Source organism: Opisthocomus hoazin, chromosome 21 (assembly GCF_030867145.1).
Source record: "Opisthocomus hoazin isolate bOpiHoa1 chromosome 21, bOpiHoa1.hap1, whole genome shotgun sequence".
Lineage (NCBI taxonomy): Eukaryota > Metazoa > Chordata > Aves > Opisthocomiformes > Opisthocomidae > Opisthocomus > Opisthocomus hoazin.
Window position 1 is genome coordinate 14,251,096 of NC_134434.1, and position 68,495 is coordinate 14,319,590.

The window sequence follows — 68,495 nt, forward strand, 5'->3', positions numbered from 1 at the left end:
TTGCAAGACAAGCAAGCAGGCCCACTCTCTGTGCCTCTGTGCGAGCAGTGCCGTGGGCAGATGAGGCTGAGCAACAGCTTTCCAGGCTAGCCCCTTCTGCCTGCCAGCTCTCTGCAGACGTTCGCATTTTCGGAGCAGGGCTGTCGGAGGCTCCCGGCACCGACCCCCATAAGGTATGTTTGAAGTTTGAGGTGGCAAGACAAGCAAGCAGCCCCAGTCTCTGTGCCTCTGTGCGAGCAGTGCCCTGGGCAGATGAGGCTGAGCAAAAGCTTTCCAGGCTAGCCCCTTCTGCCTGCCACCTATCTGCAGAAGTTCGCATTTTCGGAGCAGGGCGGCCGGAGGCTCCCGGCACGGACACCATAAGTTATGTTTGAAGTTTGAGGTGGCAAGACAAGCAAGCAGTTCCTGTCTCTGTGCCTCTGTGCGAGCAGTGCCGTGGGAAGATGAGGCTGAGCAACAGCTTTCCAGGCTAGCCCCTTCTGCCTGCCAGCTATCTGCAGACGTTCGCATTTTCGGAGCAGGGCTGCCGCAGGCTCCCGGCACGGACCCCATAAGTTACTTTTGAAGTTTGAGGTTGCAAGACAAGCAAGCAGGCCCACTCTCTGTGCCTCTGTGCGAGCAGTGCCATGGGCAGATGAGGCTGAGCAACAGCTTTCCAGGCTAGCCCCTTCTGCCTGCCAGCTATCTGCAGACGTTCGCATTTTCGGAGCAGTGCGGCCGGAGGCTCCCGGCACGGACACCATAAGCTACGTTTGAAGTTTGAGGTGGCAAGACAAGCAAGCAGCTCCAGTCTCTGTGCCTCTGTGTGAGCAGTGCCGTGGGCAGATGAGGCTGAGCAACAGCTTTCCAGGCTAGCCCCTTCTGCCTGCCAGGTATTTGCAGACGTTCGCATTTTTAGAGAAGGGCTGCCGCGGGATCCCGGCACAGACCCCATAAGATACATTTGAAGTTTGAGGTGGCAAGACAAGCAAGCAGCCCCAGTCTCTGTGCCTCTGTGCGAGCAGTGCCCTGGGCAGATGAGGCTGAGCAACAGCTTTCCAGTCTAGCCCCTTCTGCCTGCCAGCTATCTGCAGACGTTCGCATTTTCGGATCAGGGCTGCCGCAGGCTCCCGGCACGGACCCCATAAGCTACGTTTGAAGTTTGAGGTGGCAAGAAAAGCAAGCAGCCCCAGTCTATGTGCGTCTGTGCCAACATTGCCGTGGGCAGATGATGCTGAGCAACAGCTTTCCAGGCTAGCCCTTTCTGCCTGCCAGCTATCTGCAGACGTTCGCATTTTCGGAGCAGGGCTGTCGGAGGCTCCCGGCAACGACCCCCATAAGCTATATTTGAAGTTTGAGGTGGCAAGACAAGCAAGCAGGCCCAGTCTCTGTGCCTCTGTGCGAGCAGTGCCGTGGGCAGATGAGGCTGAGCAACAGCTTTCCAGGCTAGCCCCTTCTGCCTGCCAGCTATCTGCAGACGTTCGCATTTTCGGAGCAGGGCTGCCGGAGGCTCCCGGCACGGACCCCCATAAGTTACTTTTGAAGTTTGAGGTGGCAAGACAAGCAAGCAGCCCCAGTCTCTGTGCCTCTGTGCGAGCAGTGCTGTGGGCAGATGAGGCTGAGAAACAGCTTTCCAGGCTAGCCTCTTCTGCCTGCCAGCTATCTGCAGACATTCGCATTTTCGGAGCAGGGCTGTCGGAGGCTCAAGGCACAGACCCCCATAAGCTACGTTTGAAGTTTGCGGTGGCAAGACAAGCAAGCAGCCCCAGTCTCTGTGCCTCTGTGCGAGCAGTGCCGTGGGCAGATGAGGCTGAGCAACAGCTTTCCAGGCTAGCCCCTTCTGCCTGCCAGCTCTCTGCAGACGTTCGCATTTTCGGAGCAGGGCTGCCGCAGGCTCCCGGCACGGACCCCATAAGTTAGGTTTCAAGTTTGAGGTTGCAAGACAAGCAAGCAGGCCCACTCTCTGTGCCTCTGTGCGAACAGTGCCATGGGCAGATGAGGCTGAGCAACAGCTTTCCAGGCTAGCCCCTTCTGCCTGCCAGCTATCTGCAGACGTTCGCATTTTCGGAGCAGGGCTGTCGGAGGCTCCCGGCACCGACCCCGATAAGTTATGTTTGAAGTTTGAGGTGGCAAGACAAGCAAGCAGCCCCAGTCTCTGTGCCTCTGTGCGAGCAGTGCCATGGGCAGATGAGGCTGAGCAACAGGTTTCCAGGCTAGTCCCTTTTGCCTGCCAGGTATTTGCAGACGTTCGCATTTTTAGAGAAGGGCTGCCGCGGGATCCCGGCACAGACCCCATAAGATACATTTGAAGTTTGAGGTGGCAAGACAAGCAAGCAGCCCCAGTCTCTGTGCCTCTGTGCGAGCAGTGCCGTGGGCAGATGAGGCTGAGCAACAGCTTTCCAGGCTAGCCCCTTCTGCCTGCCAGCTATCTGCAGACGTTCGCATTTTCGGAGCAGGGCGGCCAGAGGCTCAAGGCACGGACCCCCATAAGCTATGTTTGAAGTCTGAGGTGGCAAGACAAGCAAGCAGCCCCAGTCTCTGTGCCTCTGTGCGAGCAGTGCCGTGGGCAGATGAGGCTGAGCAACAGCTATACAGGCTAGCCCCTTCTGCCTGCCAGCTATCTGCAGACGTTCGCATTTTCGGAGCAGGGCTGCCGGCGGCTCCCGGCACGGACCCCATAAGCTACGTTTGAAGTTTGAGGTGGCAAGACAAGGAAGCAGCCCCAGTCTCTGTGCCTCTGTGCGAGCAGTGCCGTGGGCAGATGATGCTGAGCAACAGCTTTCCAGGCTAGCCCCTTGTGGCTTCCAGCTATCTGCAGACGTTCGCATTTTCGGAGCAGGGCTGCCGGAGGCTCAGGGCACGGACCCCCATAAGTTACTTTTGAAGTTTGAGGTGGCAAGACAAGCAAGCAGCCCCAGTCTCTGTGCCTCTGTGCGAGCAGTGCCATGGGCAGATGAGGCTGAGCAACAGCTTTCCTGGCTAGCCTCTTCTGGCTGCCATCTATCTGCAGACGTTCGCATTTTTGGAGCAGGGTTGCCGCAGGCTTCTGGCACGGACCCCATAAGCTACGTTTGAAGTTTGAGGTGGCAAGACAAGCAAGCAGCCCCAGTCTCTGTGCGTCTGTGCGAGCAGTGCCGTGGGCAGATGAGGCTGAGCAACAGCTTTACAGGCTAGCCCCTTCTGGCTGCCAGCTATCTGCAGACGTTCGCATTTTCGGAGCAGGGCTGCCGGAGGCTCCCGGCACAGACCCCCATAAGCTACTTTTGAAGTTTGAGGTGGCAAGACAAGCAAGCAGCCCCAGTCTCTGTGCCTCTGTGCGAGCAGTGCCGTGGGCAGATGAGGCTGAGCAACAGCTTTCCAGGCTAGCCCCTTCTGCCTGCCAGCTATCTGCAGACGTTCGCATTTTCGGAGCAGGGCTGCCGCAGGCTCCCGGCACGGACCCCATAAGTTACGTTTGAAGTTTGAGGTTGCAAGACAAGCAAGCAGGCCCACTCTCTGTGCCTCTGTGCGAGCAGTGCCGTGGGCAGATGAGGCTGAGCAACAGCTTTCCAGGCTAGCCCCTTCTGCCTGCCAGCTATCTGCAGACGTTCGCATTTTCGGAGCAGGGCTGTCGCAGGCTCCCGGCACCGACCCGCATAAGATATGTTTGAAGTTTGAGGTGGCAAGACAAGCAAGCAGGCCCAGTCTCTGTGCCTCTGTGCGAGCAGTGCCCTGGGCAGATGAGGCTGAGCAAAAGCTTTCCAGGCTAGCCCCTTCTGCCTGCCAGCTATCTGCAGACGTTCGCATTTTCGGAGCAGGGCGGCCGGAGGCTCCCGGCAAGGACACCATAAGCTATGTTTGAAGTTTGAGGTGGCAAGACAAGCAAGCAGCCCCAGTCTCTGTGCCTCTGTGCGAGCAGTGCCGTGGGCAGATGAGGCTGAGCAACAGCTTTCCAGGCTAGCCCCTTCTGGCTGCCAGCTATCTGCAGACGTTCGCATTTTCGGAGCAGGGCGGCCGGAGGCTCCCGGCACAGACCCCCATAAGCTACTTTTGAAGTTTGCGGTGGCAAGACAAGCAAGCAGCCCCACTCTCTGTGCCTCTGTGCGAGCAGTGCCGTGGGCAGATGAGGCTGAGCAACAGCTTTCCAGGCTAGCCCCTTCTGCCTGCCAGCTATCTGCAGACGTTCGCATTTTCGGAGCAGGGATGTCGCAGGCTCCCGGCACGGACCCCATAAGATACGTTTGAAGTTTGAGGTTGCAAGACAAGCAAGCAGGCCCACTCTCTGTGCCTCTGTGCGAGCAGTGCCGTGGGCAGATGAGGCTGAGCAACAGCTTTCCAGGCTAGCCCCTTCTGCCTGCCAGCTCTCTGCAGACGTTCGCATTTTCGGAGCAGGGCTGTCGGAGGCTCCCGGCACCGACCCCCATAAGCTATGTTTGAAGTTTGAGGTGGCAAGACAAGCAAGCAGGCCCAGTCTCTGTGCCTCTGTGCGAGCAGTGCCCTGGGCAGATGAGGCTGAGCAAAAGCTTTCCAGGCTAGCCCCTTCTGCCTGCCAGCTATCTGCAGAAGTTCGCATTTTCGGAGCAGGGCGGCCGGAGGCTCCCGGCACGGACACCATAAGCTATGTTTGAAGTTTGAGGTGGCAAGACAAGCAAGCAGCTCCAGTCTCTGTGCCTCTGTGCGAGCAGTGCCGTGGGAAGATGAGGCTGAGCAACAGCTTTCCAGGCTAGCCCCTTCTGCCTGCCAGCTATCTGCAGACGTTCGCATTTTCGGAGCAGGGCTGCCGCAGGCTCCCGGCACGGACCCCATAAGTTACGTTTGAAGTTTGAGGTTGCAAGACAAGCAAGCAGGCCCACTCTCTGTGCCTCTGTGCGAGCAGTGCCGTGGGCAGATGAGGCTGAGCAACAGATTTCCAGGCTAGCCCCTTCTGCCTGCCAGCTCTCTGCAGACGTTCGCATTTTCGGAGCAGGGCGGCCGGAGGCTCCCGGCACGGACACCATAAGCTACGTTTGAAGTTTGAGGTGGCAAGACAAGCAAGCAGCTCCAGTCTCTGTGCCTCTGTGTGAGCAGTGCCGTGGGCAGATGAGGCTGAGCAACAGCTTTCCAGGCTAGCCCCTTCTGCCTGCCAGGTATTTGCAGACGTTCGCATTTTTAGAGAAGGGCTGCCGCGGGATCCCGGCACAGACCCCATAAGATACATTTGAAGTTTGAGGTGGCAAGACAAGCAAGCAGCCCCAGTCTCTGTGCCTCTGTGCGAGCAGTGCCCTGGGCAGATGAGGCTGAGCAACAGCTTTCCAGTCTAGCCCCTTCTGCCTGCCAGCTATCTGCAGACGTTCGCATTTTCGGATCAGGGCTGCCGCAGGCTCCCGGCACGGACCCCATAAGCTACGTTTGAAGTTTGAGGTGGCAAGAAAAGCAAGCAGCCCCAGTCTCTGTGCGTCTGTGCGAACATTGCCGTGGGCAGATGATGCTGAGCAACAGCTTTCCAGGCTAGCCCCTTCTGCCTGCCAGCTATCTGCAGACTTTCGCATTTTCGGAGCAGGGCTGTCGGAGGCTCCCGGCAACGACCCCCATAAGCTATATTTGAAGTTTGAGGTGGCAAGACAAGCAAGCAGCCCCAGTCTCTGTGCCTCTGTGCGAGCAGCGCCGTGGGCAGATGAGGCTGAGCAACAGCTTTCCAGGCTAGCCCCTTCTGCCTGCCAGCTATCTGCAGACGTTCGCATTTTCGGAGCAGGGCTGCCGGAGGCTCCCGGCACGGACCCCCATAAGTTACTTTTGAAGTTTGAGGTGGCAAGACAAGCAAGCAGCCCCAGTCTCTGTGCCTCTGTGCGAGCAGTGCTGTGGGCAGATGAGGCTGAGCAACAGCTTTCCAGGCTAGCCTCTTCTGCCTGCCAGCTATCTGCAGACATTCGCATTTTCGGAGCAGGGCTGCCGGAGGCTCAAGGCACAGACCCCCATAAGCTACGTTTGAAGTTTGCGGTGGCAAGACAAGCAAGCAGCCCCAGTCTCTGTGCCTCTGTGCGAGCAGTGCCGTGGGCAGATGAGGCTGAGCAACAGCTTTCCAGGCTAGCCCCTTCTGCCTGCCAGCTCTCTGCAGACGTTCGCATTTTCGGAGCAGGGCTGCCGCAGGCTCCCGGCACGGACCCCATAAGTTAGGTTTCAAGTTTGAGGTTGCAAGACAAGCAAGCAGGCCCACTCTCTGTGCCTCTGTGCGAACAGTGCCCTGGGCAGATGAGGCTGAGCAACAGCTTTCCAGGCTAGCCCCTTCTGCCTGCCAGCTATCTGCAGACGTTCGCATTTTCGGAGCAGGGCTGCGGCAGGCTCCCGGCACCGACCCCGATAAGTTATGTTTGAAGTTTGAGGTGGCAAGACAAGCAAGCAGCCCCAGTCTCTGTGCCTCTGTGCGAACAGTGCCATGGGCAGATGAGGCTGAGCAACAGGTTTCCAGGCTAGTCCCTTCTGCCTGCCAGGTATTTGCAGACGTTCGCATTTTTAGAGAAGGGCTGCCGCGGGATCCCGGCACAGACCCCATAAGCTATGTTTGAAGTCTGAGGTGGCAAGACAAGCAAGCAGCCCCAGTCTCTGTGCCTCTGTGCGAGCAGTGCCGTGGGCAGATGAGGCTGAGCAACAGCTTTCCAGGCTAGCCCCTTCTGCCTGCCAGCTATCTGCAGACGTTCGCATTTTCGGAGCAGGGCTGCCGGCGGCTCCCGGCACGGACCCCATAAGCTACGTTTGAAGTTTGAGGTGGCAATACAAGGAAGCAGCCCCAGTCTCTGTGCCTCTGTGAGAGCAGTGCCGTGGGCAGATGATGCTGAGCAACAGCTTTCCAGGCTAGCCCCTTGTGGCTTCCAGCTATCTGCAGACGTTCGCATTTTCGGAGTAGGGCTGCCGGAGGCTCCCGGCACGGACCCCCATAAGTTACTTTTGAAGTTTGAGGTGGCAAGACAAGCAAGCAGCCCCAGTCTCTGTGCCTCTGTGCGAGCAGTGCCATGGGCAGATGAGGCTGAGCAACAGCTTTCCTGGCTAGCCTCTTCTGCCTGCCAGCTATCTGCAGACGTTCGCATTTTTGGAGCAGGGTTGCCGCAGGCTTCCGGCACGGACCCCATAAGCTACGTTTGAAGTTTGAGGTGGCAAGACAAGCAAGCAGCCCCAGTCTCTGTGCCTCTGTGCGAGCAGTGCCGTGGGCAGATGAGGCTGAGCAACAGCTTTCCAGGCTAGCCCCTTCTGCCTGCCAGCTATCTGCAGACGTTCGCATTTTCGGAGCAGGGCTGCCGGAGGCTCCCGGCACAGACCCCCATAAGATACTTTTGAAGTTTGCGGTGGCAAGACAAGCAAGCAGCCCCACTCTCTGTGCCTCTGTGCGAGCAGTGCCGTTGACAGATGAGGCTGAGCAACAGCTTTCCAGGCTAGCCCCTTCTGCCTGCCAGCTATCTGCAGACGTTCGCATTTTCGGAGCAGGGCTGCCGCAGGCTCCCGGCACGGACCCCATAAGTTACGTTTGAAGTTTGAGGTTGCAAGACAAGCAAGCAGGCACACTCTCTGTGCCTCTGTGCGAGCAGTGCCGTGGGCAGATGAGGCTGAGCAACAGCTTTCCAGGCTAGCCCCTTCTGCCTGCCAGCTATCTGCAGACGTTCGCATTTTCGGAGCAGGGCTGTCGGAGGCTCCCGGCACCGACCCCCATAAGTTATGTTTGAAGTTTGAGGTGGCAAGACAAGCAAGCAGCCCCAGTCTCTGTGCCTCTGTGCGAGCAGTGCCCTGGGCAGATGAGGCTGAGCAAAAGCTATCCAGGCTAGCCCCTTCTGCCTGCCAGCTATCTGCAGACGTTCGCATTTTCGGATCAGGGCTGCCGCAGGCTCCCGGCACGGACCTTATAAGCTACGTTTGAAGTTTGAGGTGGCAAGACAAGCAAGCAGCCCCAGTCTCTGTGCCTCTGTGCGAGCAGTGCCATGGGCAGATGAAGCTGATCAACACCTATCCAGGCTAGCCCCTTCTGCCTGCCAGCTATCTGCAGACGTTCGCATTTTCGGAGCAGGGCTGCCGGAGGCTCCCGGCACGGACCCCATAAGCTACGTTTGAAGTTTGAGGTGGCAAGAAAAGCAAGCAGCCCCAGTCTCTGTGCCTCTGTGCGAGCAGTGCCGTGGGCAGATGAGGCTGAGCAACAGCTTTCCAGGCTAGCCTCTTCTGGCTGCCAGCTATCTGCAGACGATCGCATTTTTGGAGCAGGATTGCCGCAGGCTTCCGGCACGGACCCCATAAGCTATGTTTGAAGTTTGAGGTGGCAAGACAAGCAAGCAGCCCCAGTCTCTGTGCCTCTGTGCGAGCAGTGCCGTGGGCAGATGAGGCTGAGCAACAGCTTTCCAGGCTAGCCTCTTCTGGCTGCCAGCTATCTGCAGACGATCGCATTTTTGGAGCAGGATTGCCGCAGGCTTCCGGCACGGACCCCATAAGCTATGTTTGAAGTTTGAGGTGGCAAGACAAGCAAGCAGCCCCAGTCTCTGTGCCTCTGTGCGAGCAGTGCCGTGGGCAGATGAGGCTGAGCAACAGCTTTCCAGGCTAGCCCCTTCTGCCTGCCAGCTATCTGCAGACGTTCGCATTTTCGGAGTAGGGCTGCCGCAGGCTCCCGGCACGGACCCCATAAGTTACGTTTGAAGTTTGAGTTTGCAAGACAAGCAAGCAGCCCCACTCTCTGTGCCTCTGTGCGAACAGTGCCATGGGCAGATGAGGCTGAGCAACAGCTTTCCAGGCTAGCCCCTTCTGCCTGCCAGCTATCTGCAGACGTTCACATTTTCGGAGCAGGGCTGTCGGAGACTCCCGGCACCGATCCCGATAAGCTATGTTTGAAGTTTGAGGTGGCAAGACAAGCAAGTAGGCCCAGTCTCTGTGCCTCTGTGTGAGCAGTGCCGTGGGCAGATGAGGCTGAGCAACAGCTTTCCAGGCTAGTCCCTTCTGCCTGCCAGGTATTTGCAGACGTTCGCATTTTTAGAGAAGGGCTGCCGCGGGATCCCGGCACAGACCCCATAAGATACATTTGAAGTTTGAGGTGGCAAGACAAGCAAGCAGCCCCAGTCTCTGTGCCTCTGTGCGAGCAGTGGCCTGGGCAGATGAGGCTGAGCAACAGCTTTCCAGGCTAGCCTCTTCTGCCTGCTAGCTATCTGCAGACGTTCGCATTTTCGGAGCATTGCGGCTGGAGGCTCCCGGCACAGACCCCATAATATACGTTTGAAGTTTGAGGTGGCAAGACATGCAAGCAGCCCCAGTCTCTGTGCCTCTGTGCGAACAGTGCCGTGGGCAGATGATGCTGAGCAACAGCTTTCCAGGCTAGCCCCTTCTGCCTGCCAGCTATCTGCAGACGTTCGCATTTTCGGAGCAGGGCGGCCGGAGGCTCAAGGCACGGACCCCCATAAGCTATGTTTGAAGTCTGAGGTGGCAAGACAAGCAAGCAGCCCCAGTCTCTGTGCCTCTGTGCGAGCAGTGCCCTGGGCAGATGAGGCTGAGCAACAGCTATCCAGGCTAGCCCCTTCTGCCTGCCAGCTATCTGCAGACGTTCGCATTTTCGGAGCAGGGCTGCCGGCGGCTCCCGGCACGGACCCCATAAGCTACGTTTGAAGTTTGAGGTGGCAAGACAAGCAAGCAGCCCCAGTCTCTGTGCCTCTGTGCGAGCAGTGCCGTGGGCAGATGATGCTGAGCAACAGCTTTCCAGGCTAGCCCCTTGTGGCTTCCAGCTATCTGCAGACGTTCGCATTTTTGGAGCAGGTCTGCCGGAGGCTCAGGGCACGGACCCCCATAAGCTACGTTTGAAGTTTGAGGTGGCAAGACAAGCAAGCAGCCCCAGTCTCTGTGCCTCTGTGCGAGCAGTGCCGTGGGCAGATGAGGCTGAGCAACAGCTTTCCAGGCTAGCCCCTTCTGCCTGCCAGGTATTTGCAGACGTTCGCATTTTTAGAGAAGGGCTGCCGCGGTATCCCGGCACAGACCCCATAAGATACATTTGAAGTTTGAGGTGGCAAGACAAGCAAGCAGCCCCAGTCTCTGTGCCTCTGTGCGAGCAGTGCCCTGGGCAGATGAGGCTGAGCAACAGCTATCCAGGCTAGCCCCTTCTGCCTGCCAGGTATTTGCAGACGTTCGCATTTTTAGAGAAGGGCTGCCGCGGTATCGCGGCACAGACCCCATAAGATACATTTGAAGTTTGAGGTGGCAAGACAAGCAAGCAGCCCCAGTCTCTGTGCCTCTGTGCGAGCAGTGCCCTGGGCAGATGAGGCTGAGCAACAGCTTTCCAGTCTAGCCCCTTCTGCCTGCCAGCTATCTGCAGACGTTCGCATTTTCGGAGCCGGGCTGCCGCAGGCTTCCGGCACGGACCTTATAAGCTACGTTTGAAGTTTGAGGTGGCGAGAAAAGCAAGCAGCCCCAGTCTCTGTGCGTCTGTGCGAGCAGTGCCGTGGGCAGATGAGGCTGAGCAACAGCTTTCCAGGCTAGCCCCTTCTGCCTGCCAGCTATCTGCAGACGTTCGCATTTTCGGAGCAGGGCTGTCGGAGGCTCCCGGCAACGACCCCCATAAGCTATATTTGAAGTTTGAGGTGGCAAGACAAGCAAGCAGGCCCAGTCTCTGTGACTCTGTGCGAGCAGTGCCCTGGGCAGATGAGGCTGAGCAACAGCTTTCCAGGCTATCCCCTTCTGCCTGCCAAGTATTTGCAGACGTTCGAATTTTTAGAGAAGGGCTGCCGCGGGATCCCAGCACCGACCCCCATAAGCTATGTTTGAAGTTTGAGGTGGCAAGACAAGCATCAGGCCCAGTCTCTGTGCCTCTGTGCGAGCAGTGCCCTGGGCAGATGAGGCTGAGCAACAGCTTTCCAGGCTAGCCCCTTCTGCCTGCCAGCTATCTGCAGACGTTCGCATTTTCGGAGCAGGGCGGCCGGAGGCTCCCGGCACGGATCCCATAAGCTATGTTTGAAGTTTGAGGTGGCAAGACAAGCAAGCAGCTCCAGTCTCTGTGCCTCTGTGCGAACAGTGCCGTAGGAAGATGAGGCTGAGCAACAGCTTTCCAGGCTAGCCCCTTCTGCCTGCAAACTATCTGCAGACGTTCGCATTTTCGGAGCAGGGCGGCCGGAGGCTCAAGGCACGGACCCCCATAAGCTATGTTTGACGTCTGAGGTGGCAAGACAAGCAAGCAGCCCCAGTCTCTGTGCCTCTGTGCGAGCAGTGCTGTGGGCAGATGAGGCTGAGCAACAGCTATCCAGGCTAGCCCCTTCTGCCTGCCAGCTATCTGCAGACGTTCGCATTTTTGGAGCAGGGTTGCCGCAGGCTTCCGGCACGGACCCCATAAGCTACGTTTGAAGTTTGAGGTGGCAAGACAAGCAAGCAGCTCCAGTCTTTGTGCCTCTGTGCGAGCAGTGCCGTGGGCAGATGAGGCTGAGCAACAGCTTTCCAGGCTAGTCCCTTCTGCCTGCCAAGTATTTGCAGACGTTCGCATTTTTAGAGAAGGGCTGCCGCAGGATCCCGGCACAGACCCCATAAGATACATTTGAAGTTTGAGGTGGCAAGACAAGCAAGCAGCCCCAGTCTCTGTGCCTCTGTGCGAGCAGTGCCCTGGGCAGATGAGGCTGAGCAACAGCTTTCCAGTCTAGCCCCTTCTGCCTGCCAGCTATCTGTAGACGTTCGCATTTTCGGAGCAGGGCTGCCGCAGGCTCCCGGCACGGACCTTATAAGCTACGTTTGAAGTTTGAGATGGCAAGAAAAGCAAGCAGCCCCAGTCTCTGTGCGTCTGTGCGAGCAGTGCCGTGGGCAGATGAGGCTGAGCAACAGCTTTCCAGGCTAGCCCCTTCTGCCTGCCAGCTATCTGCAGACGTTCGCATTTTCGGAGCAGGGCTGTCGGAGGCTCCCGGCAACGACCCCCATAAGCTATATTTGAAGTTTGAGGTGGCAAGACAAGCAAGCAGGCCCAGTCTCTGTGACTCTGTGCGAGCAGTGCCCTGGGCAGATGAGGCTGAGCAACAGCTTTCCAGGCTAGCCCCTTCTGCCTGCCAAGTATTTGCAGACGTTCGAATTTTTAGAGAAGGGCTGCCGCGGGATTCCGGCACCGACCCCCATAAGCTATGTTTGAAGTTTGAGGTGGCAAGACAAGCATCAGGCCCAGTCTCTGTGCCTCTGTGCGAGCAGTGCCCTGGGCAGATGAGGCTGAGCAACAGCTTTCCAGGCTAGCCCCTTCTGCCTGCTAGCTATCTGCAGACGTTCGCATTTTCGGAGCAGGGCGGCCGGAGGCTCCCGGCACGGACCCCATAAGCTATGTTTGAAGTTTGAGGTGGCAAGACAAGCAAGCATCTCCAGTCTCTGTGCCTCTGTGCGAACAGTGCCGTAGGAAGATGAGGCTGAGCAACAGGTTTCCAGGCTAGCCACTTCTGCCTGCCAACTATCTGCAGACGTTCGCATTTTCGGAGCAGGGCGGCCGGAGGCTCAAGGCACGGACCCCCATAAGCTATGTTTGACGTCTGAGGTGGCAAGACAAGCAAGCAGCCCCAGTCTCTGTGCCTCTGTGCGAGCAGTGCCCTGGGCAGATGAGGCTGAGCAACAGCTATCCAGGCTAGCCCCTTCTGCCTGCCAGCTATCTGCAGACGTTCGCATTTTCGGAGCAGGGCTGCCGGCGGCTCCCGGCACGGACCCCATAAGCTACGTTTGAAGTTTGAGGTGGCAAGACAAGCAAGCAGCCCCAGTCTCTGTGCCTCTGTGCGAGCAGTGCCGTGGGCAGATGATGCTGAGCAACAGCTTTCCAGGCTAGCCCCTTCTGCCTGCCAGCTATCTGCAGACGTTCGCATTTTCGGAGCAGGGCTGTCGGAGGCTCCCGGCACCGACCCCGATAAGCTATGTTTGAAGTTTGAGGTGGCAAGACAAGCAAGCAGCCCCAGTCTCTGTGCGTCTGTGCGAGCAGTGTCCTGGGCAGATGAGGCTGAGCAACAGCTTTCCAGGCTAGTCCCTTCTGCCTGCCAGGTATTTGCAGACGTTCGCATTTTTAGAGAAGGGCTGCCGCGGGATCCCGGCACAGACCCCATAAGATACATTTGAAGTTTGAGGTGGCAAGACAAGCAAGCAGCCCCAGTCTCTGTGACTCTGTGCGAGCAGTGCCGTGGGAAGATGAGGCTGAGCAACAGCTTTCCAGACTAGCCCCTTCTGCCTGCTAGCTATCTGCAGACGTTCGCATTTTCGGAGCAGGGTTTCCGCAAGTTCCCTTCGTGGACCCCATAAGCTACGTTTGAAGTTTGAGGTGGCAAGACAAGCAAGCAGCCCCAGTCTCTGTGCCTCTGTGCGAACAGTGCCGTAGGAAGATGAGGCTGAGCAACAGCTTTCCAGGCTAGCCCCTTCTGCCTGCCAACTATCTGCAGACGTTCGCATTTTCGGAGCAGGGCGGCCGGAGGCTCAAGGCACGGACCCCCATAAGCTATGTTTGAAGTCTGAGGTGGCAAGACAAGCAAGCAGCCCCAGTCTCTGTGCCTCTGTGCGAGCAGTGCCCTGGGCAGATGAGGCTGAGCAACAGCTATCCAGGCTAGCCTCTTCTGCCTGCCAGCTATCTGCAGACGTTCGCATTTTCGGAGTAGGGCTGCCGGCGGCTCCCGGCACGGACCCCATAAGCTACGTTTGAAGTTTGAGGTGGCAAGACAAGCAAGCAGCCCCAGTCTCTGTGCCTCTGTGCGAGCAGTGCCATGGGCAGATGATGCTGAGCAACAGCTTTCCAGGCTAGCCCCTTCTGGCTGCCAGCTATCTGCAGACGTTCGCATTTTCGGAGCAGGGCTGCCGGAGGCTCACGGCACGGACCCCCATAAGTTACTTTTGAAGTTTGAGGTGGCAAGACAAGCAAGCAGCCCCAGTCTCTGTGCCTCTGTGCGAGCAGTGCCCTGGGCAGATAAGGCTGAGCAACAGCTTTCCAGGCTAGCCTCTTCTGGCTGCCAGCTATCTGCAGACGTTCGCATTTTTGGAGCAGGGTTGCCGCAGGCTTCCGGCACAGACCCCCATAAACTACGTTTGAAGTTTGAGGTGGCAAGACAAGCAAACAGCCCCAGTCTCTGTGCCTCTGTGCGAGCAGTGCCGTGGGCAGATGAGGCTGAGCAACAGCTTTCCAGGCTAGCCCCTTCTGCCTGCCAGCTATCTGCAGACGTTCGCATTTTCGGAGCAGGGCTGCCGCAGGCTCCCGGCACAGACCCCATAAGTTACGTTTCAAGTTTGAGGTTGCAAGACAAGCAAGCAGGCCCACTCTCTGTGCCTCTGTGCGAGCAGTGCCGTGGGCAGATGAGGCTGAGCAACAGCTTTCCAGGCTAGTCCCTTCTGCCTGCCAGGTATTTGCAGACGTTCGCATTTTCGGAGCAGGGCTGTCGGAGGCTCCCGGCACCGACCCCGATAAGCTATGTTTGAAGTTTGAGGTGGCAAGACAAGCAAGTAGGCCCAGTCTCTGTGCCTCTGTGCGAGCAGTGCCGTGGGCAGATGAGGCTGAGCAACAGCTTTCCAGGCTAGCCCCTTCTGCCTGCCAGCTATCTGCAGACGTTCGCATTTTCGGAGCAGGGCTGCCGGCGGCTCCCGGCACGGACCCCATAATCTACGTTTGAAGTTTGAGGTGGCAAGACAAGCAAGCAGCCCCAGTCTCTGTGCGTCAGTGCGAGCAGTGCCGTGGGCAGATGATGCTGAGCAACAGCTTTCCAGGCTAGCCCCTTCTGCCTGCCAGCTATCTGCAGACGTTCGCATTTTCGGAGTAGGGCTGCCGGAGGCTCCCGGCACGGACCCCCATAAGTTACTTTTGAAGTTTGAGGTGGCAAGACAAGCAAGCAGCCCCAGTCTCTGTGCCTCTGTGCGAGCAGTGCCGTGGGCAGATGAGGCTGAGCAACAGCTTTCCAGGCTAGCCTCTTCTGGCTGCCAGCTATCTGCAGACGTTCGCATTTTTGGAGCAGGGTTGCCGCAGGCTTCCGTCACGGACCCCATAAGCTACGTTTGAAGTTTGAGGTGGCAAGACAAGCAAGCAGCCCCAGTCTCTGTGCCTCTGTGCGAGCAGTGCCGTGGGCAGATGAGGCTGAGCAACAGCTTTCCAGGCTAGCCCCTTCTGCCTGCCAGCTATCTGCAGACGTTCGCATTTTCGGAGCAGGGCTGCCGCAGGCTCCCGGCACAGACCCCCATAAGCTACCTTTGAAGTTTGCGGTGGCAAGACAAGCAAGCAGCCCCAGTCTCTGTGCCTCTGTGCGAGCAGTGCCGTGGGCAGATGAGGCTGAGCAACAGCTTTCCAGGCTAGCCCCTTCTGCCTGCCAGGTATTTGCAGACGTTCGCATTTTAAGAGAAGGGCTGCCGCGGGATCCCGGCACAGACCCCATAAGATACATTTGAAGTTTGAGGTGGCAACACAAGCAAGCAGCCCCAGTCTCTGTGCCTCTGTGCGAGCAGTGCCCTGGGCAGATGAGGCTGAGCAACAGCTTTCCAGTCTAGCCTCTTCTGCCTGCCAGTTATCTGCAGACGTTCGCATTTTCGGAGCAGGGCTGCCGCAGGCTCCCGGCACGGACCTTATAAGCTACGTTTGAAGTTTGAGGTGGCAAGACAAGCAAGCAGCCCCAGTCTCTGTGCGTCTGTGCGAGCAGTGCCGTGGGCAGATGAGGCTGAGCAACAGCTTTCCAGGCTAGCCCCTTCTGCCTGCCAGCTATCTGCAGACGTTCGCATTTTCGGAGCAGGGCTGTCGGAGGCTCCCGGCAACGACCCCCATAAGCTACGTTTGAAGTTTGAGGTGGCAAGACAAGCAAGCAGGCCCAGTCTCTGTGACTGTGTGCGAGCAGTGCCCTGGGCAGATGAGGCTGAGCAACAGATTTCCAGGCTAGCCCCTTCTGCCTGCCAAGTATTTGCAGACGTTCGAATTTTTAGAGAAGGGCTGCCGCGGGATCCCGGCACCGACCCCCATAAGCTATGTTTGAAGTTTGAGGTGGCAAGACAAGCATCAGCCCCAGTCTCTGTGCCTCTGTGCGAGCAGTGCCCTGGGCAGATGAGGCTGAGCAACAGCTTTCCAGGCTAGCCCCTTCTGCCTGCTAGCTATCTGCAGACGTTCGCATTTTCGGAGCAGGGCGGCCGGAGGCTCCCGGCACGGACCCCATAAGCTATGTTTGAAGTTTGAGGTGGCAAGATAAGCAAGCAGCTCCAGTCTCTGTGCCTCTGTGCGAACAGTGCCGTAGGAAGATGAGGCTGAGCAACAGCTTTCCAGGCTAGCCCCTTCTGCCTGCCAACTATCTGCAGACGTTCGCATTTTCGGAGCAGGGCGGCCGGAGGCTCAAGGCACGGACCCCCATAAGCTATGTTTGACGTCTGAGGTGGCAAGACAAGCAAGCAGCCCCAGTCTCTGTGCCTCTGTGCGAGCAGTGCCCTGGGCAGATGAGGCTGAGCAACAGCTATCCAGGCTAGCCCCTTCTGCCTGCCAGCTATCTGCAGACGTTCGCATTTTCGAAGCAGGTCTGCCGGCGGCTCCCGGCACGGACCCCATAAGCTACGTTTGAAGTTTGAGGTGGCAAGACAAGCAAGCAGCCCCAGTCTCTGTGCCTCTGTGCGAGCAGTGCCGTGGGCAGATGATGCTGAGCAACAGCTTTCCAGGCTAGCCCCTTCTGCCTGCCAGCTATCTGCAGACGTTCGCATTTTCGGAGCAGGGCTGTCGGAGGCTCCCGGCACCGACCCCGATAAGCTATGTTTGAAGTTTGAGGTGGCAAGACAAGCAAGTAGGCCCAGTCTCTGTGACTCTGTGCGAGCAGTGCCCTGGGCAGATGAGGCTGAGCAACAGCTTTCCAGGCTAGTCCCTTCTGCCTGCCAGGTATTTGCAGACGTTCGCATTTTTAGAGAAGGGCTGCTGCGGGATCCCGGCACAGACCCCATAAGATACATTTGAAGTTTGAGGTGGCAAGACAAGCAAGCAGCCCCAGTCTCTGTGACTCTGTGCGAGCAGTGCCGTGGGAAGATGAGGCTGAGCAACAGCTTTCCAGGCTAGCCTCTTCTGCCTGCCAGCTATCTGCAGATGTTCGCATTTTCGGAGCAGGGTTTCCGCAAGTTCCCTTCGTGGACCCCATAAGCTACGTTTGAAGTTTGAGGTGGCAAGACAAGCAAGCAGCCCCAGTCTCTGTGCCTCTGTGCGAACAGTGCCGTAGGAAGATGAGGCTGAGCAACAGCTTTCCAGGCTAGCCCCTTCTGCCTGCCAACTATCTGCAGACGTTCGCATTTTCGGAGCAGGGCGGCCGGAGGCTCAAGGCACGGACCCCCATAAGCTATGTTTGAAGTCTGAGGTGGCAAGACAAGCAAGCAGCCCCAGTCTCTGTGCCTCTGTGCGAGCAGTGCCCTGGGCAGATGAGGCTGAGCAACAGCTTTCCAGGCTAGCCTCTTCTGCCTGCCAGCTATCTGCAGACGTTCGCATTTTCGGAGCAGGGCTGCCGGCGGCTCCCGGCACGGACCCCATAAGCTACGTTTGAAGTTTGAGGTGGCAAGACAAGCAAGCAGCCCCAGTCTCTGTGCCTCTGTGCGAGCAGTGCCGTGGGCAGATGATGCTGAGCAACAGCTTTCCAGGCTAGCCCCTTCTGCCTGCCAGCTATCTGCAGACGTTCGCATTTTCGGAGCAGGGCTGTCGGAGGCTCCCGGCACCGACCCCGATAAGCTATGTTTGAAGTTTGAGGTGGCAAGACAAGCAAGCAGCCCCAGTCTCTGTGCGTCTGTGCGAGCAGTGCCCTGGGCAGATGAGGCTGAGCAACAGCTTTCCAGGCTAGTCCCTTCTGCCTGCCAGGTATTTGCAGACGTTCGCATTTTTAGAGAAGGGCTGCCGCGGGATCCCGGCACAGACCCCATAAGATACATTTGAAGTTTGAGGTAGCAAGACAAGCAAGCAGCCCCAGTCTCTGTGACTCTGTGCGAGCAGTGCCGTGGGAAGATGAGGCTGAGCAACAGCTTTCCAGACTAGCCCCTTCTGCCTGCTAGCTATCTGCAGACGTTCGCATTTTCGGAGCAGGGTTTCCGCAAGTTCCCTTCGTGGACCCCATAAGCTACGTTTGAAGTTTGAGGTGGCAAGACAAGCAAGCAGCCCCAGTCTCTGTGCCTCTGTGCGAACAGTGCCGTAGGAAGATGAGGCTGAGCAACAGCTTTCCAGGCTAGCCCCTTCTGCCTGCCAACTATCTGCAGACGTTCGCATTTTCGGAGCAGGGCGGCCGGAGGCTCAAGGCACGGACCCCCATAAGCTATGTTTGAAGTCTGAGGTGGCAAGACAAGCAAGGAGCCCCAGTCTCTGTGCCTCTGTGCGAGCAGTGCCCTGGGCAGATGAGGCTGAGCAACAGCTATCCAGGCTAGCCTCTTCTGCCTGCCAGCTATCTGCAGACGTTCGCATTTTCGGAGTAGGGCTGCCGGCGGTTCCCGGCACGGACCCCATAAGCTACGTTTGAAGTTTGAGGTGGCAAGACAAGCAAGCAGCCCCAGTCTCTGTGCCTCTGTGCGAGCAGTGCCATGGGCAGATGATGCTGAGCAACAGCTTTCCAGGCTAGCCCCTTCTGGCTGCCAGCTATCTGCAGACGTTCGCATTTTCGGAGCAGGGCTGCCGGAGGCTCACGGCACGGACCCCCATAAGTTACTTTTGAAGTTTGAGGTGGCAAGACAAGCAAGCAGCCCCAGTCTCTGTGCCTCTGTGCGAGCAGTGCCCTGGGCAGATAAGGCTGAGCAACAGCTTTCCAGGCTAGCCTCTTCTGGCTGCCAGCTATCTGCAGACGTTCGCATTTTTGGAGCAGGGTTGCCGCAGGCTTCCGGCACAGACCCCCATAAACTACGTTTGAAGTTTGAGGTGGCAAGACAAGCAAGCAGCCCCAGTCTCTGTGCCTCTGTGCGAGCAGTGCCGTGGGCAGATGAGGCTGAGCAACAGCTTTCCAGGCTAGCCCCTTCTGCCTGCCAGCTATCTGCAGACGTTCGCATTTTCGGAGCAGGGCTGCCGCAGGCTCCCGGCACAGACCCCATAAGTTACGTTTCAAGTTTGAGGTTGCAAGACAAGCAAGCAGGCCCACTCTCTGTGCCTCTGTGCGAGCAGTGCCGTGGGCAGATGAGGCTGAGCAACAGCTTTCCAGGCTAGTCACTTCTGCCTGCCAGGTATTTGCAGACGTTCGCATTTTCGGAGCAGGGCTGTCGGAGGCTCCCGGCACCGACCCCGATAAGCTATGTTTGAAGTTTGAGGTGGCAAGACAAGCAAGTAGGCCCAGTCTCTGTGCGTCTGTGCGAGCAGTGCCATGGGCAGATGAGGCTGAGCAACAGCTTTCCAGGCTAGCCCCTTCTGCCTGCCAGCTATCTGCAGACGTTCGCATTTTCGGAGCAGGGCTGCCGGCGGCTCCCGGCACGGACCCCATAAGCTACGTTTGAAGTTTGAGGTTGCAAGACAAGCAAGCAGCCCCAGTCTCTGTGCGTCAGTGCGAGCAGTGCCGTGGGCAGATGATGCTGAGCAACAGCTTTCCAGGCTAGCCCCTTCTGCCTGCCAGCTATCTGCAGACGTTCGCATTTTCGGAGTAGGGCTGCCGGAGGCTCCCGGCACGGACCCCCATAAGTTACTTTTGAAGTTTGAGGTGGCAAGACAAGCAAGCAGCCCCAGTCTCTGTGCCTCTGTGCGAGCAGTGCCGTGGGCAGATGAGGCTGAGCAACAGCTTTCCAGGCTAGCCTCTTCTGGCTGCCAGCTATCTGCAGACGTTCGCATTTTTGGAGCAGGGTTGCCGCAGGCTTCCGTCACGGACCCCATAAGCTACGTTTGAAGTTTGAGGTGGCAAGACAAGCAAGCAGCCCCAGTCTCTGTGCCTCTGTGCGAGCAGTGCCGTGGGCAGATGAGGCTGAGCAACAGCTTTCCAGGCTAGCCCCTTCTGCCTGCCAGCTATCTGCAGACGTTCGCATTTTCGGAGCAGGGCTGCCGCAGGCTCCCGGCACAGACCCCCATAAGCTACCTTTGATGTTTGCGGTGGCAAGACAAGCAAGCAGCCCCAGTCTCTGTGCCTCTGTGCGAGCAGTGCCGTGGGCAGATGAGGCTGAGCAACAGCTTTCCAGGCTAGCCCCTTCTGCCTGCCAGTTATCTGCAGACGTTCGCATTTTCGGAGCAGGGCGGCCGGAGGCTCAAGGCACGGACCCCCATAAGCTATGTTTGAAGTCTGAGGAGGCAAGACAAGCAAGCAGCCCCAGTCTCTGTGCCTCTGTGCGAGCAGTGCCCTGGGCAGATGAGGCTGACCAACAGCTTTCCAGGCTAGCCCCTTCTGCCTGCCAGCTATCTGCAGACGTTCGCATTTTTAGAGAAGGGCTGCCGCGGGATCCCGGCACCGACCACCATAAGCTATGTTTGAAGTTTGAGGTGGCAAGACAAGCATCAGGCCCAGTCTCTGTGCCTCTGTGCGAGCAGTGCCCTGGGCAGATGAGGCTGAGCAACAGCTTTACAGGCTAGCCCCTTCTGCCTGCCAGCTATCTGCAGACGTTCGCATTTTCGGAGCAGGGCGGCCGGAGGCTCCCGGCACGGATCCCATAAGCTATGTTTGAAGTTTGAGGTGGCAAGACAAGCAAGCAGCTCCAGTCTCTGTGCCTCTGTGCGAACAGTGCCGTAGGAAGATGAGGCTGAGCAACAGCTTTCCAGGCTAGCCCCTTCTGCCTGCCAACTATCTGCAGACGTTCGCATTTTCGGAGCAGGGCGGCCAGAGGCTCAAGGCACGGACCCCCATAAGCTATGTTTGACGTCTGAGGTGGCAAGACAAGCAAGCAGCCCCAGTCTCTGTGCCTCTGTGCGAGCAGTGCCCTGGGCAGATGAGGCTGAGCAACAGCTATCCAGGCTAGCCCCTTCTGCCTGCCAGCTATCTGCAGACGTTCGCATTTTTGGAGCAGGGTTGCCGCAGGCTTCCGGCACGGACCCCATAAGCTACGTTTGAAGTTTGAGGTTGCAAGACAAGCAAGCAGCCCCAGTCTCTGTGCCTCTGTGCGAGCAGTGCCGTGGGCAGATGAGGCTGAGCAACAGCTTTCAAGCCTAGCCCCTTCTGCCTGCCAGGTATTTGCAGACGTTCGCATTTTTAGAGAAGGGCTGCCGCGGGATCCCGGCACAGACCCCATAAGATACATTTGAAGTTTGAGGTGGCAAGACAAGCAAGCAGCCCCAGTCTCTGTGCCTCTGTGCGAGCAGTGCCCTGGGCAGATGAGGCTGAGCAACAGCTTTCCAGTCTAGCCTCTTCTGCCTGCTAGCTATCTGCAGACGTTCGCATTTTCGGAGCAGGGCTGCCGCAGGCTCCCGGCACGGACCTTATAAGCTACGTTTGAAGTTTGAGGTGGCAAGAAAAGCAAGCAGCCCCAGTCTCTGTGCGTCTGTGCGAGCAGTGCCGTGGGCAGATGAGGCTGAGCAACAGCTTTCCAGGCTAGCCCCTTCTGCCTGCCAGCTATCTGCAGACGTTCGCATATTCGGATCAGGGCTGTCGGAGGCTCCCGGCAACGACCCCCATAAGCTATATTTGAAGTTTGAGGTGGCAAGACAAGCAAGCAGGCCCAGTCTCTGTGACTCTGTGCGAGCAATGCCCTGGGCAGATGAGGCTGAGCAACAGCTTTCCAGGCTAGCCCCTTCTGCCTGCCAAGTATTTGCAGACGTTCGAATTTTTAGAGAAGGGCTGCCGCGGGATCCCGGCACCGACCCCCATAAGCTACGTTTGAATTTTGAGGTGGCAAGACAAGCATCAGGCCCAGTCTCTGTGCCTCTGTGCGAGCAGTGCCCTGGGCAGATGAGGCTGAGCAACAGCTTTCCAGGCTAGCCCCTTCTGCCTGCTAGCTATCTGCAGACGTTCGCATTTTCGGAGCAGGGCGGCCGGAGGCTCCCGGCACGGACCCCATAAGCTATGTTTGAAGTTTGAGGTGGCAAGACAAGCAAGCAGCTCCAGTCTCTGTGCCTCTGTGCGAACAGTGCCGTAGGAAGATGAGGCTGAGCAACAGCTTTCCAGGCTAGCCCCTTCTGCCTGCCAACTATCTGCAGACGTTCGCATTTTCGGAGCAGGGCGGCCGGAGGCTCAAGGCACGGACCCCCATAAGCTATGTTTGACGTCTGAGGTGGCAAGACAAGCAAGCAGCCCCAGTCTCTGTGCCTCTGTGCGAGCAGTGCCCTGGGCAGATGAGGCTGAGCAACAGCTATCCAGGCTAGCCCCTTCTGCCTGCCAGCTATCTGCAGACGTTCGCATTTTCGGAGCAGGTCTGCCGGCGGCTCCCGGCACGGACCCCATAAGCTACGTTTGAAGTTTGAGGTGGCAAGACAAGCAAGCAGCCCCAGTCTCTGTGCCTCTGTGCGAGCAGTGCCGTGGGCAGATGAGGCTGAGCAACAGCTTTCCAGGCTAGCCCCTTCTGCCTGCCAGCTATCTGCAGACGTTCGCATTTTCGAAGCAGGGCTGTCGGAGGCTCCCGGCACCGACCCCGATAAGCTATGTTTGAAGTTTGAGGTGGCAAGACAAGCAAGTAGGCCCAGTCTCTGTGACTCTGTGCGAGCAGTGCCCTGGGCAGATGAGGCTGAGCAACAGCTTTCCAGGCTAGTCCCTTCTGCCTGCCAGGTATTTGCAGACGTTCGCATTTTTAGAGAAGGGCTGCCGCGGGATCCCGGCACAGACCCCATAAGATACATTTGAAGTTTGAGGTGGCAAGACAAGCAAGCAGCCCCAGTCTCTGTGACTCTGTGCGAGCAGTGCCGTGGGAAGATGAGGCTGAGCAACAGCTTTCCAGGCTAGCCCCTTCTGCCTGCTAGCTATCTGCAGATGTTCGCATTTTCGGAGCAGGGTTTCCGCAAGTTCCCTTCGTGGACCCCATAAGCTACGTTTGAAGTTTGAGGTGGCAAGACAAGCAAGCAGCCCCAGTCTCTGTGCCTCTGTGCGAACAGTGCCGTAGGAAGATGAGGCTGAGCAACAGCTTTCCAGGCTAGCCCCTTCTGCCTGCCAACTATCTGCAGACGTTCGCATTTTCGGAGCAGGGCGGCCGGAGGCTGAAGGCACGGACCCCCATAAGCTATGTTTGAAGTCTGAGGTGGCAAGACAAGCAAGCAGCCCCAGTCTCTGTGCCTCTGTGCGAGCAGTGCCCTGGGCAGATGAGGCTGAGCAACAGCTATCCAGGCTAGCCTCTTCTGCCTGCCAGCTATCTGCAGACGTTCGCATTTTCGGAGCAGGGCTGCCGGCGGCTCCCGGCACGGACCCCATAAGCTACGTTTGAAGTTTGAGGTGGCAAGACAAGCAAGCAGCCCCAGTCTCTGTGCCTCTGTGCGAGCAGTGCCATGGGCAGATGATGCTGAGCAACAGCTTTCCAGGCTAGCCCCTTCTGGCTGCCAGCTATCTGCAGACGTTCGCATTTTCGGAGCAGGGCTGCCGGAGGCTCCCGGCACGGACCCCCATAAGTTACTTTTGAAGTTTGAGGTGGCAAGACAAGCAAGCAGCCCCAGTCTCTGTGCCTCTGTGCGAGCAGTGCCCTGGGCAGATAAGGCTGAGCAACAGCTTTCCAGGCTAGCCTCTTCTGGCTGCCAGCTATCTGCAGACGTTCGCATTTTTGGAGCAGGTTTGCCGCAGGCTTCCGGCACAGACCCCCATAAACTACGTTTGAAGTTTGAGGTGGCAAGACAAGCAAGCAGCCCCAGTCTCTGTGCCTCTGTGCGAGCAGTGCCGTGGGCAGATGAGGCTGAGCAACAGCTATCCAGGCTAGCCCCTTCTGGCTGCCAGCTATCTGCAGACGTTCACATTTTCGGAGCAGGGCTGCCGCAGGCTCCCGGCACAGACCCCATAAGTTACGTTTCAAGTTTGAGGTTGCAAGACAAGCAAGCAGGCCCACTCTCTGTGCCTCTGTGCGAGCAGTGCCGTGGGCAGATGAGGCTGAGCAACAGCTTTCCAGGCTAGTCTCTTCTGCCTGCCAGGTATTTGCAGAGGTTCGCATTTTCGGAGCAGGGCTGTCGGAGGCTCCTGGCACCGACCCCGATAAGCTATGTTTGAAGTTTGAGGTGGCAAGACAAGCAAGTAGGCCCAGTCTCTGTGCCTCTGTGTGAGCAGTGCCGTGGGCAGATGAGGCTGAGCAACAGCTTTCCAGGCTAGCCCCTTCTGCCTGCCAGCTATCTGCAGACGTTCGCATTTTCGGAGCAGGGCTGCCGGCGGCTCCCGGCACGGACCCCATAAGCTACGTTTGAAGTTTGAGGTGGCAAGACAAGCAAGCAGCCCCAGTCTCTGTGCCTCTGTGTGAGCAGTGCCGTGGGCAGATGAGGCTGAGCAACAGCTTTCCAGGCTAGCCCCTTCTGCCTGCCAACTATCTGCAGACGTTCGCATTTTCGGAGCAGGGCGGCCGGAGGCTCAAGGCACGGACCCCCATAAGCTATGTTTGACGTCTGAGGTGGCAAGACAAGCAAGCAGCCCCAGTCTCTGTGCCTCTGTGCGAGCAGTGCCCTGGGCAGATGATGCTGAGCAACAGCTATCCAGGCTAGCCCCTTCTGCCTGCCAGCTATCTGCAGACGTTCGCATTTTTGGAGCAGGGTTGCCGCAGGCTTCCGGCACGGACCCCATAAGCTACGTTTGAAGTTTGAGGTTGCAAGACAAGCAAGCAGCCCCAGTCTCTGTGCCTCTGTGCGAGCAGTGCCGTGGGCAGATGAGGCTGAGCAACAGCTTTCAAGCCTAGCCCCTTCTGCCTGCCAGGTATTTGCAGACGTTCGCATTTTTAGAGAAGGGCTGCCGCGGGATCCCGGCACAGACCCCATAAGATACATTTGAAGTTTGAGGTGGCAAGACAAGCAAGCAGCCCCAGTCTCTGTGCCTCTGTGCGAGCAGTGCCCTGGGCAGATGAGGCTGAGCAACAGCTTTCCAGTCTAGCCTCTTCTGCCTGCTAGCTATCTGCAGACGTTCGCATTTTCGGAGCAGGGCTGCCGCAGGCTCCCGGCACGGACCTTATAAGCTACGTTTGAAGTTTGAGGTGGCAAGAAAAGCAAGCAGCCCCAGTCTCTGTGCGTCTGTGCGAGCAGTGCCGTGGGCAGATGAGGCTGAGCAACAGCTTTCCAGGCTAGCCCCTTCTGCCTGCCAGCTATCTGCAGACGTTCGCATATTCGGATCAGGGCTGTCGGAGGCTCCCGGCAACGACCCCCATAAGCTATATTTGAAGTTTGAGGTGGCAAGACAAGCAAGCAGGCCCAGTCTCTGTGACTCTGTGCGAGCAGTGCCCTGGGCAGATGAGGCTGAGCAACAGCTTTCCAGGCTAGCCCCTTCTGCCTGCCAAGTATTTGCAGACGTTCGAATTTTTAGAGAAGGGCTGCCGCGGGATCCCGGCACCGACCCCCATAAGCTATGTTTGAATTTTGAGGTGGCAAGACAAGCATCAGGCTCAGTCTCTGTGCCTCTGTGCGAGCAGTGCCCTGGGCAGATGAGGCTGAGCAACAGCTTTCCAGGCTAGCCCCTTCTGCCTGCTAGCTATCTGCAGACGTTCGCATTTTCGGAGCAGGGCGGCCGGAGGCTCCCGGCACGGACCCCATAAGCTATGTTTGAAGTTTGAGGTGGCAAGACAAGCAAGCAGCTCCAGTCTCTGTGCCTCTGTGCGAACAGTGCCGTAGGAAGATGAGGCTGAGCAACAGCTTTCCAGGCTAGCCCCTTCTGCCTGCCAACTATCTGCAGACGTTCGCATTTTCGGAGCAGGGCGGCCGGAGGCTCAAGGCACGGACCCCCATAAGCTATGTTTGACGTCTGAGGTGGCAAGACAAGCAAGCAGCCCCAGTCTCTGTGCCTCTGTGCGAGCAGTGCCCTGGGCAGATGAGGCTGAGCAACAGCTATCCAGGCTAGCCCCTTCTGCCTGCCAGCTATCTGCAGACGTTCGCATTTTCGGAGCAGGTCTGCCGGCGGCTCCCGGCACGGACCCCATAAGCTACGTTTGAAGTTTGAGGTGGCAAGACAAGCAAGCAGCCCCAGTCTCTGTGCCTCTGTGCGAGCAGTGCCGTGGGCAGATGAGGCTGAGCAACAGCTTTCCAGGCTAGCCCCTTCTGCCTGCCAGCTATCTGCAGACGTTCGCATTTTCGAAGCAGGGCTGTCGGAGGCTCCCGGCACCGACCCCGATAAGCTATGTTTGAAGTTTGAGGTGGCAAGACAAGCAAGTAGGCCCAGTCTCTGTGACTCTGTGCGAGCAGTGCCCTGGGCAGATGAGGCTGAGCAACAGATTTCCAGGCTAGCCCCTTCTGCCTGCCAGGTATTTGCAGACGTTCGCATTTTTAGAGAAGGGCTGCCGCGGGATCCCGGCACAGACCCCATAAGATACATTTGAAGTTTGAGGTGGCAAGACAAGCAAGCAGCCCCAGTCTCTGTGACTCTGTGCGAGCAGTGCCGTGGGAAGATGAGGCTGAGCAACAGCTTTCCAGGCTAGCCCCTTCTGCCTGCTAGCTATCTGCAGATGTTCGCATTTTCGGAGCAGGGTTTCCGCAAGTTCCCTTCGTGGACCCCATAAGCTACGTTTGAAGTTTGAGGTGGCAAGACAAGCAAGCAGCCCCAGTCTCTGTGCCTCTGTGCGAACAGTGCCGTAGGAAGATGAGGCTGAGCAACAGCTTTCCAGGCTAGCCCCTTCTGCCTGCCAACTATCTGCAGACGTTCGCATTTTCGGAGCAGGGCGGCCGGAGGCTGAAGGCACGGACCCCCATAAGCTATGTTTGAAGTCTGAGGTGGCAAGACAAGCAAGCAGCCCCAGTCTCTGTGCCTCTGTGCGAGCAGTGCCCTGGGCAGATGAGGCTGAGCAACAGCTATCCAGGCTAGCCTCTTCTGCCTGCCAGCTATCTGCAGACGTTCGCATTTTCGGAGCAGGGCTGCCGGCGGCTCCCGGCACGGACCCCATAAGCTACGTTTGAAGTTTGAGGTGGCAAGACAAGCAAGCAGCCCCAGTCTCTGTGCCTCTGTGCGAGCAGTGCCATGGGCAGATGATGCTGAGCAACAGCTTTCCAGGCTAGCCCCTTCTGGCTGCCAGCTATCTGCAGACGTTCGCATTTTCGGAGCAGGGCTGCCGGAGGCTCCCGGCACGGACCCCCATAAGTTACTTTTGAAGTTTGAGGTGGCAAGACAAGCAAGCAGCCCCAGTCTCTGTGCCTCTGTGCGAGCAGTGCCCTGGGCAGATAAGGCTGAGCAACAGCTTTCCAGGCTAGCCTCTTCTGGCTGCCAGCTATCTGCAGACGTTCGCATTTTTGGAGCAGGTTTGCCGCAGGCTTCCGGCACAGACCCCCATAAACTACGTTTGAAGTTTGAGGTGGCAAGACAAGCAAGCAGCCCCAGTCTCTGTGCCTCTGTGCGAGCAGTGCCGTGGGCAGATGAGGCTGAGCAACAGCTATCCAGGCTAGCCCCTTCTGGCTGCCAGCTATCTGCAGACGTTCGCATTTTCGGAGCAGGGCTGCCGCAGGCTCCCGGCACAGACCCCATAAGTTACGTTTCAAGTTTGAGGTTGCAAGACAAGCAAGCAGGCCCACTCTCTGTGCCTCTGTGCGAGCAGTGCCGTGGGCAGATGAGGCTGAGCAACAGCTTTCCAGGCTAGTCTCTTCTGCCTGCCAGGTATTTGCAGAGGTTCGCATTTTCGGAGCAGGGCTGTCGGAGGCTCCTGGCACCGACCCCGATAAGCTATGTTTGAAGTTTGAGGTGGCAAGACAAGCAAGTAGGCCCAGTCTCTGTGCCTCTGTGTGAGCAGTGCCGTGGGCAGATGAGGCTGAGCAACAGCTTTCCAGGCTAGCCCCTTCTGCCTGCCAGCTATCTGCAGACGTTCGCATTTTCGGAGCAGGGCTGCCGGCGGCTCCCGGCACGGACCCCATAAGCTACGTTTGAAGTTTGAGGTGGCAAGACAAGCAAGCAGCCCCAGTCTCTGTGCCTCTGTGTGAGCAGTGCCGTGGGCAGATGAGGCTGAGCAACAGCTTTCCAGGCTAGCCCCTTCTGGCTGCCAGCTATCTGCAGACGTTCGCATTTTCGGAGCAGGGCTGCCGGCGGCTCCCGGCACGGACCCCATAAGCTACGTTTGAAGTTTGAGGTGGCAAGACAAGCAAGCAGCCCCAGTCTCTGTGCCTCTGTGCGAGCAGTGCCGTGGGCAGATGAGGCTGAGCAACAGCTTTCCAGGCTAGCCCCTTCTGCCTGCTAGCTATCTGCAGACGTTCGCATTTTCGGAGCAGGGTTGCCGGAGGCTCCCGGCACGGACCCCCATAAGTTACTTTTGAAGTTTGAGGTGGCAAGACAAGCAAGCAGCCCCAGTCTCTGTGCCTCTGTGCGAGCAGTGCCCTGGGCAGATGAGGCTGAGCAACAGCTTTCCAGGCTAGCCTCTTCTGGCTGCCAGCTATCTGCAGACGTTCGCATTTTTGGAGCAGGGTTGCCGCAGGCTCCCGGCACGGACCCCATAAGCTACGTTTGAAGTTTGAGGTGGCAAGACAAGCAAGCAGCCCCAGTCTCTGTGCCTCTGTGCGAGCAGTGCCGTGGGCAGATGAGGCTGAGCAACAGCTTTCCAGGCTAGCCCCTTCTGCCTGCCAGGTATCTGCAGACGTTCGCATTTTCGGAGCAGGGCTGCCGGAGGCTCCCGGCACAGACCCCCATAAGCTACTTGTGAAGTTTGCGGTGGCAAGACAAGCAAGCAGCCCCAGTCTCTGAGCCTCTGTGCGAGCAGTGCCGTGGGCAGATGAGGCTGAGCAACAGCTTTCCAGGCTAGCCCCTTCTGCCTGCCAGCTATATGCAGACGTTCGCATTTTCGGAGCAGGGCTGCCGCAGGCTCCCGGCACGGATCCCATAAGTTACGTTTCAAGTTTGAGGTTGAGAGACAAGCAAGCAGGCCCACTCTCTGTGCCTCTGTGCGAACAGTGCCATGGGCAGATGAGGCTGAGCAACAGCTTTCCAGGCTAGGCCCTTCTGCCTGCCAGCTATCTGCAGACGTTCGCATTTTCGGAGCAGGGCTGTCGGAGGCGCCCGGCACCGACCCCGATAAGATATGTTTGAAGTTTTAGGTGGCAAGACAAGCAAGTAGGCCCAGTCTCTGTGCCTCTGTGCGAGCAGTGCCGTGGGCAGATGAGGCTGAGCAACAGCTTTCCAGGCTAGTCCCTTCTGCCTGCCAGGTATTTGCAGACGTTCGCATTTTTAGAGAAGGGCTGCCGCGGGATCCCGGCACAGACCCCATAAGATACATTTGAAGTTTGAGGTGGCAAGACAAGCAAGCAGCCCCAGTCCCTGTGCCTCTGTGCGAGCAGTGCCCTGGGCAGATGAGGCTGAGCAACAGCTTTCCAGGCTAGCCCCTTCTGCCTGCTAGCTATCTGCAGACGTTCGCATTTTCGGAGCAGGGCGGCCGGAGGCTCCCGGCACGGACCCCATAAGCTATGTTTGAAGTTTGAGGTGGCAAGACAAGCAAGCAGCCTCAGTCTCTGTGCCTCTGTGCGAACAGTGCCGTAGGAAGATGAGGCTGAGCAACAGCTTTCCAGGCTAGCCCCTTCTGCCTGCCAACTATCTGCAGACGTTCGCATTTTCGGAGCAGGGCGGCCGGAGGCTCAAGGCACGGACCCCCATAAGCTATGTTTGAAGTCTGAGGTGGCAAGACAAGCAAGCAGCCCCAGTCTCTGTGCCTCTGTGCGAGCAGTGCCCTGGGCAGATGAGGCTGAGCAACAGCTATCCAGGCTAGCCCCTTCTGCCTGCCAGCTATCTGCAGACGTTCGAATTTGTAGAGAAGGGCTGCCGGAGGCTCCCGGCACGGACCCCATAAGTTACGTTTGAAGTTTGAGGTGGCAAGACAAGCAAGCAGCCCCAGTCTCTGTGCCTCTGTGCGAGCAGTGCCGTGGGCAGATGATGCTGAGCAACAGCTTTCCAGGCTAGCCCCTTCTGCCTGCCAGCTATCTGCAGACGTTCTCATTTTTGGAGCAGGGTTGCCGCAGGCTTCCGGCACGGACCCCATAAGCTACGTTTGAAGTTTGAGGTGGCAAGACAAGCAAGCAGCCCCAGTCTCTGTGCCTCTGTGCGAGCAGTGCCGTGGGCAGATGAGGCTGAGCAACAGCTTAACAGGCTAGCCCCTTCTGCCTGCCAGCTATCTGCAGACGTTCGCATTTTCGGAGCAGGGCTGCCGGAGGCTCCCGGCACAGACCCCCATAAGCTACTTCTGAAGTTTGCGGTGGCAAGACAAGCAAGCAGCCCCAGCCTCTGTGCCTCTGTGCGAGCAGTGCCGTGGGCAGATGAGGCTGAGCAACAGCTTTCCAGGCTAGCCCCTTCTGCCTGCCAGCTATCTGCAGACGTTCGCATTTTCGGAGCAGGGCTGCCGCAGGCTCCCGGCACGGACCCCATAAGCTACGTTTCAAGTTTGAGGTTGCAAGACAATCAAGCAGGCCCACTCTATGTGCCTCTGTGCGAACAGTGCCATGGGCAGATGAGGCTGAGCAACAGCTTTCCAGGCTAGCCCCTTCTGCCTGCCAGCTATCTGCAGACGTTCGCATTTTCGGAGCAGGGCGGCCGGAGGCTCCAGGCACCGACCCTGATAAGTTATGTTTGAAGTTTGAGGTGGCAAGACAAGCAAGTAGGCCCAGCCTCTGTGCCTCTGTGCGAGCAGTGCCCTGGGCAGATGAGGCTGAGCAACAGCTTTCCAGGCTAGTCCCTTCTGCCTGCCAGGTATTTGCAGACGTTCGCATTTTTAGAGAAGGGCTGCCGCGGGATCCCGGCACAGACCCCATAAGATACATTTGAAGTTTGAGGTGGCAAGACAAGCAAGCAGCCCCAGTCTCTGTGCCTCTGTGCGAGCAGTGCCCTGGGCAGATGAGGCTGAGCAACAGCTATCCAGGCTAGCCCGTTCTGCCTGCCAGCTATCTGCAGACGTTCGCATTTTCGGAGCAGGGCTGCCGGAGGCTCCCGGCACAGACCCCCATAAGCTACTTCTGAAGTTTGCGGTGGCAAGACAAGCAAGCAGCCCCAGTGTCTGTGCCTCTGTGCGAGCAGTGCCGTGGGCAGATGAGGCTGAGCAACAGCTTTCCAGGCTAGCCCCTTCTGCCTGCCAGCTATCTGCAGACGTTCGCATTTTCGGAGCAGGGCTGCCGCGGGCTCCCGGCACGGACCCCATAAGTTATGTTTGAAGTTTGAGGTTGCAAGACAGGCAAGCCGGCCCACTCTCTGTGCCTCTGTGCGAGCAGTGCCCTGGGCAGATGAGGCTGAGCAACAGCTTTCCAGGCTAGCCCCTTCTGCCTGCCAGCTATCTGCAGACGTTCGCATTTTCGGAGCAGGGCCGCCGGAGGCTTCCGTCACAGACCCCCATAAGATACTTTTGAAGTTTGCGGTGGCAAGACAAGCAAGCAGCCCCAGTCTCTGTGCCTCTGTGCGAGCAGTGCCGTGGGCAGATGAGGCTGAGCAACAGTTTTCCAGGCTAGCCCCTTCTGGCTGCCAGCTATCTGCAGACGTTCGCATTTTCGGATCAGGGCGGCCGGAGGCTCAAGGCACGGACCCCCATAAGCTATGTTTGAAGTCTGAGGTGGCAAGACAAGCAAGCAGCCCCAGTCTCTGTGCCTCTGTGCGAGCAGTGCCCTGGGGAGATGAGGCTGAGCAACAGCTATCCAGGCTAGCCCCTTCTGTCTGCCAGCTATCTGCAGACGTTCGCATTTTCGGAGCAGGGCTGCCGGTGGCTCCCGGCACGGACCCCATAAGCTACGTTTGAAGGTTGAGGTGGCAAGACAAGCAAGCAGCCCCAGTCTCTGTGCGTCTGTGCGAGCAGTGCCGTGGGCAGATGATGCTGAGCAACAGCTATCCAGGCTAGCCCCTTGTGTCTTCCAGCTATCTGCAGACGGTCGCATTTTCGGAGCAGGGCTGCCGGAGGCTCAGGGCACGGACCCCCATAAGCTACGTTTGAAGTTTGAGGTGGCAAGACAAGCAAGCAGCCCCAGTCTCTGTGCCTCTGTGCGAGCAGTGCCCTGGGCAGATGAGGCTGAGCTACAGCTTTCCAGGCTAGCCCCTTCTGGCTGCCAGCTATCTGCAGACGTTCGCATTTTCGGAGCAGGGCTGCCGGAGGCTCAGGGCATGGACCCCCATAAGTTAGTTTTGAAGTTTGAGGTTGCAAGACAGGCAAGCCGGCCCACTCTCTGTGTCTCTGTGCGACCACTGCCGTGGGCAGATGAAGCTGAGCAACAGCTTTCCAGGCTAGCCCCTTCTGCCTGCCAGCTATCTGCAGACGTTCGCATTTTCGGAGCAGGGCTGTCAAAGGCTCCCGGTAACGACCCCCATAAGCTAGGTTTGAAGTTTGAGGTGGCAAGACAAGCAAGCAGGCCCAGTCTCTGTGACTCTGTGCGAGCAGTGCCCTGGGCAGATGAGGCTGAGCAAAAGCTTTCCAGGCTAGCCCCTTCTGCCTGCCAGCTATCTGCAGACGTTCGCATTTTCGGAGCAGGGCTGTCGGAGGCTCCCGGCACCGACCCCGATAAGTTATGTTTGAAGTTTGAGGTGGCAAGAGAAGCAAGTAGGCCCAGCCTCTGTGCCTCTGTGCGAGCAGTGCCGTGGGCAGATGAGGCTGAGCAACAGCTTTCCAGGCTAGCCCCTTCTGCCTGCCAGCTATTTGCAGACGTTCGCATTTTCGGAGCAGGGCTGCCGCAGGCTCCTGGCACGGACCCCATAAGTTACGTTTGAAGTTTGAGGTTGCAAGACAGGCAAGCCGGCGCACTCTCTGTGTCTCTGTGCGACCACTGCCGTGGGCAGATGAAGCTGAGCAACAGCTTTCCAGGCTAGCCCCTTCTGCCTGCCAGCTATCTGCAGACGTTCGCATTTTCGGAGCAGGGCTGTCGGAGGCTCCCGGCACAGACCCCGATAAGTTATGTTTGAAGTTTGAGGTGGCAAGACAAGCAAGTAGGCCCAGCCTCTGTGCCTCTGTGCGAGCAGTGCCGTGGGCAGATGAGGCTGAGCAACAGCTTTCCAGGCTAGTCCCTTCTGCCTGCCAGGTATTTGCAGACGTTCGCATATTTAGAGAAGGGCTGCCGCAGGATCCCGGCACAGACCCCATAAGATACATTTGAAGTTTGAGGTAGCAAGACAAGCAAGCAGCCCCAGACTCTGTGACTCTGTGCGAGCAGTGCCCTGGGCAGATGAGGCTGAGCAACAGCTTTCCAGGCTAGCCCCTTCTGCCTGCTAGCTATCTGCAGACTTTCGCATTTTCGGAGCAGGGCGGCCGGAGGCTCAAGGCACGGACCCCATAAGCTATGTTTGAAGTTTGAGGTGGCAAGACAAGCAAGCAGCTCCAGTCTCTGTGCCTCTGTGCGAGCAGTGCCGAGGGAAGATGAGGCTGAACAACAGCTTTCCAGGCTAGCCCCTTCTGCCTGCCAGCTATCTGCAGACGTTCGCATTTTCGGAGCAGGGCGGCCGGAGGCTCAAGGCACGGACCCCCATAAGCTATGTTTGAAGTCTGAGGTGGCAAGACAAGCAAGCAGCCCCAGTCTCTGTGCCTCTGTGCGAGCAGTGCCCTGGGCAGATGAGGCTGAGCAACAGCTATCCAGGCTAGCCCCTTCTGCCTGCCAGCTATCTGCAGACGTTCGCATTTTCGGAGCAGGGCTGCCGGCGGCTCCCGGCACGGACCCCATAAGCTACGTTTGAAGTTTGAGGTGGCAAGACAAGCAAGCAGCCCCAGTCTCTGTGCCTCTGTGCAAGCAGTGCCCTGGGCAGATGAGGCTGAGCAACAGCTTTCCAGGCTAGCCTCTTCTGGCTGCCAGCTATCTGCAGACGTTCGCATTTTTGGAGCAGGTTTGCCGCAGGCTTCCGGCACGGACCCCATAAGCTACGTTTGAAGTTTGAGGTGGCAAGACAAGCAAGCAGCCCCAGTCTCTGTGCCTCTGTGCGAGCAGTGCCGTGGGCAGATGAGGCTGAGCAACAGCTTTCCAGGCTAGCCCCTTCTGCCTGCCAGCTATCTGCAGACGTTCGCATTTTCAAAGCAGGGCTGCCGGAGGCTCCCGGCACAGACCCCCATAAGCTACATTTGAAGTTTGTGGTGGCAAGAGAAGCAAGCAGCCCCATTCTCTGAGCCTCTGTGCGAGCAGTGCCGTGGGCAGATGAGGCTGAGCAACAGCTTTCCAGGCTAGCCGCTTGTGTCTTCCAGCTATCTGCAGACGTTCGCATTTTCGGAGCAGGACTGCCGGAGGCTTCCGGCACAGACCCCCATAAGATACTTTTGAAGTTTGCATTGGCAAGACAAACAAGCAGCCCCAGTCTCTGTGCCTCTGTGCGAGCAGTGCCGTGGGCAGATGAGGCTGAGCAACAGTTTTCCAGGCTAGCCCCTTCTGGCTGCCAGCTATCTGCAGACGTTCGCATTTTCGGAGCAGGGCGGCCGGAGGCTCAAGGCACAGACCCCCATAAGCTATGTTTGAAGTCTGAGGTGGCAAGACAAGCAAGCAGCCCCAGTCTCTGTGCCTCTGTGCGAGCAGTGCCCTGGGGAGATGAGGCTGAGCAACAGCTATCCAGGCTAGCCCCTTCTGCCTGCCAGCTATCTGCAGACGTTCGCATTTTCGGAGCAGGGCTGCCGGTGGCTCCCGGCACGGACCCCATAAGCTACGTTTGAAGGTTGAGGTGGCAAGACAAGCAAGCAGCCCCAGTCTCTGTGCCTCTGTGCGAGCAGTGCCGTGGGCAGATGATGCTGAGCAACAGCTTTCCAGGCTAGCCCCTTGTGTCTTCCAGCTATCTGCAGACGTTCGCATTTTCGGAGCAGGGCTGCCGGAGGCTCAGGGCACGGACCCCCATAAGCTACGTTTGAAGTTTGAGGTGGCAAGACAAGCAAGCAGCCCCAGTCTCTGTGCCTCTGTGCGAGCAGTGCCCTGGGCAGATGAGGCTGAGCTACAGCTTTCCAGGCTAGCCCCTTCTGGCTGCCAGCTATCTGCAGACGTTCGCATTTTCGGAGCAGGGTTTCCGGAGGCTCAGGGCATAGACCCCCATAAGTTACTTTTGAAGTTTGAGGTGGCAAGACAAGCAAGCAGCCCCAGTCTCTGTGCCTCTGTGCGAGCAGTGCCCTGGGCAGATGAGGCTGAGCAACAGCTTTCCAGGCTAGCCTCTTCTGGCTGCCAGCTATCTGCAGACGTTCGCATTTTTGGAGCAGGGTTGCCGCAGGCTTCCGGCACGGACCCCATAAGCTACGTTTGAAGTTTGAGGTGGCAAGACAAGCAAGCAGCCCCAGTCTCTGTGCCTCTGTGCGAGCAGTGCCGTGGGCAGATGAGGCTGAGCAACAGCTTTCCAGGCTAGCCCCTTCTGCCTGCCAGCTATCTGCAGACGTTCGCATTTTCAAAGCAGGGCTGCCGGAGGCTCCCGGCACAGACCCCCATAAGCTACATTTGAAGTTTGCGGTGGCAAGACAAGCAAGCAGCCCCATTCTCTGAGCCTCTGTGCGAGCAGTGCCGTGGGCAGATGAGGCTGAGCAACAGCTTTCCAGGCTAGCCCCTTCGGCCTGCCAGCTATATGCAGACGTTCACATTTTCGGAGCAGGGTTGCCGCAGGCTCCCGGCACGGATCCCATAAGTTACGTTTCAAGTTTGAGGTTGCAAGACAAGCAAGCAGGACCACTCTCTGTGCCTCTGTGCGAACAGTGCCATGGCCAGATGAGGCTGAGCAACAGCTTTCCAGGCTAGCCCCTTCTGCCTGCCAGCTATCTGCAGACGTTCGCATTTTCGGAGCAGGGCGGCCGGAGGCTCAAGGCACGGACCCCCGTAAGCTATGTTTGAAGTCTGAGGTGGCAAGACAAGCAAGCAGCCCCAGTCTCTGTGCCTCTGTGCGAGCAGTGCCCTGGGTAGATGAGGCTGAGCAACAGCTATCCAGGCTAGCCCCTTCTGCCTGCCAGCTATCTGCAGACGTTCGCATTTTTGGAGCAGGGCTGCCGGTGGCTCCCGGCACGGACCCCATAAGCTACGTTTGAAGGTTGAGGTGGCAAGACAAGCAAGCAGCCCCAGTCTCTGTGCCTCTGTGCGAGCAGTGCCGTGGGCAGATGATGCTGAGCAACAGCTTTCCAGGCTAGCCCCTTGTGTCTTCCAGCTATCTGCAGACGTTCGCATTTTCGGAGCAGGGCTGCCGGAGGCTCAGGGCACGGACCCCCATAAGCTACGTTTGAAGTTTGAGGTGGCAAGACAAGCAAGCAGCCCCAGTCTCTGTGCCTCTGTGCGAGCAGTGCCCTGGGCAGATGAGGCTGAGCTACAGCTTTCCAGGCTAGCCCCTTCTGGCTGCCAGCTATCTGCAGACGTTCGCATTTTCGGAGCAGGGTTGCCGGAGGCTCAGGGCATGGACCCCCATAAGTTACTTTTGAAGTTTGAGGTGGCAAGACAAGCAAGCAGCCCCAGTCTCTGTGCCTCTGTGTGAGCAGTGCCCTGGGCAGATGAGGCTGAGCAACAGCTTTCCAGGCTAGCCTCTTCTGGCTGCCAGCTATCTGCAGACGTTCGCATTTTTGGAGCAGGGTTGCCGCAGGCTTCCGGCACGGACCCCATAAGCTATGTTTGAAGTTTGAGGTGGCAAGACAAGCAAGCAGCCCCAGTCTCTGTGCCTCTGTGCGAGCAGTGCCGTGGGCAGATGAGGCTGAGCAACAGCTTTCCAGGTCAGCCCCTTCTGCCTGCCAGCTATCTGCAGACGTTCGCATTTTCGGAGCAGGGCTGCCGGAGGCTCCCGGCACAGACCCCCATAAGCTACGTTTGCAGTTTGCGGTGGCAAGACAAGCAAGCAGCCCCAGTCTCTGTGCCTCTGTGCGAGCAGTGCCCTGGGCAGATGAGGCTGAGCAACAGCTTTACAGGCTATCCCATTCTGGCTGCCAGCTATCTGCAGACTTTCGCATTTTCGTAGCAGGGCTGCCGCAGGCTCCCCGCACTGACCCCGTAAGCTACATTTGAAGTTTGAGGTGGCAAGACAAGCAAGCAGCCCCAGTCTCTGTGCGTCTGTGCGAGCAGTGCCGTGGGCAGATGATGCTGAGCAACAGCTTTCCAGGCTAGCCCCTTCTGCCTGCCAGGTATCTGCAGACGTTCGCATTTTCGAAGTAGGGCTGCCGGAGGCTCGCGGCACGGACCCCCATAAGGTACTTTTGAAGTTTGAGTTGGCAAGACAAGCAAGCAGCCCCAGTCTCTGTGCGTCAGTGCGAGCAGTGCCGTGGGCAGATGAGGCTGAGCAACAGCTTTCCAGGCTAGCCCCTTCTGCCTGCCATCTATCTGCAGATGTTCGCATTTTTGGAGCAGGGTTGCCGCAAGCTCCCGGCACTCACTCCATAAGAAACGTTTGAAGTTTGAGGTGGCAAGACAAGCAAGTAGGCCCAGTCTCTGTGCCTCTGTGCGAGCAGTGCCGTGGGCAGATGAGGCTGAGCAACAGCTTTCCAGGCTAGGCCCTTCTGCCTGCCAGGTATTTGCAGACGTTCGCATTTTTAGAGAAGGGCTGCCGCGGGATCCCGGCACAGACCCCATAAGATACATTTGAAGTTTGAGGTGGCAAGACAAGCAAGCAGCCCCAGTCTCTGTGCGTCTGTGCGAGCAGTGCCCTGGGCAGATGAGGCTGAGCAACAGCTTTCCAGGCTAGCCCCTTCTGCCTGCCAGCTATCTGCAGACGTTCGCATTTTCGGAGCAGGGCTGTCAAAGGCTCCCGGCAACGAACCCCATAAGCTAGGTTTGAAGTTTGAGGTGGCAAGACAAGCAAGCAGGCCCAGTCTCTGTGACTCTGTGCGAGCAGTGCCCTGGGCACATGAGGCTGAGCAAAAGCTTTCCAGGCTAGCCCCTTCTGCCTGCCAGCTATCTGCAGACGTTCGCATTTTCGGAGCAGGGAGGCCGGAGGCTCCCGGCACGGACCCCATAAGCTATGTTTGAAGTTTGAGTTGGCAAGACAAGCAAGCAGCTCCAGTCTCTGTGCCTCTGTGCGAGCAGTGCCGAGGGAAGATGAGGCTGAACAACAGCTTTCCAGGCTAGCCCCTTCTGCCTGCCAGCTATCTGCAGACGTTCGCATTTTCGGAGCAGGGCGGCCGGAGGCTCAAGGCACGGACCCCCATAAGCTATGTTTGAAGTCTGAGGTGGCAAGACAAGCAAGCAGCCCCAGTCTCTGTGCCTCTGTGCGAGCAATGCCCTGGGCAGATGATGCTGAGCAACAGCTATCCAGGCTAGCCCCTTCTGCCTGCCAGCTATCTGCAGACGTTCGCATTTTCGGAGCAGGGCTGCAGGAGGCTCCCGGCACGGACCCCATAAGCTACGTTTGAAGTTTGAGGTGGCAAGACAAGCAAGCAGCCCCAGTCTCTGTGCCTCTGTGCGAGCAGTGCCGTGGGCAGATGATGCTGAGCAACAGCTTTCCAGGCTAGCCCCTTCTGCCTGCTAGCTATCTGCAGACGTTCGCATTTTCGGAGCAGGGCTGCCGGCGGCTCCCGGCACTGACCCCGATAAGTTATGTTTGAAGTTTGAGGTGGCAAGACAAGCAAGTAGGCCCAGCCTCTGTGCCTCTGTGAGAGCAGTGCCGTGGGCAGATGAGGCTGAGCAACAGCTTTCCAGGCTAGCCCCTTCTGCCTGCCAGCTATCTGCAGACGTTCGCATTTTCGGAGCAGGGCTGTCGGAGGCTCAGGGCACGGACCCCCATAAGATACTTTTGAAGTTTGAGGTGGCAAGACAAGCAAGCAGCCCCAGTCTCTGTGCCTCTGTGCGAGCAGTGCCATGGGCAGATGAGGCTGAGCAACAGCTTTCCTGGCTAGCCTCTTCTGCCTGCCAGCTATCTGCAGACGTTCGCATTTTTGGAGCAGGGCTGTCGGAGGCTCCCGGCACGGACCCCATAAGCTACGTTTGAAGTTTGAGGTGGCAAGACAAGCAAGCAGCCCCAGTCTCTGTGCCTCTGTGCGAGCAGTGCCGTGGGCAGATGAGGCTGAGCAACAGCTTTCCAGGCTAGCCCCTTCTGCCTGCCAGCTATCTGCAGACGTTCGCATTTTCGGAGCAGGGCTGCCGGAGGCTCCCGGCACAGACACCCATAAGCTACTTCTGAAGTTTGCGGTGGCAAGACAAGCAAGCAGCCCCAGTCTCTGTGCCTCTGTGCGAGCAGTGCCGTGGGCAGATGAGGCTGAGCAACAGCTTTCCAGGCTAGCCCCTTCTGCCTGCCAGCTATCTGCAGACGTTCGCATTTTCGGAGCAGGGCTGCCGCAGGCTCCCGGCACGGACCCCATAAGTTATGTTTGAAGTTTGAGGTTGCAAGACAGGCAAGCCGGACCACTCTCTGTGCCTCTGTGCGAGCAGTGCCCTGGGCAGATGAGGCTGAGCAACAGCTTTCCAGGCTAGCCCCTTCTGCCTGCCAGCTATCTGCAGACGTTCGCATTTTTGGAGCAGGGCGGCCGGAGGCTCAAGGCACGGACCCCCATAAGCTATGTTTGAAGTCTCAGGTGGCAAGACAAGCAAGCAGCCCCAGTCTCTGTGCCTCTGTGCGAGCAGTGCCCTGGGCAGATGAGGCTGAGCAAAAGCTTTCCAGGCTAGCCCCTTCTGCCTGCCAGCTATCTGCAGACGTTCGCATTTTCGGAGCAGGGCGGCCGCAGGCTCAAGGCACGGACCCCCATAAGCTATGTTTGAAGTCTGAGGTGGCAAGACAAGCAAGCAGCCCCAGTCTCTGTGCCTCTGTGCGAGCAGTGCCCTGGGCAGATGATGCTGAGCAACAGCTATCCAGGCTAGCCCCTTCTGCCTGCCAGCTATCTGCAGACGTTCGCATTTTCGGAGCAGGGCTGCCGGCGGCTCCCGGCACGGACCTTATAAGCTACGTTTGAAGTTTGAGGTGGCAAGACAAGCAAGCAGCCCCAGTCTCTGTGCCTCTGTGCGAGCAGTGCCGTGGGCAGATGATGCTGAGCAACAGCTTAACAGGCTAGCCCCTTCTGGCTGCCAGCTATCTGCAGACGTTCGCATTTTCGGAGCAGGGCTGCCGGAGGCTCAGGGCACGGACCCCCATAAGTTACTTTTGAAGTTTAAGGTGTCAAGACAAGCAAGCAGCCCCAGTCTCTGTGCCTCTGTGCGAGCAGTGCCGTGGGCAGATGAGGCCGAGCAACAGCTTTCCAGGCTAGCCCCTTCTGCCTGCCAGCTATCTGCAGACGTTCGCATTTTCGGAGCAGGGCTGTCAAAGGCTCCCGGCAACGACCCCCATAAGCTAGGTTTGAAGTTTGAGGTGGCAAGACAAGCAAGTAGGCCCAGTCTCTGTGACTCTGTGCGAGCAGTGCCCTGGGCAGATGAGGCTGAGCAAAAGCTTTCCAGGCTAGCCCCTTCTGCCTGCCAGCTATCTGCAGACGTTCGCATTTTCGGAGCAGGGCGGCCGGAGGCTCCCGGCACGGACCCCCATAAGCTATGTTTGAAGTCTGAGGTGGCAAGACAAGCAAGCAGCCCCAGTCTCTGTGCCTCTGTGTGAGCAGTGCCCTGGGCAGATGATGCTGAGCAACAGCTATCCAGGCTAGCCCCTTCTGCCTGCCAGCTATCTGCAGACGTTCGCATTTTCGGAGCAGGGCTGCCGGCGGCTCCCGGCACGGACCCCATAAGTTACGTTTGAAGTTTGAGGTGGCAAGACAAGCAAGTAGGCCCAGTCTCTGTGCCTCTGTGCGAGCAGTGCCGTGGGCAGATGAGGCTGAGCAACAGCTTTCCAGGCTAGTCCCTTCTGCCTGCCAGGTATTTGCAGACGTTCGCATTTTTAGAGAAGGGCTGCCGCGCGATCCCGGCACAGACCCCATAAGCTACATTTGAAGTTTGCGGTGGCAAGACAAGCAAGCAGCCCCAGTCTCTGTGCCTCTGTGCGAGCAGTGCCCTGGGCAGATGAGGCTGAGCAACAGCTTTCCAGGCTAGCCCCTTCTGCCTGCCAGCTATCTGCAGACGTTCGCATTTTCGGAGCAGGGCGGCTGGAGGCTCCTGGCACGGACCCCATAATCTACGTTTGAAGTTTGAGGTGGCAAGACAAGCAAGCAGCTCCAGTCTCTGTGCCTCTGTGCGAACAGTGCCGTGGGCAGATGAGGCTGAGCAACAGCTTTGCAGGCTAGGCCCTTCTGCCTGCCAGGTATTTGCAGACGTTCGCATTTTTAGAGAAGGGCTGCCGCGGGATCCCGGCACAGACCCCATAAGATACATTTGAAGTTTGAGGTGGCAAGACAAGCAAGCAGCCCCAGTCTCTGTGCCTCTGTGCGAGCAGTGCCCTGGGCAGATGAGGATGAGCAACAGCTTTCCAGGCTAGCCTCTTCTGCCTGCCAGCTATCTGCAGACGTTCGCATTTTCGGAGCAGGGCTGTCAAAGGCTCCCGGCAACGACCCCCATAAGCTAGGTTTGAAGTTTGAGGTGGCAAGACAAGCAAGCAGGCCCAGTCTCTGTGACTCTGTGCGAGCAGTGCCCTGGGCAGATGAGGCTGAGCAACAGCTTTCCAGGCTAGCCCCTTCTGCCTGCCAGCTATCTGCAGACGTTCGCATTTTCGGAGCAGGGCGGCCGGAGGCTCCCGGCACGGACCCCATAAGCTATGTTTGAAGTTTGAGGTGGCAAGACAAGCAAGCAGCTCCAGTCTCTGTGCCTCTGTGCGAGCAGTGCCGAGGGAAGATGAGGCTGAACAACAGCTTTCCAGGCTAGCCCCTTCTGCCTGCCAGCTATCTGCAGACGTTCGCATTTTCGGAGCAGGGCTGCCGGAGGCTCAAGGCACGGACCCCCATAAGCTATGTTTGAAGTCTGAGGTGGCAAGACAAGCAAGCAGCCCCAGTCTCTGTGCCTCTGTGCGAGCAGTGCCCTGGGCAGATGATGCTGAGCAACAGCTTTCCAGGCTAGCCCCTTCTGCCTGCCAGCTATCTGCAGACGTTCGCATTTTCGGAGCAGGGCTGCCGCAGGCTCCCGGCACGGACCTCATAAGCTACGTTTGAAGTTTGAGGTGGCAAGACAAGCAAGTAGGCCCAGCCTCTGTGCCTCTGTGCGAGCAGTGCCGTGGGCAGATGAGGCTGAGCAACAGCTTTCCAGGCTAGCCCCTTGTGGCTGCCAGCTATCTGCAGACGTTCGCATTTTCGGAGCAGGGCTGTCGGAGGCTCAGGGCACGGACCCCCATAAGATACTTTTGAAGTTTGAGGTGGCAAGACAAGCAAGCAGCCCCAGTCTCTGTGCCTCTGTGCGAGCAGTGCCATGGGCAGATGAGGCTGAGCAACAGCTTTCCAGGCTAGCCCCTTCTGCCTGCCAGCTATCTGCAGACGTTCGCATTTTCGGAGCAGGGCTGCCGCAGGCTCCCGGCACGGACCCCATAAGTTATGTTTGAAGTTTGAGGTTGCAAGACAAGTAAGCAGCCCCAGTCTCTGTGCCTCTGTGCGAGCAGTGCCGTGGGCAGATGAGGCTGAGCAACAGCTTTCCAGGCTAGCCCCTTCTGCCTGCCAGCTATCTGCAGACGTTCGCATTTTCGGAGCAGGGCTGCCGCAGGCTCCCGGCACGGACCCCATAAGCTACGTGTGAAGTTTGAGGTTGCAAGACAGGCAAGCCGGCCCACTCTCTGTGCCTCTGTGCGAGCAGTGCCCTGGGCAGATGAGGCTGAGCAACAGCTTTCCAGGCTAGCCCCTTCTGCCTGCCAGCTATCTGCAGACGTTTGCATTTTCGGAGCAGGGCTGTCAAAGGCTCCCGGCAACGACCCCCATAAGCTAGGTTTGAAGTTTGAGGTGGCAAGACAAGCAAGTAGGCCCAGTCTCTGTGACTCTGTGCGAGCAGTGCCCTGGGCAGATGAGGCTGAGCAAAAGCTTTCCAGGCTAGCCCCTTCTGCCTGCCAGCTATCTGCAGACGTTCGCATTTTCGGAGCAGGGCGGCCGGAGGCTCCAGGCACGGACCCCCATAAGCTATGTTTGAAGTCTGAGGTGGCAAGACAAGCAAGCAGCCCCAGTCTCTGTGCCTCTGTGTGAGCAGTGCCCTGGGCAGATGATGCTGAGCAACAGCTATCCAGGCTAGCCCCTTCTGCCTGCCAGCTATCTGCAGACGTTCGCATTTTCGGAGCAGGGCTGCCGGCGGCTCCCGGCACGGACCCCATAAGCTACGTTTGAAGTTTGAGGTGGCAAGACAAGCAAGCAGCCCCAGTCTCTGTGCCTCTGTGCGAGCAGTGCCGTGGGCAGATGATGCTGAGCAACAGCTTTCCAGGCTAGCCCGTTCTGCCTGCCAGCTATCTGCAGACGTTCGCATTTTCGGAGCAGGGCTGCCGGAGGCTCAGGGCACGGACCCCCATAAGTTACTTTTGAAGTTTGAGGTGGCAAGACAAGCAAGCAGCCCCAGTCTCTGTGCCTCTGTGCGAGCAGTGCCCTGGGCAGATGAGGCTGAGCAACAGCTTTCCAGGCTAGCTTCTTCTGGCTACCAGCTATCTGCAGACGTTCGTATTTTTGGAGCAGGGTTGCCGCAGGCTTCCGGTACGGACCCCATAAGTTACTTTTGAAGTTTGAGGTGGCAAGACAAGCAAGCAGCCCCAGTCTCTGTGCCTCTGTGCGAGCACTGCCGTGGGCAGATGAGGCTGAGCAACAGCTTTCCAGGCTAGCCCCTTCTGCCTGCCAGGTATCTGCAGACGTTCGCATTTTCGGAGCAGGGCGGCCGCAGGCTCCCGGCACGGACCCCATAAGCTATGTTTGAAGTTTGAGGTGGCAAGACAAGCAAGCAGCTCCAGTCTCTGTGCCTCTGTGCGAGCAGTGCCGAGGGAAGATGAGGCTGAACAACAGCTTTCCAGGCTAGCCCCTTCTGCCTGCCAGCTATCTGCAGACGTTCGCATTTTCGGAGCAGGGTGGCCGGAGGCTCAAGGCACGGACCCCCATAAGCTATGTTTGAAGTCTGAGGTGGCAAGACAAGCAAGCAGCCCCAGTCTCTGTGCCTCTGTGCGAGCAGTGCCCTGGGCAGATGATGCTGAGCAACAGCTTTCCAGGCTAGCCACTTCTGCCTGCCAGCTATCTGCAGACGTTCGCATTTTCGGAGCAGGGCTGCCGGCGGCTCCCGGCACGGACCCCATAAGCTACTTCTGAAGTTTGCGGTGGCAAGACAAGCAAGCAGCCCCAGTCTCTGTGCCTCTGTGCGAGCAGTGCCGTGGGCAGATGAGGCTGAGCAACAGCTTTCCAGGCTAGCCCCTTCTGCCTGCCAGCTATCTGCAGACGTTCGCATTTTCGGAGCAGGGCTGCCGCAGGCTCCCGTCACGGACCCCATAAGTTATGTTTGAAGTTTGAGGTTGCAAGACAATTAAGCAGCCCCAGTCTCTGTGCCTCTGTGCGAGCAGTGCCGTGGGCAGATGATGCTGAGCAACAGCTTTCCAGGCTAGCCCCTTCTGCCTGCCAGCTATCTGCAGACGTTTGCATTTTCGGAGCAGGGCTGCCGCAGGCTCCCGGCACGGACCCCATAAGTTATGTTTGAAGTTTGAGGTTGCAAGACAGGCAAGCCGGCCCACTCTCTGTGCGTCTGTGCGAGCAGTGCCCTGGGCAGATGAGGCTGAGCAACAGCTTTCCAGGCTAGCCCCTTCTGGCTGCCAGCTATCTGCAGACGTTTGCATTTTCGGAGCAGGGCTGTCAAAGGCTCCCGGCAACGACCCCCATAAGCTAGGTTTGAAGTTTGAGGTGGCAAGACAAGCAAGTAGGCCCAGTCTCTGTGACTCTGTGCGAGCAGTGCCCTGGGCAGATGAGGCTGAGCAAAAGCTTTCCAGGCTAGCCCCTTCTGCCTGCCAGCTATCTGCAGACGTTCGCATTTTCGGATCAGGGCTGCCGCAGGCTTCCGGCACAGACCCCCATAAGATACTTTTGAAGTTTGCAGTGGCAAGACAAGCAAGCAGCCCCAGTCTCTGTGCCTCTGTGCGAGCAGTGCCGAGGGAAGATGAGGCTGAGCAACAGCTTTCCAGGTTAGCCTCTTCTGCCTGCTAGCTATCTGCAGACGTTCGCATTTTCGGAGCAGGGCGGCTGGAGGCTCCTGGCACGGACCCCATAATCTACGCTTGAAGTTTGAGGTGGCAAGACAAGCAAGCAGCTCCAGTCTCTGTGCCTCTGTGCGAACAGTGCCGTGGGAAGATGAGGCTGAGCAACAGCTTTCCAGGCTAGCCCCTTCTGCCTGCCAGCTATCTGCAGACGTTCGCATTTTCGGAGCAGGGCGGCCGGAGGCTCAAGGCACGGACCCCCATAAGCTATGTTTGAAGTCTGAGGTGGCAAGACAAGGAAGTAGCCCCAGTCTCTGTGCCTCTGTGCGAGCAGTGCCCTGGGCAGATGAGGCTGAGCAACAGCTATCCAGGCTAGCCCGTTCTGCCTGCCAGCTATCTGCAGACGTTCGCATTTTCGGAGCAGGGTTGCCGCAGGCTCCCGGCACGGACCCCATAAGATACGTTTGAAGTTTGAGGTGGCAAGACAAGCAAGCAGCCCCAGTCTCTGTGCCTCTGTGCGAGCAGTGCCGTGGGCAGATGATGCGGAGCAACAGCTTTCCAGGCTAGCCCCTTCTGCCTGCCAGCTATCTGCAGACGTTCGCATTTTCGGAGCAGGGCTGCCGGAGGCTCAGGGCACGGACCCCCATAAGTTACTTTTGAAGTTTGTGGTGGCAAGACATGCAAGCAGCCCCAGTCTCTGTGCCTCTGTGCGAGCAGTGCAATGGACAGATGAGGCTGAGCAACAACTTTCCTGGCTAGCCTCTTCTGGCTGCCAGCTATCTGCAGACGTTCGCATTTTTGGAGCAGGGTTTCCGCAGGCTTCCGGCACGGACCCCATAAGCTACGTTTGAAGTTTGAGGTGGCAAGACAAGCAAGCAGCCCCAGTCTCTGTGCCTCTGTGCGAGCAGTGCCGTGGGCAGATGAGGCTGAGCAACGGCTTTCCAGGCTAGCCCCTTCTGCCTGCCAGCTATCTGCAGACGTTCGCATTTTCGGAGCAGGGCGGTCGGAGGCTCCCGGCACCGACCACCATAAGCTATGTTTGAAGTTTGAGGTGGCAAGACAAGCAAGTAGACCCAGTCTCTGTGCCTCTGTGCGAGCAGTGCCATGGGCAGATGGGGCTGAGCAACAGCTTTCCAGGCTAGCCCCTTCTGCCTGCCAGCTATCTGCAGACGTTCGCATTTTCGGAGCAGGGCTGCCGCAGGCTCCCGGCACGGACCCCGTAAACTACGTTTGAAGTTTGAGGTGGCAAGACAAGCAAGCATCTCCAGTCTCTGTGCCTCTGTGCGAACAGTGCCGTGGGCAGATGATGCTGAGCAACAGCTTTCCAGGCTAGCCCCTTCTGCCTGCCAGCTATCTGCAGACGTTCGCATTTTCGGAGCAGGGCGGCGGGAGGCTCCAGGCACGGACCCCCATAAGCTATGTTTGAAGTCTGAGGTGGAAAGAGAAGGAAGCAGCCCCAGTCTCTCTGCCTCTGTGCGAGCAGTGCCCTGGGCAGATGAGGCTGAGCAACATCTTTCCAGGCTAGCTCCTTCTGCCTGCCAGCTATCTGCAGATGTTCGCATTTTCGGAGCAGGGCGGCCGCAGGCTCCCAGCACGGACCCCATAAGCTACGTTTGAAGTTTGCGGTGGCAAGACAAGCAAGCAGCCCCAGTCTCTGTGCCTCTGTGTGAGCAGTGCCGTGGGCAGATGAGGCTGAGCAACAGCTTTCCAGGCTAGCCCCTTCTGCCTGCCAGCTATCTGCAGACGTTCGCATTTTCGAAGCAGGGTTTCCGCAAGCTGCCTTCGTGGACCCCATAAGCTACATTTGAAGTTTGAGGTGGCAAGACAAGCAAGCAGCCCCAGTCTCTGTGCCTCTGTGCGAGCAGTGCCGTGGGCAGATGAGGCTGAGCAACAGCTTTCCAGGCTAGCCCCTTCTGCCTGCCAGGTATTTGCAGACGTTCGCATTTTAGGAGAAGGGCTGCCGCGGGCTCCCGGCACAGACCCCATAAGCTACATTTGAAGTTTGAGGTGGCAAGACAAGCAAGCAGCCCCAGACTCTGTGCCTCTGTGCGAGCACTGCCGTGGGCAGATGATGCTGAGCAACAGCTTTCCAGGCTAGCCCCTTCTGCCTGCCAGCTATCTGCAGACGTTCGCATTTTCGAAGTAGGGCTGCCGGAGGCTCGCGGCACAGACCCCCATAAGGTACTTTTGAAGTCTGAGGTGGCAAGACAAGCAAGCAGCCCCAGTCTCTGTGCCTCTGTGCGAGCAGTGCCGTGGGCAGATGAGGCTGAGCAACAGCTTTCCAGGCTAGCCCCTTCTGCCTGCCATCTATCTGCAGATGTTCGCATTTTCGGAGCAGGGCGGCCGGAGGCTCCCGGCACTCACCCCATAAGAAACGTTTGAAGTTTGAGGTGTCAAGACAAGCAAGTAGGCCCAGTCTCTGTGCCTCTGTGCGAGCAGTGCCGTGGGCAGATGAGGCTGAGCAACAGCTTTCCAGGCTAGCCCCTTCTGCCTGCCACCTATCTGCAGACGTTCGCATTTTTAGAGAAGGGCTGCCGCGGGATCCCGGCACAGACCCCATAAGATACATTTGAAGTTTGAGGTGGCAAGACAAGCAAGCAGGCCCAGTCTCTGTGCGTCTGTGCGAGCAGTGCCCTGGGCAGATGACGAGGAGCAACAGCTTTCCAGGCTAGCCCCTTCTGCCTGCCAGCTATCTGCAGACGTTTGCATTTTCGGAGCAGGGTTTCCGCAAGCTCCCTTCGTGGACCCCATAAGCTACGTTTGAAGTTTGAGGTGGCAAGACAAGCAAGCAGCCCCAGTCTCTGTGCGTCTGTGCGAGCAGTGCCGTGGGCAGATGAGGCTGAGCAACAGCTTTCCAGGCTAGCCCCTTCTGCCTGCCAGCTATCTGCAGACGTTCGCATTTTCAGATCAGGGGTGCCGCAGGCTCCCGTCACGTACCCCATAAGCTACGTTTGAAGTTTGAGGTGGCAAGACAAGCAAGGAGCCCCAGTCACTGTGCCTCTGTGCGAACAGTGCCATGGGCAGATGAGGCTGAGCAACAGCTTTCCAGGCTAGCCCCTTCTGCCTGCCAGCTATCTGCAGACATTCGTATTTTCGGAACAGGGCTGCCGCAGTCTCCCGGCACGGACCTTATAAGCTACGTTTGAAGTTTGAGGTGGCAAGACAAGCAAGCAGCACCAGTCTCTGTGCCTCTGTGCGAGCAGTGCCGTGGGCAGATGAGGCTGAGCAACAGCTTTCCAGGCTAGCCCCTTCTGCCTGCCAGCTATCTGCAGACATTCGTATTTTCGGAACAGGGCTGCCGCAGGCTCCCGGCACGGACCTTATAAGCTACGTTTGAAGTTTGAGGTGGCAAGACAAGCAAGCAGCCCCAGTCTCTGTGCCTCTGTGCGAGCAGTGTCGTGGGCAGATGAGGCTGAGCAACAGCTTTCCAGGCTAGCCCCTTCTGCCTGCCAGGTATTTGCAGACATTCGCATTTTTGGAGCAGGGTTGCCGCAGGCTCCCGGCACGGACCCCATAAGATATGTTTGAAGTTTGAGGTGGCAAGACAAGCAAGCAGCCCCAGACTCTGTGCCTCTGTGCGAGCAGTGCCGTGGGCAGATGATGCTGAGCAACAGCTTTCCAGGCTAGCCCCTTCTGCCTGCCAGGTATCTGCAGACGTTCGTATTTTCGAAGAAGGGCTGCCGGAGGCTCGCGGCACGGACCCCCATAAGGTACTTTTGAAGTTTGAGGTGGCAAGACAAGCAAGCAGCCCCAGTCTCTGTGCGTCAGTGCGAGCAGTGCCGTGGGCAGATGAGGCTGAGCAACAGCTTTCCAGGCTAGCCCCTTCTGCCTGCCATCTATCTGCAGATGTTCGCATTTTTGGAGCATGGTTTCCGCAGGCTCCGGCACTCACCCCATAAGCTACGTTTGAAGTTTGAGGTAGCAAGACAAGCAAGTAGGCCCAGTCTCTGTGCCTCTGTGCTAGCAGTGCCATGGGCAGATGAGGCTGAGCAACAGCTTTCCAGGCTAGCCCCTTCTGCCTGCCAGCTATCTGCAGACATTCGTATTTTCGGAACAGGGCTGCCGCAGGCTCCCGGCACGGACCTTATAAGCTACGTTTGAAGTTTGAGGTGGCAAGACAAGCAAGCAGCCCCAGTCTCTGTGCCTCTGTGCGAGCAGTGCCGTGGGCAGATGATGCTGAGCAACAGCTATCGAGGCTAGCCCCTTCTGCCTGCCAGCTATCTGCAGACGTTCGCATTTTCGGAGCAGTGCTGTCGGAGGCTCCCGGCAACGACCCCCATAAGCTATGTTTGAAGTTTGAGGTGGAAAGACAAGCAATCAGCCCCAGTCTCTGTGCCTCTGTGCGAGCAGTGCCATGGGCAGATGAGGCTGAGCAACAGCTTTCCAGGCTAGCCCCTTCTGCCTGCCAGCTATCTGCAGACGTTCGCATTTTTGGAGCAGGGTTGCCGCAGGCTCCCGGCACGGACCCCATAAGCTACGTTTGAAGTTTGAGGTGGCAAGACAAGCAAGCAGCCCCAGCCTCTGTGCCTCTGTGCTAGCAGTGCCCTGGGCAGATGACGCTGAGCAACAGCTTTCCAGGCTAGCCCCTTCTGCCTGCCAGCTATCTGCAGACGTTTGCATTTTCGGAGCAGGGTTTCCGCAAGCTCCCTTCGTGGACCCCATAAGCTACGTTTGAAGTTTGAGGTGGCAAGACAAGCAAGCAGCCCCAGTCTCTGTGCCTCTGTGCGAGCAGTGCCGTGGGCAGATGAGGCTGAGCAACAGCTTTCCAGGCTAGCCCCTTCTGGCTGCCAGCTATCTGCAGACATTCGCATTTTTGGAGCAGGGTTGCCGCAGGCTCCCGGTACGGACCCTATAAGATATGTTTGAAGTTTGAGGTGGCAAGACAAGCAAGCAGCCCCAGTCTCTGTGCCTCTGTGCGAGCAGTGCCCTGGGCAGATGAGGCTGAGCAACAGCTTTCCAGACTAGCCCCTTCTGCCTGCCAGCTATCTGCAGACGTTCGCATTTTCGGAGCAGGGCTGCCGCAGGCTCCCGGCACGGACCTCCATAAGCTACGTTTGAAGTTTGAGGTGGCAAGACAAGCAAGCAGCCCCAGTCTCTGTGCCTCTGTGCGAGCAGTGCCGTGGGCAGATGATGCTGAGCAACAGCTTTCCAGGCTAGTCCCTTCTGCCTGCCAGCTATCTGCAGACGTTCGCATTTTCGGAGCAGGGCTGTCGGAGGCTCCCGGCACGGACCCCCATAACGTACTTTTGAAGTTTGAGGTGGCAAGACAAGCAAGCAGCCCCAGTCTCTGTGCCTCTGTGTGAGCAGTGCCGTGGGCAGATGAGGCTGAGCAACAGCTTTCCAGGCTAGCCCCTTCTGGCTGTCAGCTATCTGCAGACGTTCGCATTTTTGGAGCAGGGTTGCCGCAGGCTCCCGGCACGGACCCCATAAGCTACGTGTGAAGTTTGAGGTGGCAAGACAAGCAAGCAGCCCCAGTCTCTGTGCCTCTGTGCGAGCAGTGCCGTGGGCAGATGATGCTGAGCAACAGCTATCCAGGCTAGCCCCTTCTGCCTGCCATCTATCTGCAGACGTTCGCATTTTCGGAGCAGGGCTGTCGGAAGCTCCCGGCAACGACCCCCATAAGCTATGTTTGAAGTTTGAGGTGGCAAGACAAGCAATCATGCCCAGTCTCTGTGCCTCTGTGCGAGCAGTGTCCTGGGCAGATGAGGCTGAGCAACAGCTTTCCAGGCTAGCCCCTTCTGCCTGCCAGCTATCTGCAGACGTTCGCATTTTCGGAGCAGGACGGCCGGAGGCTCCAGGCACGGACCCCATAACCTACGTTTGAAGTTTGAGGTGGCAAGACAAGCAAGAAGCTCCAGTCTCTGTGCCTCTGTGTGAATAGTGCCCTGGGCAGATGATGCTGAGCAACAGCTTTCCAGGCTAGCCCCTTCTGCCTGCCAGCTATCTGCAGACGTTCGCATTTTCGGAGCAGGGCGGCCGGAGGCTCAAGGCACGGACCCCCATAAGCTACGTTTGAAGTCTGAGTTGGCAAGACAAGAAAGCAGCCCCAGTCTCTGTGCCTCTGTGCGAGCAGTGCCCTGGGCAGATGAGGCTGAACAACAGCTATCCAGGCTAGCCCCTTCTGCCTGCCAGCTATCTGCAGACGTTCGCATTTTCGGAGCAGGGCTGCCGGAGGCTCCCGGCACGGACCCCCATAAGTTACGTTTGAAGTTTGAGGTGGCAAGACAAGCAAGCAGCCCCAGTCTCTGTGCCTCTGTGCGAGCAGTGCCGTGGGCAGATGAGGCTGAGCAACAGCTTTCCAGGCTAGCCCCTTCTGCCTGCCAGCTATCTGCAGACGTTCGCATTTTTGGAGCAGGGTTGCCGCAGGCTCCCGGCAGAGACCCCATAAGCTACGTTTGAAGTTTGAGGTGGCAAGACAAGCAAGCAGCCCCAGTCTCTGTGCGTCTGTGCGAGCAGTGCCCTGGGCAGATGAGGCTGAGCAACAGATTTCCAGGCTAGGCCCTTCTGCCTGCCAGCTATCTGCAGACGTTCGCATTTTCGGAGCAGGGCTGCCGCAGGCTCCCGGCACGGACCTTATAAGCTACGTTTGAAGTTTGAGGTGGCAAGACAAGCAAGCAGCCCCAGTCTCTGTGCCTCTGTGCGAGCAGTGCCGTGGGCAGATGATGCTGAGCAACAGCTATCGAGGCTAGCCCCTTCTGCCTGCCAGCTATCTGCAGACGTTCGCATTTTCGGAGCAGGGTTGCCGCAGGCTCCCGGCAACGACCCCCATAAGCTATGTTTGAAGTTTGAGGTGGCAAGACAAGCAATCAGCCCCAGTCTCTGTGCCTCTGTGCGAGCAGTGCCCTGGGCAGATGACGCTGAGCAACAGCTTTCCAGGCTAGCCCCTTCTGCCTGCCAGCTATCTGCACACGTTCGCATTTTCGGAGCAGGGCTGCTGCAGGCTCACGGCACAAACCCCCATAAGCTACGTTTGAAGTTTGAGGTGGCAAGACAAGCAATCAGCCCCAGTCTCTGTGCCTCTGTGCGAGCAGTGCCGTGGGCAGATGAGGCTGAGCAACAGCTTTCCAGGCTAGCCCCTTCTGCCTGCCAGGTATTTGCAGACATTCGCATTTTTGGAGCAGGGTGGCCGCAGGCTCCCGGCACGGACCCCATAAGATATGTTTGAAGTTTGAGGTGGCAAGACAAGCAAGCAGCCCCAGTCTCTGTGCGTCTGTGCGAGCAGTGCCGTGGGCAGATGAGGCTGAGCAACAGCTTTCCAGGCTAGCCCCTTCTGCCTGCCAGCTATCTGCAGACGTTCGCATTTTCGGAGCAGGGCTGCCACAGGCTCCCGGCACGGACCTCCATAAGATATGTTTGAAGTTTGAGGTGGCAAGCCAAGCAAGCAGCCCCAGTCTCTGTGCCTCTGTGCGAGCAGTGCCGTGGGCAGATGATGCTGAGCAACAGCTTTCCAGGCTAGTCCCTTCTGCCTGCCAGGTATCTGCAGACGTTCGCATTTTCGGAGCAGGGCTGTCGGAGGCTCCCGGCACGGACCCCCATAAGGTACTTTTGAAGTTTGAGGTGGCAAGACAAGCAAGCAGCCCCAGTCTCTGTGCCTCTGTGCGAGCAGTGCCGTGGGCAGATGAGGCTGAGCAACAGCTTTCCAGGCTAGCCCCTTCTGGCTGTCAGCTATCTGCAGACGTTCGCATTTTTAGAGCAGGGTTGCCGCGGGATCCCGGCACGGACCCCATAAGCTACGTGTGAAGTTTGAGGTGGCAAGACAAGCAAGCAGCCCCAGTCTCTGTGCCTCTGTGCGAGCAGTGCCGTGGGCAGATGAGGCTGAACAACAGCTATCCAGGCTAGCCCCTTCTGCCTGCCAGCTATCTGCAGACGTTCGCATTTTCGGAGCAGGGCTGCCGGAGGCTCCCGGCACCGACCCCCGTAAGTTACGTTTGAAGTTTGAGGTGGCAAGACAAGCAAGCAGCCCCAGTCTCTGTGCCTCTGTGCGAGCAGTGCCCTGGGCAGATGAGGCTGAGCAACAGCTTTCCAGGCTAGGCCCTTCTGCCTGCCAGCTATCTGCAGACGTTCGCATTTTTGGAGCAGGGTTGCCGCAGGCTCCCGGCAGAGACCCCATAAGCTACGTTTGAAGTTTGAGGTGGCAAGACAAGCAAGCAGCCCCAGTCTCTGTGCGTCTGTGCGAGCAGTGCCCTGGGCAGATGAGGCTGAGCAACAGCTTTCCAGGCTAGCCCCTTCTGCCTGCCAGCTATCTGCAGACGTTCGCATTTTCGGAACAGGGCTGCCGCAGGCTCCCGGCACGGACCTTATAAGCTACGTTTGAAGTTTGAGGTGGCAAGACAAGCAAGCAGCCCCAGTCTCTGTGCCTCTGTGCGAGCAGTGCCGTGGGCAGATGATGCTGAGCAACAGCTATTGAGGCTAGCCCCTTCTGCCTGCCAGCTATCTGCAGACGTTCGCATTTTCGGAGCAGGGTTGCCGCAGGCTCCCGGCAACGACCCCCATAAGCTATGTTTGAAGTTTGAGGTGGCAAGACAAGCAATCAGCCCCAGTCTCTGTGCCTCTGTGCGAGCAGTGCCCTGGGCAGATGATGCTGAGCAACAGCTTTCCAGGCTAGCCCCTTCTGCCTGCCAGCTATCTGCACACGTTCGCATTTTCGGAGCAGGGCTGCCGCAGGCTCACGGCACGGACCCCCATAAGCTACTTTTGAAGTTTGAGGTGGCAAGAGAAGCAAGCAGCCCCAGTCTCTGTGCCTCTGTGCAAGCAGGGCCATGGGCAGATGAGGCTGAGCAACAGCTTTCCAGGCTAGCCCCTTCTGCCTGCCAGCTATCTGCAGACGTTCGCATTTTTGGAGCAGGGTTGCCGCAGGCTCCCGGCACGGACCCCATAAGCTACGTTTGAAGTTTGAGGTGGCAAGAAAAGCAAGCAGCCCCAGCATCTGTGCCTCTGTGCTAGCAGAGCCCTGGGCAGATGACGCTGAGCAACAGCTTTCCAGGCTAGCCCCTTCTGCCTGCCAGCTATCTGCAGACGTTCGCATTTTCGGAGCAGGGTTTCCGCAAGCTCCCTTCGTGGACCCCATAAGCTACGTTTGAAGTTTGAGGTGGCAAGACAAGCAAGCAGCCCCAGTCTCTGTGCCTCTGTGCGAGCAGTGCCGTGGGCAGATGAGGCTGAGCAACAGCTTTCCAGGCTAGCCCCTTCTGCCTGCCAGGTATTTGCAGACATTCGCATTTTTGGAGCAGGGTTGCCGCAGGCTCCCGGCACGGACCCCATAAGATATGTTTGAAGTTTGAGGTGGCAAGACAAGCAAGCAGCCCCAGTCTCTGTGCCTCTGTGCGAGCAGTGCCCTGGGCAGATGAGGCTGAGCAACAGCTTTCCAGGCTAGCCCCTTCTGCCTGCCAGCTATCTGCAGACGTTCGCATTTTCGGAGCAGGGCTGCCGCAGGCTCCCGGCACGGACCCCCATAAGGTACTTTTGAAGTTTGAGGTGGCAAGACAAGCAAGCAGCCCCAGTCTCTGTGCCTCTGTGTGAGCAGTGCCGTGGGCAGATGAGGCTGAGCAACAGCTTTCCAGGCTAGCCCCTTCTGGCTGTCAGCTATCTGCAGACGTTCGCATTTTTGGAGCAGGGTTGCCGCAGGCTCCCGGCACGGACCCCATAAGCTACGTGTGAAGTTTGAGGTGGCAAGACAAGCAAGCAGCCCCAGTCTCTGTGCCTCTGTGCGAGCAGTGCCGTGGGCAGATGATGCTGAGCAACAGCTTTCCAGGCTAGTCCCTTCTGCCTGCCAGCTATCTGCAGACGTTCGCATTTTCGGAGCAGGGCTGCCGCAGGCTCCCGGCACGGACCCCCATAAGGTACTTTTGAAATTTGAGGTGGGAAGACAAGCAAGCAGCCCCAGTCTCTGTGCCTCTGTGTGAGCAGTGCCGTGGGCAGATGAGGCTGAGCAACAGCTTTCCAGGCTAGCCCCTTCTGCCTGCCAGCTATCTGCAGACGTTCGCATTTTTGGAGCAGGGTTGCCGCAGGCTCCCGGCACGGACCCCATAAGCTACGTGTGAAGTTTGAGGTGGCAAGACAAGCAAGCAGCCCCAGTCTCTGTGCCTCTGTGCGAGCAGTGCCGTGGGCAGATGATGCTGAGCAACAGCTATCCAGGCTAGCCCCTTCTGCCTGCCAGCTATGTGCAGACGTTCGCATTTTCGGAGCAGGGCTGTCGGAGGCTCCCGGCAACGACCCCCATAAGCTATGTTTGAAGTTTGAGGTGGCAAGACAAGCAATCATGCCCAGTCTCTGTGCCTCTGTGCGAGCAGTGTCCTGGGCAGATGAGGCTGAGCAACAGCTTTCCAGGCTAGCCCCTTCTGCCTGCCAGCTATCTGCAGACGTTTGCATTTTCGGAGCAGGGTTTCTGCAAGCTCCCTTCGTGGACCCCATAAGAAACGTTTGAAGTTTGAGGTGGCAAGACAAGCAAGCAGCCCCAGTCTCTGTGCGTCTGTGCGAGCAGTGCCGTGGGCAGATGAGGCTGAACAACAGCTTTCCAGGCTAGCCCCTTCTGCCTGCCAGCTATCTGCAGACGTTCGCATTTTCAGATCAGGGCTGCCGCAGGCTCACGGCACGTACCCCATAAGCTACGTTTGAAGTTTGAGGTGGCAAGACAAGCAAGGAGCCCCAGTCACTGTGCCTCTGTGCGAACAGTGCCATGGGCAGATGAGGCTGAGCAACAGCTTTCCAGGCTAGCCCCTTCTGCCTGCCAGCTATCTGCAGACATTCGTATTTTCGGAGCAGGGCTGCCGCAGTCTCCCGGCACGGACCTTATAAGCTACGTTTGAAGTTTGAGGTGGCAAGACAAGCAAGCAGCACCAGTCTCTGTGCCTCTGTGCGAGCAGTGCCGTGGGCAGATGAGGCTGAGCAACAGCTTTCCAGGCTAGCCCCTTCTGCCTGCCAGCTATCTGCAGACATTCGTATTTTCGGAACAGGGCTGGCGCAGGCTCCCGGCACGGACCTTATAAGCTACGTTTGAAGTTTGAGGTGGCAAGACAAGCAAGCAGCCCCAGTCTCTGTGCCTCTGTGCGAGCAGTGCCGTGGGCAGATGAGGCTGAGCAACAGCTTTCCAGGCTAGCCCCTTCTGCCTGCCAGGTATTTGCAGACATTCGCATTTTTGGAGCAGGGTTGCCGCAGGCTCCCGGCACGGACCCCATAAGATATGTTTGAAGTTTGAGGTGGCAAGACAAGCAAGCAGCCCCAGACTCTGTGCCTCTGTGCGAGCAGTGCCGTGGGCAGATGATGCTGAGCAACAGCTTTCCAGGCTAGCCCCTTCTGCCTGCCAGGTATCTGCAGACGTTCGCATTTTCGAAGAAGGGCTGCCGGAGGCTCGCGGCACGGACCCCCATAAGGTACTTTTGAAGTTTGAGGTGGCAAGACAAGCAAGCAGCCCCAGTCTCTGTGCGTCAGTGCGAGCAGTGCCGTGGGCAGATGAGGCTGAGCAACAGCTTTCCAGGCTAGCCCCTTCTGCCTGCCATCTATCTGCAGATGTTCGCATTTTTGGAGCAGGGTTTCCGCAGGCTCCCGGCATTCACCCCATAAGAAACTTTTGAAGTTTGAGGTGGCAAGACAAGCAAGCAGCCCCAGTCTCTGTGCCTCTGTGCGAGCAGTGCCGTGGGCAGATGAGGCTGAACAACAGCTATCCAGGCTAGCCCCTTCTGCCTGCCAGCTATCTGCAGACGTTCGCATTTTCGGAGCAGGGCTGCCGGAGGCTCCCGGCACCGACCCCCATAAGTTACGTTTGAAGTTTGAGGTGGCAAGACAAGCAAGCAGCCCCAGTCTCTGTGCCTCTGTGCGAGCAGTGCCCTGGGCAGATGAGGCTGAGCAACAGCTTTCCAGGCTAGGCCCTTCTGCCTGCCAGCTATCTGCAGACGTTCGCATTTTTGGAGCAGGGTTGCCGCAGGCTCCCGGCAGAGACCCCATAAGCTACGTTTGAAGTTTGAGGTGGCAAGACAAGCAAGCAGCCCCAGTCTCTGTGCGTCTGTGCGAGCAGTGCCCTGGGCAGATGAGGCTGAGCAACAGCTTTCCAGGCTAGCCCCTTCTGCCTGCCAGCTATCTGCAGACGTTCGCATTTTCGGAACAGGGCTGCCGCAGGCTCCCGGCACGGACCTTATAAGCTACGTTTGAAGTTTGAGGTGGCAAGACAAGCAAGCAGCCCCAGTCTCTGTGCCTCTGTGCGAGCAGTGCCGTGGGCAGATGATGCTGAGCAACAGCTATTGAGGCTAGCCCCTTCTGCCTGCCAGCTATCTGCAGACGTTCGCATTTTCGGAGCAGGGTTGCCGCAGGCTCCCGGCAACGACCCCCATAAGCTATGTTTGAAGTTTGAGGTGGCAAGACAAGCAATCAGCCCCAGTCTCTGTGCCTCTGTGCGAGCAGTGCCCTGGGCAGATGATGCTGAGCAACAGCTTTCCAGGCTAGCCCCTTCTGCCTGCCAGCTATCTGCACACGTTCGCATTTTCGGAGCAGGGCTGCCGCAGGCTCACGGCACGGACCCCCATAAGCTACTTTTGAAGTTTGAGGTGGCAAGAGAAGCAAGCAGCCCCAGTCTCTGTGCCTCTGTGCAAGCAGGGCCATGGGCAGATGAGGCTGAGCAACAGCTTTCCAGGCTAGCCCCTTCTGCCTGCCAGCTATCTGCAGACGTTCGCATTTTTGGAGCAGGGTTGCCGCAGGCTCCCGGCACGGACCCCATAAGCTACGTTTGAAGTTTGAGGTGGCAAGAAAAGCAAGCAGCCCCAGCATCTGTGCCTCTGTGCTAGCAGAGCCCTGGGCAGATGACGCTGAGCAACAGCTTTCCAGGCTAGCCCCTTCTGCCTGCCAGCTATCTGCAGACGTTCGCATTTTCGGAGCAGGGTTTCCGCAAGCTCCCTTCGTGGACCCCATAAGCTACGTTTGAAGTTTGAGGTGGCAAGACAAGCAAGCAGCCCCAGTCTCTGTGCCTCTGTGCGAGCAGTGCCGTGGGCAGATGAGGCTGAGCAACAGCTTTCCAGGCTAGCCCCTTCTGCCTGCCAGGTATTTGCAGACATTCGCATTTTTGGAGCAGGGTTGCCGCAGGCTCCCGGCACGGACCCCATAAGATATGTTTGAAGTTTGAGGTGGCAAGACAAGCAAGCAGCCCCAGTCTCTGTGCCTCTGTGCGAGCAGTGCCCTGGGCAGATGAGGCTGAGCAACAGCTTTCCAGGCTAGCCCCTTCTGCCTGCCAGCTATCTGCAGACGTTCGCATTTTCGGAGCAGGGCTGCCGCAGGCTCCCGGCACGGACCCCCATAAGGTACTTTTGAAGTTTGAGGTGGCAAGACAAGCAAGCAGCCCCAGTCTCTGTGCCTCTGTGTGAGCAGTGCCGTGGGCAGATGAGGCTGAGCAACAGCTTTCCAGGCTAGCCCCTTCTGGCTGTCAGCTATCTGCAGACGTTCGCATTTTTGGAGCAGGGTTGCCGCAGGCTCCCGGCACGGACCCCATAAGCTACGTGTGAAGTTTGAGGTGGCAAGACAAGCAAGCAGCCCCAGTCTCTGTGCCTCTGTGCGAGCAGTGCCGTGGGCAGATGATGCTGAGCAACAGCTTTCCAGGCTAGTCCCTTCTGCCTGCCAGCTATCTGCAGACGTTCGCATTTTCGGAGCAGGGCTGCCGCAGGCTCCCGGCACGGACCCCCATAAGGTACTTTTGAAATTTGAGGTGGGAAGACAAGCAAGCAGCCCCAGTCTCTGTGCCTCTGTGTGAGCAGTGCCGTGGGCAGATGAGGCTGAGCAACAGCTTTCCAGGCTAGCCCCTTCTGCCTGCCAGCTATCTGCAGACGTTCGCATTTTTGGAGCAGGGTTGCCGCAGGCTCCCGGCACGGACCCCATAAGCTACGTGTGAAGTTTGAGGTGGCAAGACAAGCAAGCAGCCCCAGTCTCTGTGCCTCTGTGCGAGCAGTGCCGTGGGCAGATGATGCTGAGCAACAGCTATCCAGGCTAGCCCCTTCTGCCTGCCAGCTATGTGCAGACGTTCGCATTTTCGGAGCAGGGCTGTCGGAGGCTCCCGGCAACGACCCCCATAAGCTATGTTTGAAGTTTGAGGTGGCAAGACAAGCAATCATGCCCAGTCTCTGTGCCTCTGTGCGAGCAGTGTCCTGGGCAGATGAGGCTGAGCAACAGCTTTCCAGGCTAGCCCCTTCTGCCTGCCAGCTATCTGCAGACGTTTGCATTTTCGGAGCAGGGTTTCTGCAAGCTCCCTTCGTGGACCCCATAAGAAACGTTTGAAGTTTGAGGTGGCAAGACAAGCAAGCAGCCCCAGTCTCTGTGCGTCTGTGCGAGCAGTGCCGTGGGCAGATGAGGCTGAACAACAGCTTTCCAGGCTAGCCCCTTCTGCCTGCCAGCTATCTGCAGACGTTCGCATTTTCAGATCAGGGCTGCCGCAGGCTCACGGCACGTACCCCATAAGCTACGTTTGAAGTTTGAGGTGGCAAGACAAGCAAGGAGCCCCAGTCACTGTGCCTCAGTGCGAACAGTGCCATGGGCAGATGAGGCTGAGCAACAGCTTTCCAGGCTAGCCCCTTCTGCCTGCCAGCTATCTGCAGACATTCGTATTTTCGGAGCAGGGCTGCCGCAGTCTCCCGGCACGGACCTTATAAGCTACGTTTGAAGTTTGAGGTGGCAAGACAAGCAAGCAGCACCAGTCTCTGTGCCTCTGTGCGAGCAGTGCCGTGGGCAGATGAGGCTGAGCAACAGCTTTCCAGGCTAGCCCCTTCTGCCTGCCAGCTATCTGCAGACATTCGTATTTTCGGAACAGGGCTGGCGCAGGCTCCCGGCACGGACCTTATAAGCTACGTTTGAAGTTTGAGGTGGCAAGACAAGCAAGCAGCCCCAGTCTCTGTGCCTCTGTGCGAGCAGTGCCGTGGGCAGATGAGGCTGAGCAACAGCTTTCCAGGCTAGCCCCTTCTGCCTGCCAGGTATTTGCAGACATTCGCATTTTTGGAGCAGGGTTGCCGCAGGCTCCCGGCACGGACCCCATAAGATATGTTTGAAGTTTGAGGTGGCAAGACAAGCAAGCAGCCCCAGACTCTGTGCCTCTGTGCGAGCAGTGCCGTGGGCAGATGATGCTGAGCAACAGCTTTCCAGGCTAGCCCCTTCTGCCTGCCAGGTATCTGCAGACGTTCGCATTTTCGAAGAAGGGCTGCCGGAGGCTCGCGGCACGGACCCCCATAAGGTACTTTTGAAGTTTGAGGTGGCAAGACAAGCAAGCAGCCCCAGTCTCTGTGCGTCAGTGCGAGCAGTGCCGTGGGCAGATGAGGCTGAGCAACAGCTTTCCAGGCTAGCCCCTTCTGCCTGCCATCTATCTGCAGATGTTCGCATTTTTGGAGCAGGGTTTCCGCAGGCTCCCGGCATTCACCCCATAAGAAACTTTTGAAGTTTGAGGTGGCAAGACAAGCAAGTAGGCCCAGTCTCTGTGCCTCTGTGCGAGCAGTGCCGTGGGCAGATGAGGCTGAGCAACAGCTTTCCAGGCTAGGCCCTTCTGCCTGCCAGGTATTTGCAGACGTTCGCATTTTTAGAGAAGGGCTGCCGCGGGATCCCGGCACAGACCCCATAAGATACATTTGAAGTTTGAGGTGGCGAGACAAGCAAGCAGCCCCAGTCTCTGTGCGTCTGTGCGAGCAGTGCCGTGGGCAGATGAGGCTGAGCAACAGCTTTCCAGGCTAGCCCCTTCTGCCTGCCAGCTATCTGCAGACGTTTGCATTTTCGGAGCAGGGTTTCCGCAAGCTCCTTTCGTGGACCCCATAAGATACATTTGAAGTTTGAGGTGGCAAGACAAGCAAGCAGCCCCAGTCTCTGTGCCTCTGTGCGAGCAGTGCCGTGGGCAGATGAGGCTGAGCAACAGCTTTCCAGGCTAGCCCCTTCTGCCTGCCAGCTATCTGCAGACGTTCGCATTTTCGGAGCAGTGCTGTCGGAGGCTCCCGGCAACGACCCCCATAAGCTATATTTGAAGTTTGAGGTGGCAAGACAAGCAATCAGGCCCAGTCTCTGTGCCTCTGTGCGAGCAGTGCCCTGGGCAGATGAGGCTGAGCAACAGCTTTCCAGGCTAGCCCCTTCTGCCTGCCAGCTATCTGCACACGTTCGCATTTTCGGAGCAGGGCTGCCGCAGGCTCCCGGCACGGACCCCCATAAGCTACTTTTGAAGTTTGAGGTGGCAAGACAAGCAAGCAGCCCCAGTCTCTGTGCCTCTGTGCTAGCAGTGCCGTGGGCAGATGACGCTGAGCAACAGCTTTCCAGGCTAGCCCCTTCTGCCTGCCAGCTATCTGCAGACGTTCGCATTTTCGGAACAGGGCTGCCGCAGGCTCCCGGCACAGACCCCCATAAGGTCCTTTTGAAGTTTGAGTTGGCAAGACAAGCAAGCAGCCCCAGTCTCTGTGCGTCAGTGCGAGCAGTGCCGTGGGCAGATGAGGCTGAGCAACAGCTTTCCAGGCTAGCCCCTTCTGGCTGTCAGCTATCTGCAGACATTCGCATTTTTGGAGCAGGGTTGCCGCAGGCTCCCGGCACGGACCCCATAAGATACGTTTGAAGTTTGAGGTGGCAAGACAAGCAAGCAGCCCCAGTCTCTGTGCCTCTGTGAGAGCAGTGCCGTGGGAAGATGAGGCTGAGCAACAGCTTTCCAGGCTAGCCCCTTCTGCCTGCCAGCTATCTGCAGACGTTCGCATTTTTGGAACAGGGCTGCCGCAGGCTCCTGGCACTGACCCCATAATAAACGTTTGAAGTTTGAGGTGGCAAGACAAGCAAGCAGCCCCAGCCTCTGTGCCTCTGTGAGAGCAGTGCCCTGGGCAGATGAGGTATAGCAACAGCTTTCCAGGCTAGCCCCTTCTGCCTGCCAGCTATCTGCAGACGTTCGCATTTTCGGAGCAGGGTTTCCGCAAGCTCCCTCGTGGACCCCATAAGCTACGTTTGAAGTTTGAGGTGGCAAGACAAGCAAGCAGCCCCAGTCTCTGTGCCTCTGTGCGAGCAGTGCCGTGGGCAGATGAGGCTGAGCAACAGCTTTCCAGGCTAGGCCCTTCTGCATGCCAGCTATCTGCAGACGTTCGCATTTTCGGAGCAGGGCTGCCGGAGGCTCCCGGCACGGACCCCCATAAGGTACTTTTGAAGTTTGAGGTGGCAAGACAAGCAAGCAGCCCCAGTCTCTGTGCCTCTGTGTGAGCAGTGCCGTGGGCAGATGATGCTGAGCAACAGCTTTCCAGGCTAGCCTCTTCTGGCTGCCAGCTATCTGCAGACGTTCGCATTTTCGGAGCAGGGCTGCCGGAGTCTCCCGGTATGGATCCCCATAAGGTACTTTTGAAGTTTGAGGTGGCAAGACAAGCAAGCAGCCCCAGTCTCTGTGCCTCTGTGCGAGCAGTGCCGTGGGCAGATGATGCTGAGCAACAGCTATCCAGGCTAGCCCCTTCTGCCTGCCAGCTATCTGCAGACGTTCGCATTTTCGGAGCAGGGCTGTCGGAGGCTCCCGGCAACGACCCCCATAAGCTATGTTTGAAGTTTGAGGTGGCAAGACAAGCAATCAGGCCCAGTCTCTGTGCCTCTGTGCGAGCAGTGTCCTGGGCAGATGAGGCTGAGCAACAGCTTTCCAGGCTAGCCCCTTCTGCCTGCCAGCTATCTGCAGACGTTCGCATTTTCGGAGCAGGACGGCCGGAGGATCCAGTCACGGACCCCATAAGCTACGTTTGAAGTTTGAGGTGGCAAGACAAGCAAGCAGCTCCAGTCTCTGTGCCTCTGTGTGAATAGTGCCCTGGGCAGATGAGGCTGAGCAACAGCTATCCAGGCTAGCCCCTTCTGCCTGCCAGGTATCTGCAGACGTTCGCATTTTTAGAGAAGGGCTGCCGCAGGCTCCCGTCACAGAGCCCATAAGCTACATTTGAAGTTTGAGGTGGCAAGACAAGCAAGCAGCCCCAGTCTCTGTGCCTCTGTGCGAGCAGTGCCCTGGGCAGATGAGGCTGAGCAACAGCTTTCCAGGCTAGCCCCTACTGCCTGCCAGCTATCTGCAGACGTTCACATTTTCGGAGCAGGGCTGCCGCAGACTCCCGGCACGGACCCCCATAAGCTACGTTTGAAGTTTGAGATGGCAAGACAAGAAAGCAGCCCCAGTCTCTGTGCCTCTGTGCGAGCAGTGCCGTGGGCAGATGATGTTGAGGAACAGCTTTCCAGGCTAGCCCCTTCTGCCTGCCAGCTATCTGCAGACGTTCGCATTTTCGAAGCTGGGCTGCCGGAGTCTCCCGGCACGGACCCCCATAAGGTACTTTTGAAGTTTGAGGTGGCAAGACAAGAAAGCAGCCCCAGCCTCTGTGCGTCAGTGCGAGCAGTGCCGTGGGCAGATGAGGCTGAGCAACAGCTTTCCAGGCTAGCCCCTTCTGGCTGTCAGCTATCTGCAGACATTCGCATTTTCGGAGCAGGGTTGCCGCAGGCTCCCGGCACGGACCTCCATAAGCTACGTTTGAAGTTTGAGGTGGCAAGACAAGCAAGCAGCCCCAGTCTCTGTGCCTCTGTGCGAGCAGTGCCGTGGGCAGATGATGCTGAGCAACAGCTTTCCAGGCTAGCCCCTTCTGCCTGCCAGCTATCTGCAGACGTTCGCATTTTTGGAGCAGGGCGGCCGGAGGCTCCCGGCACGGACCCCCATAAGCTATTTTTGAAGTTTGAGGTGGCAAGACAAGCAAGCAGCTCCAGTCTCTGTGCCTCTGTGCGAGCAGTGCCGTGGGCAGATGAGGCTGAGCAACAGCTTTCCAGGCTAGCCCCTTCTGCCTGCCAGCTATCTGCAGACGTTCGCATTTTCGGAGCAGGGATTCCGCAAGCTCCCTTCGTGGACCCCATAAGCTACGTTTGAAGTTTGAGGTGGCAAGACAAGCAAGCAGCCCCAGTCTCTGTGCCTCTGTGCGAGCAGTGCCGTGGGCAGATGATGTTGAGCAACAGCTTTCCAGGCTAGCCCCTTCTGCCTGCCAGCTATCTGCAGACGTTCGCATTTTCGAAGCAGGGCTGCCGGAGGCTCCCGGCACGGACCCCCATAAGGTACTTTTGAAGTTTGAGGTGGCAAGACAAGCAAGCAGCCCCAGCCTCTGTGCGTCAGTGCGAGCAGTGCCGTGGGCAGATGAGGCTGAGCAACAGCTTTCCAGGCTAGCCCCTTCTGCCTGCCAGCTATCTGCAGACGTTCTCATTTTTGGAGCAGGGCTGCCGCAGGCTCCCGGCACTGACCCCATAATAAACGTTTGAAGTTTGAGGTGGCAAGACAAGCATCAGGCCCAGTCTCTGTGCCTCTGTGAGAGCAGTGCCCTGGGCAGATGAGGCTGAGCAACAGCTTTCCAGGCTAGCCCCTTCTGCCTGCCAGCTATCTGCAGACGTTCGCATTTTCGGGGCAGGGCTGCCGGAGGCTCCCAGCATGGACCCCGTATGCTACGTTTGAAGTTTGAGGTGGCAAGACAAGCAAGCAGCCCCAGTCTCTGTGCCTCTGTGCGAGCAGTGCCGTGGGCAGATGAGGCTGAGCAACAGCTTTCCAGGCTAGCCCCTTCTGCCTGCCAGGTATTTGCAGACGTTCGCATTTTTAGAGAATGGCTGCCGCGGGCTCCAGGCACAGACCCCATAAGCTACATTTGAAGTTTGAGGTGGCAAGACAAGCAAGCAGCCCCAGTCTCTGTGCTCTGTGTGAGCAGTGCCGTGGGCAGATGAGGCTGAGCAAGAGCTTTCCAGGCTAGCCCCTTCTGCCTGCCAGCTATCTGCAGACGTTCGCATTTTTGGAGCAGGGTTGCCGCAGGCTCCCGGCACGGACCCCATAAGCTACGTGTGAAGTTTGAGGTGGCAAGACAAGCAAGCAGCCCCAGTCTCTTTGCCTCTGTGCGAGCAGTTCCGTGGGCAGATGATGCTGAGCAACACCTATCCAGGCTAGCCCCTTCTGCCTGCCAGCTATCTGCAGACGTTCGCATTTTCGGAGCAGGGCTGTCGGAGGCTCCCGGCAACGACCCCCATAAGCTATGTTTGAAGTTTGAGGTGGCAAGACAAGCAAGCAGGCCCAGTCTCTGTGCCTCTGTGCGAGCAGTGTCCTGGGCAGATGAGGCTGAGCAACAGCTTTCCAGGCTAGCCCCTTCTGCCTGCCAGCTATCTGCAGACGTTCGCATTTTCGGAGCAGGACGGCCGGAGGCTCAAGGCACGGACCCCCATAAGATACTTTTGAAGTCTGAGGTGGCAAGACAAGAAAGCATCCCCAGTCTCTGTGCCTCTGTGCGAGCAGTGCCGTGGGCAGATGAGGCTGAGCAACAGCTATCCAGGCTAGCCCCTTCTGCCTGCCAGCTATCTGCAGACGTTCGCATTTTCGAAGCTGGGCTGCCGGAGTCTCCCGGCACGGACCCCCATAAGGTACTTTTGAAGTTTGAGGTGGCAAGACAAGAAAGCAGCCCCAGCCTCTGTGCGTCAGTGCGAGCAGTGCCGTGGGCAGATGAGGCTGAGCAACAGCTTTCCAGGCTAGCCCCTTCTGGCTGTCAGCTATCTGCAGACATTCGCATTTTCGGAGCAGGGTTGCCGCAGGCTCCCGGCACGGACCTCCAAAAGCTACGTTTGAAGTTTGAGGTGGCAAGACAAGCAAGCAGCCCCAGTCTCTGTGCCTCTGTGCGAGCAGTGCCGTGGGCAGATGATGCTGAGCAACAGCTTTCCAGGCTAGCCCCTTCTGCCTGCCAGCTATCTGCAGACGTTCGCATTTTTGGAGCAGGGCGGCCGGAGGCTCCCGGCACGGACCCCCATAAGCTATTTTTGAAGTTTGAGGTGGCAAGACAAGCAAGCAGCTCCAGTCTCTGTGCCTCTGTGCGAGCAGTGCCGTGGGCAGATGAGGCTGAGCAACAGCTTTCCAGGCTAGCCCCTTCTGCCTGCCAGCTATCTGCAGACGTTCGCATTTTCGGAGCAGGGATTCCGCAAGCTCCCTTCGTGGACCCCATAAGCTACGTTTGAAGTTTGAGGTGGCAAGACAAGCAAGCAGCCCCAGTCTCTGTGCCTCTGTGCGAGCAGTGCCGTGGGCAGATGATGTTGAGCAACAGCTTTCCAGGCTAGCCCCTTCTGCCTGCCAGCTATCTGCAGACGTTCGCATTTTCGGAGCAGGGCTGCCGGAGGCTCCCGGCACGGACCCCCATAAGGTACTTTTGAAGTTTGAGGTGGCAAGACAAGCAAGCAGCCCCAGCCTCTGTGCGTCAGTGCGAGCAGTGCCGTGGGCAGATGAGGCTGAGCAACAGCTTTCCAGGCTAGCCCCTTCTGCCTGCCAGCTATCTGCAGACGTTCTCATTTTTGGAGCAGGGCTGCCGCAGGCTCCCGGCACTGACCCCATAATAAACGTTTGAAGTTTGAGGTGGCAAGACAAGCATCAGGCCCAGTCTCTGTGCCTCTGTGAGAGCAGTGCCCTGGGCAGATGAGGCTGAGCAACAGCTTTCCAGGCTAGCCCCTTCTGCCTGCCAGCTATCTGCAGACGTTCGCATTTTCGGGGCAGGGCTGCCGGAGGCTCCCAGCATGGACCCCGTATGCTACGTTTGAAGTTTGAGGTGGCAAGACAAGCAAGCAGCTCCAGTCTCTGTGCCTCTGTGCGAACATTGCCGTGGGCAGATGAGGCTGAGCAACAGCTTTCCAGGCTAGCCCCTTCTGCCTGCCAGCTATCTGCAGACGTTCGCATTTTCGGAGCAGGGATTCCGCAAGCTCCCTTCGTGGACCCCATAAGCTACGTTTGAAGTTTGAGGTGGCAAGACAAGCAAGCAGCCCCAGTCTCTGTGCCTCTGTGCGAGCAGTGCCGTGGGCAGATGAGGCTGAGCAACAGCTTTCCAGGCTAGCCCCTTCTGCCTGCCAGGTATTTGCAGACGTTCGCATTTTTAGAGAATGGCTGCCGCGGGCTCCAGGCACAGACCCCATAAGCTACATTTGAAGTTTGAGGTGGCAAGACAAGCAAGCAGCCCCAGTCTCTGTGCTCTGTGTGAGCAGTGCCGTGGGCAGATGAGGCTGAGCAAGAGCTTTCCAGGCTAGCCCCTTCTGCCTGCCAGCTATCTGCAGACGTTCGCATTTTTGGAGCAGGGTTGCCGCAGGCTCCCGGCACGGACCCCATAAGCTACGTGTGAAGTTTGAGGTGGCAAGACAAGCAAGCAGCCCCAGTCTCTTTGCCTCTGTGCGAGCAGTTCCGTGGGCAGATGATGCTGAGCAACACCTATCCAGGCTAGCCCCTTCTGCCTGCCAGCTATCTGCAGACGTTCGCATTTTCGGAGCAGGGCTGTCGGAGGCTCCCGGCAACGACCCCCATAAGCTATGTTTGAAGTTTGAGGTGGCAAGACAAGCAAGCAGGCCCAGTCTCTGTGCCTCTGTGCGAGCAGTGTCCTGGGCAGATGAGGCTGAGCAACAGCTTTCCAGGCTAGCCCCTTCTGCCTGCCAGCTATCTGCAGACGTTCGCATTTTCGGAGCAGGACGGCCGGAGGCTCAAGGCACGGACCTCCATAAGATACTTTTGAAGTCTGAGGTGGCAAGACAAGAAAGCATCCCCAGTCTCTGTGCCTCTGTGCGAGCAGTGCCGTGGGCAGATGAGGCTGAGCAACAGCTATCCAGGCTAGCCCCTTCTGCCTGCCAGCTATCTGCAGACGTTCGCATTTTTGGAGCAGGGCTGCCGGAGGCTCCCGGCACGGACCCCCATAAGTTACGTTTGAAGTTTGAGGTGGCAAGACAACCAAGCAGCCCCAGTCACTGTGCGTCTGTGCGAGCAGTGCCCTGGGCAGATGAGGCTGAGCAACAGCTTTCCAGGCTAGCCCCTTCTGCCTGCCAGCTACCTGCAGACGTTCGCATTTTTGGAACAGGGCTGCCGCAGGCTCCCAGCACTGACCCCATAATAAACGTTTGAAGTTTGAGGTGGCAAGACAAGCAAGCAGCCCCAGCCTCTGTGCCTCTGTGAGAGCAGTGCCCTGGGCAGATGAGGTATAGCAACAGCTTTCCAGGCTAGCCCCTTCTGCCTGCCAGCTATCTGCAGACGTTTGCATTTTCGGAGCAGGGTTTCCGCAAGCTCCCTTCGTGGACCCCAGAAGCTACGTTTGAAGTTTGAGGTGGCAAGACAAGCAAGCAGGCCCAGTCTCTGTGCCTCTGTGCGAGCAGTGCCGTGGGAAGATGAGGCTGAGCAACAGCTTTCCAGGCTAGCCCCTTCTGCCTGCCAGCTATCTGCAGACGCTCGCATTTTCGGAGCAGGGCTGTCTAAGGCTCCCGGCAACGACCCCCATAAGCTATGTTTGAAGTTTGAGGTGGCAAGACAAGCATCAGGCCCAGTCTCTGTGCCTCTGTGCGAGCAGTGCCCTGGGCAGATGAGGCTGAGCAACAGCTTTCCAGGCTAGCCCCTTCTGCCTGCCAGCTATCTGCAGACGTTCGAATTTTCGCAGCAGGGCGGCCGGAGGCTCCCAGCACGGACCCCGTAAGCTACGTTTGAAGTTTGAGGTGGCAAGACAAGCAAGCAGCTCCAGCCTCTGTGCCTCTGTGCGAACATTGCCGTGGGCAGATGAGGCTGAGCAACAGCTTTCCAGGCTAGCCCCTTCTGCCTGCCATCTATCTGCACACGTTCGCATTTTCGGAGCAGGGATTCCGCAAGCTCCCTTCGTGGACCCCATAAGCTACATTTGAAGTTTGAGGTGGCAAGACAAGCAAGCAGCCCCAGTCTCTTTGCCTCTGTGTGAGCAGTGCCGTGGGCAGATGAGGCTGAGCAACAGCTTTCCAGGCTAGGCCCTTCTGCATGCCAGCTATCTGCAGACGTTCGCATTTTCGAGGCAGGGTTGCCGCAGGCTCCCGGCA